Here is a 72,089-nt window from a genome sequence, read left to right as displayed (position 1 = left end):
AAGAAAGGCCTGGTGATCTCCTTCCAAATAATTGGTCACTGAAAGCCTCGTGGAGCACACAGGATGCCCTACGTTGGTTAGTCCTCGTGGTAATGGGTTTTCAGAGGGTGCATAGTCTGGGGGCAGGGGCAGCGTCCTGCATGCAGATGATGTTGATGTTTCTGTGGCCAATAGAACCTCATTTGTTTCTTGTCCCACTGTTTGTTTGCACTTTATAATTTCAGCGGTGTGGGGTGGGAATTACGTTAGGGGAGGGCAGTTTTGTCCTGGGGCCACTGGGCATGAATCTCCACATACCCTGCTCATTTTTAAGATGGGAGATGCTGAGAGTAGAGAGCGACTCCCTTTTTTCTGCTTCTCATGTTACAGCCGGCGTGGGGGTGGGGGTGGGGGGGTGGGGGGGGTTGGAGTCCCAAGAAATACACAGTCCGCTCAGTGTACAACAATCGAATATCTTGTTCCAAAACAGTGCATGCTGAAGAAGAAAAGTGGCTTGGTGTTGAAAAACAAGTTCTCTCTCTTGTTCCAGACTCTTCCTCACCTTTCCTTACCCCTGACCGCCTCCCCATGCCCCCCTCCCCCGCAATAAACCACAGTTTCTGTTGTGATCTGTTTTCTGGGAAGTACTTATACAATCATCTCCCCAGCTGCCCAGAGTTGTGTGCTCGACACTGCAGATGGTCTGGGCAGAGTCGAGCTGCCGCCCCCAGGGGACCCCCTCCCCCAGTGACTCAGGAGGCCTGTTTTGCAAAGCTGAGAAGCCATCTCTCCTACAGGATGTGTCCCAGGTCCTGGCTGTGTTTACTCTGCAGGGACTCCTCCGGGCAGCTGCACAGACATTCCTGCTGTCACTCACCAGCGCCTAACTTTGTCTACACCCCACTCCCAGCACTTCCCCAGGGGGCTGGATTAGGCAAGAGTCAGAGCCAGGTGTTCAATCCCTCCCAGCCTCTGGCATGTGGCCTTGGGTGCATGGAACTCAGATCTTCCTGTGTGTCAGCCTCCCCCTTTGTAAAAACAGGAGCCCTGATCGTCTCTGGTCAGGTTGTTGTGGAGATGAAATAAACACAGGAAAACATCTGATCAGCTGTGCGTGAAGAGCCCAGGCCCCTGATAAATGGTGCCTGGTCCTCTGTTTGGAGGCCCCGGGTGGTGCAAGCAGGTAACATTGAGACAAGCAAGCAGGTCGGTTACTGAGAGGTTGGACATCAAAGTCTACGGAGTTAGACAGAGTTCTATAGAGAAACAAAACCAGGACACTTATGATTATATATATATATATATATATATATATATATATATATATATATATATATATATATATGCAGTACAAAGGAATATAACAGCTAATTAGTCCACACAGCAGTACAGAAGGCTCAGTTCAACTCACTTCTGTGGAATGGTTAATATACTGGAAGTCCTTCAAATCACAAGGGCTGCTGGGTCAAGGTCAAGGAAGCAGACAGCTGAGTCTTCTGCAGGCAGAGTCCGGCCACAGGCAGCAAGCAGCAGGGCAGGTTACCAACAGTCAGCAGCTCAGGAGCTTCGTGAAGCAGGCCTGGATGGGATATCAAGCTCAAGCAATGTAAGCCGACAGGATCCCCCAGCCTCAAGCTCAAGTGATGGTCACACCAGCAGCAATGTGGCAAAGCAGGTCTTGAAGGAACCTCAAGGTTTTTTTTTTTTTGTTTTTTTTGTTTGTTTTTTTAACAATTTATTGGGGCTGATACAATTCTATACACAGTTCATACATATACATACATCAATTGTATAAAGCACATCTGTACAGTCTTTGCCCTAATCATTTTTTTCTCTTTCCTTCTTTTACATTTTATTAGGGACTCCAACAACTCTTACCACAATCCATACATATACATACATCAATTGTATAAAGCACATCCATACATTCCCTGCCCCAATCATTCTCAAGGCATTTGCTCTCCACTTAAGCCCCTTGCATCAGGTCCTCTTTTCCCCCCCCGCCCCTCCCTCCCCTTTCCCCCCTCCCTCATATGCCCTTGGTAATTCATACCTCGTTATTTTGTCATATATTGCCCTATTCGGGGTCTCCCTTCCCCCCTTCTCTGCTGTCCCTCTCCCAGGGAAGAGGTCACATGTGGATCCTTGTAATCAGTTCCCCCTTTCCAACCCACTCACCCTCCACTCTCCCAGCATCGTCCCTCACACCCTTGGTCCTGAAGGTATCATCCACCCTGGATTCCCTGTACCTCCAACCCTCATATGTACCAGTGTACAGCCTCTGTCCTATCCAGCCCTGCAAGGTAGAATTCGGATCATGGTAGTTGGGGGGAGGAAGCATCCAGGATCTGGGGGAAAGCTGTGTTCTTCATCAATACTACCTCACACCCTAGTTAACCCATCTCCTCTCCTAAGCCCCTCTATGAGGGGATCTCCATTGGCCGACACTTGGGCCTTGGGTCTCCACTCTGCACTTCCCCCTTCATTTAATATAATATATATATACACATACATATATACATATACACATATATACACATACATACACACACATATCTTTTTTTTTTGCATGATGCCTTATATCTGGTCCCTTGGGCACCTCGTGATCGCACTGGCCGGTGTGCTTCTTCCATGTGGGCTTATTTGTTTCTGAGCGAGATGGCCGCTTGTTCACCTTCAAGCCTTTAAGACCCCAGACACTATCTCTTTTGATAGCCGGGCACCATCAGCTTTCTTCACCACATTTGCTTGTGCACCCATTTGTCTTCAGCGATCCTATCATGGAGGTGTGCAGTCAATGATATGATTTTTTGTTCTTTGATGCCTGGTAACTGATCCCTTTGGGACCACTCGATCACACAGGCTGGTGTGTTCTTCCATGTGGACTTTGTTGCTTCTGAGCTAGATGGCCGCTTGTTTATCTTCAAGCCTTTAAGACCCCAGTCACTATCTCTTTTGATAGCCGGGCACCATCAGCTTTCTTCACCACATTTACTTGTTCACACACTTTGGCTCCAGCCATTGTGTCGGGAGAGTGAGCATCATAGAGTTCCAATTTAATAAAAGAAGGTATTCATGCATAGAGGGAGTGTTTGAGTAGAGGCCCAAGGTCCTTCCGCCACCTTAATACTTGACCTATAAATATCGACACAAAGATCTATTTCCCCAACCTCCTATATATATGCATGTACATGTCTTTGTCTAGACCTCCATGAATGCCCTTTGACTCCTAGCTCTTTCCTCCATCTCCCTTGACCTTCCTCCTGCCCTACTACCATGCTTCATCGCCCCCTGGGCTAGAGTATACCTCTTCTCTAAGCAACCTTACCCTTGATCATTTCCCATCAGGCCTGCCACTCCCCCTTCTCTACCCTTTGGGGTCCCATGTTTTTCCCTTGTCCCTGGGTTTGTTAACACCACTTCCTTACCCCCCCTACCCCCCACCCCAAGTCCCCCCGGAACTGTCGGTCCCGTTGTTTTTCATCCAGATAGTTCATCCAGCCTGTCCTATGGAACCTCAAGTTTTAACAACATGATCCATGGGTTGGTTGTCGCGCAGATAGTGTAGCTCACAAGTTTGAGGCAGAGAACTAGCCAAAGCAGCCACCAGATCACCAGAGGGTAAGAAAAAGAGAGGCAAGCCTTGCCAAGCCATTTATCTCTTTGCCTTCCAATCAAGCTGCAACCACATGTTCCTATTGGCCAGGTTGGCACAATAAACCTAAGGTACCTATCACATCTACCCAGAGGTGCCTCAGAAGAGAGAGCAGGCAACCTGCTTCCCCCCTAGTCAGCCACTGCAAATCTATGCACACGTGTTCAGTGACACTCATCCCTGGCTCAGTATCGGTGGTGGTTAGCTGTCCACATACAATGGAAAAACACAGGCTGGTACCACCCCATCTTCATCATCTTTGACCCACTCCAGTCCACTGTGAGGCCATTATGATAGCTGGTGTAACTTCCGACCTCGGGGTTCATCCTCTAGAACTGTATGCAACAATACACTCATGCAACCATCATGCTGTGACCTGATTGACAGGCTAGGCTCCACCCCTAGAACCTATTTAACAAGTTGACATGAAACTATGTAATACCACAGGGGCTCTCCCAGAAGGCAGGCTGGGGGAAGGCAGGAGTCCCTCTCTGTCCTAGGCACAGCCTTGTGCCCACAAGCCAGGACCCCAAGTCATTGTCTCAAAGTGCTGCCAACAAGGAACCCATAACATGGTGTGGGGCGGCCACTGCTGACAGAGCCGACCTGCTTCCTTCCCCAGAACTTCACCTGCGTCTTGCCTTTCCCTACCCCAGCACCCACAATGTCACCTTGGCCACTCTGGTGGGGTGTCAGCAGTCCTGGGGCAGGTGTGAGCATTCCCGCTGACAACTGACCAGCTGCAGAGGCACCCTACCAGCTCTGCTCTGACTCAGGGCTCCCGAGAGCCCTGCTCTCCCCACTGGCCTGCACCCTTCCCGGTCCAAGGCTTGGGATCTTCTCAGAAGATTGGGCTGCAGGGGGTTCTAAACCCACGTGGAGAGTCTTGCGCTCCTGCTTCTGAGCAGGCAGAGGCCTGAGTCCGACCTGCGCTAGCCGCACACCTTCCCGGGACGTGTGCCTGTTCAGCTCCTCCTTCTACGCTGACCCACAGATCACAGCCCCTGGCCTTGGCCTGGCACCTGTGGGCATTCGCAGATGAAAGGTGTATATGTGCACAGCCCCATTCTCCCCAGCACTGTTCACAATAGCATGTGAAGAGGCACTTACATGCCCATCAGTGGAAGAATGGACAAATCAACTTTGGTCCTGCTCTGCCCTTTAGGGTCGCTGTGAGTCTGATCCGGTGGCAGAGGGTGGCAGGGGAAGTGCGTGTAGGGGTTGTCACGCTCAGAGGGTAGTTAAGGGTTAACTTGGGATAAGACCAAAAAGTGACTTTGGACTCTGTGGTAGACTTTTTATGCCAACACGGCACCTGTAAGAAGGTATGGGTGGAATTTAGCCTGTCAATCAAGTTGCACAGCTTGATGGCCTCCTTTGGAGGTGCAACTGAGGCGAACGCTGGAGGCCAGTCTTGTTCTCTCTCTCTCTCTCTCTCTCTCTCTCTCTCTCTCTCTCTCTCTCTCTCTCTCTCTCTCTCTTTCTCTCTCTCTCTCCTTCACTTTCCTGCTGGCAAGCCACTCTGAGACCTACCTGCCAGAGCCCTGAAGATACATCCACCACCATTGGCTCCACAAGACGGCACCCACCGGCCTGTGATCTTCCTGCATTCTGCATCATTGCATGTGGCTGCATGAGTCTGAAGAGGGACTGATGGAGTAGTAGCTGACTAACGGAGTTGAGCTGGACTAGGCTGCGATGTCTTCCTGATATACAATTATGTCTTGATATAAAGCTCTCTCTTGCACATAGATGCATGTCACTGGATTTGTGTCAACCCGGCCTAAACAGGCTCCAATGTCAGATAGGTAAGCATGCCCCAGTGGTAAAATCCAGCTAACGGCCTGTTTTTATAAAGGCCCATAAGCCAAGAAAGGGAGCCCTTAGGGCATGGTGGTTACATGTTGGGCTGCTAACTGCAAGGTCAGCAGTTCAAAACTACCAGCTGCTTTGAGGGAGAAAGATCGGGGCTTTCTACTCCCATGAACAGTTACGGTCTCCATAACTCACAAAGGCAGTTCTACCCTGTCCTAAAACGTCCCCATAAGTCAGCATCAACTCTACAGCTAGGAGTTTTGTTTCGTTTCTATAAACCAAGATTGGTTTTTACATTTAAGTCAAAAGTCAAAAGAAGAGCTATATTTTGTGGCTCGAGGCAATTTCACGAAATTCAAATATCTGCATCCATCCAGACGTTTTTATTGCAGCACGGCCTGGCCCATCCGTGCAGGCACCATCTGCGGCTGTGTTGACGCTACAATCGTACAAAAGCCCAAGATATTCAGAAGGGGCTCGGAAAAGCTCGTGGGAAAATTCCACTGTTTTTGTATGCCATTCCCCCCGCCCCCCGCCCCCTGACTCTTTTTGAAGCCCCATCGTTCTTGACAAGAAATGTCCCCCAAGGCTCCAGTCTTTCCCTGCCCCTCCCTCAAGTGACGTCAGTCACGCCCTCAGAGCCACCAAGCCTCTCTCTGGGCTGAACTTCCTAAGCCAGGGTCATCGGCCTGCTCTGCGGCAAACACTGGAACCAGAGAATGTGTGTGAACGCAGCCTGTCATCCAGAAAGCGCTCGGCAGAAAGCGGAGGGCGTCCTGCCCTGTTTGATTCAGAGAAAGGTGTGAGGGATGTATGCCAATGGGGAAGGGGGCATCGGTCAGTCTGCAAGATTCACACACACACACACACACACACACACACACACACACACACACACACACACACTCTTTCTCCCCCACCAGTAATTTTTTGGCCTCAAACAACCAACTCTACTCTTAAACCCTCCGATGCAAATCCACAAAGGTATGGCTCCTAGGATGTTTACAAGCCTAGCCTTCTTCCTCCGCCAGGTCATGTAAAGGTACCAGAAGGACTTCCCTGCCCCAGAACAGAACACACTCTGCTCTTTCAGCTCACGGGTCTGCAACATGTCACAGGAGTTCCTTTCAGTCTTTCTTCCGAACCTGTTCAAACATCCATGCTTCTGAATTGGTGGTGGTGGTGGTGGTGGTGGTGGTGGTGGTGGTGGTGGTGGTGGTGGTGGTGGTGGTGGTGGTGGTGGTGGTGGTTCGCTGCCAGCGAAGCAGCCCCCACTGATGCCCTGAGAAACCGGATGGGATGCTGCCCAGTGCTGTTCCCTTCCCGTGACTGGCTGCCGATCAAGCCATTGTCCTCCTTAGGGTTTCCATTGACCGATTTGGGGAAGCAGATCGCCGGTCCTCTCTGCCCAGTCTTAGTCTGGAAGTGCCACGGAAATCGGCTCAGCAGTATAGCAGTGCACACACCTCCAGGGACAGACCAGTGGTGGGTGTGCATGAGGGACATGGGTCTCCCCAGCTGGAGGTGAGAATTCGACCAGTGTAGTACAAACACCTCTTCAGAGTAGACCCAACAGAAAGAAACCCACTCATGACCGAGTCCACTCTAGCTCACAGCGACCCCGTGTGTTTCAGAAAAGAACTGCATCGTCTGGGCACCCTGGTGGCAGAGTCGGTTAAGCGTTGGGCTGCTAACCGAAAGGTCTTCGGTTCAGAACCACTAGCCGCTCTGCAGGGGAAAGATGAGGCGTTCCACTCCCGCCAACAGCGACAGGCTCACAAACCCACAGGGGCCACTCTAACATGGTCTGTAGGGTCACTGAGTCAGAACTGACTTGATAGCGGTGAGTTTCGTTTCAATCTCTTTTGGTAGTAGCTCAGCAGGTGCTTCTGGGTATATTTAAACCAGAGACCTCCCTTCCAAACCAGGCTAACATCAAGCCCTTTTGATTATTCAGACACTAGGAACACGTTAACCAGCCATTTGTTCAACCAACGTTGACCCAAAACTCACTGTCCTTGAGTTGTTTCCTACTCACAGTGACCCTATAGAACAGGGCAGGACAGCCCCTGTGGATTCCCAAACCTGTAAGCTCTTTTTTATGTCTACCAGTTTGATTGGCACTCAATCCACACATCACACAATTCAAGAGTTCAATCATCACATGAAGAATTGTACAATCATTGCCATAATCAATTTTAAAACGTTTTCCCCCCGCCTACCGGCCATGGTTTAATCACTTTTAAATTGAATTGTGTAATCATCATCAGTCCTGCCACATACACTGTTTGCTTCCCCCACCCTACCCCTCATCCTTCTATGCCCCCACCTCCCCTATAAACCCTTACATCAGTTCTTATCTCTACGCATCTACTTCTGTGCTTCACAACCTGGAAAACCTAACAGAAACAATAAAAAACAGCAACAAAATAAAGTGGTAAGGATAAAATAATAATAATACAAAGAAAAAAATATAAATAGTGAGTATGAAAGAAAAGATCACTGTGAATACTTAAAAGGCCAGTGAAGAAATGTTTCCCAGAAAGACTGCACCTAGAAGACTTTCAGTTGGGTCACGATGGAGGTCAACTGACCAAGTATCAAGTTGGATGCAGTATAACCATGATTAAAAGGATCCCTAGCTGAGAGTAAAGCTGTTTGAGGCCCTTGCCTATGGCTTGTGGGGATTGTGAACTCTTTACGGGAGTAGAAAGTCTCATCTTTCTCCCTCCACCCTGGTGGCAGTGTGAGCTGGGCCCTGTGTTTCTAACAGCAAAGCCAGCAGTTCGAACCCACGAGCCACTCCATGGGAGAAGGCTGAGGCTGCCTGCTCCTGTGAAGACGTGCAGCCTGGGAGGCCCTGTGTAAGGTCTTGTGATCTGTGACCCACTCCACAGCAGTGGGTTTATGTGCAGGTCACTGTCTGCCAAGGGAAGGGAGGAAATAGGACAGGGGGCCCCAGAAAGAAGGCCACAGAGGACTGGCAGTGAGACTATAGAGGGAGAAGTCACCTCTAACATAATGAACTCACTCCCTTCTTGTCTTCCCTGTGAGAGATCCAAGTTCAAGTCCCAACCAGCTCACCCCCACTGTCTCAAACAGCTATCTGTCGACAGAGGCTTGTGTGTTGTCCTGATGCTGAACAGGCTTCCGCAAAGTTCCCAACGACTAGGAAAGGAGGCCTGGTGTTCTACTTCTGAAGAGTCAGACCGTGAAAAGCCTATGGACCACAGCAGTGGAGGGGTGGGGGGTCACTGTGTTGGGGGTGGCCTCCAGGAAGGGGGCCGCTGGGAAGCAGCTAGCCACAATAACAACGCAGAGGCCGTGAACGTGGGGAAGGTGCGGCCGGGTGGTGCAGAGCTGGGATGAACACATCACAGTGAAGAGCTGGAGGCAGCAGAAAGCTCAGCTGCTAAGCCTAAAGGTTGGCTGGTGGAACTTACCCATGGGCTCTGCGGAAGACACAGCTCCCCCGCCCGAGCAGGTCCGTTCTATGTGGAAGGCAGACTGTCTGATGTGTATAGAAGGTCTGATGTGCAACAATAACATGAGCACCTGTCAGCCCACCAACCTGCTTCAGAGTCGGTAGAGTGCACAACTGAGGGGCGGCAGGGGGTTGGTTCCTTTGGAAGTAGGAGCCTGAGAACTCTGCTTGGTCATGCTGTGAAGGGGTGTCTGGCACCTGCAAATGTTGGGGCGGGGTCTTCCTTGGCCATGGATCCCTCCTCCCACTCTCATGCAGTCTGCTGCCACAAAAGTCAACCTGGAGCCCTGGTGGCATGGTGAGTCATGCGTTGGGCTGCTAACCAGAAGGTCAGCAGTTCAAAACCATGAGCTGCCTTTCTTGGGAAAGACGAGACTTTCTACTCCTGTAAAGATTTACCTTCTCAGAAACCCTCACACAAGAGTAGCCCTGCTCTGTCCTCCAGGGTTGCCCTGAGTCGTGGATGGCACTGAGTTTGTTAGTTTGTTTGATTTCAGGGGGGATTGGAGGCAGTGTTAGGCCTGGTTGACCAGAGAAACAAATCCAGTGCCCCTCACACATGTGTAAGAAAGAGCTTTATATCAAGGGATCATTATATACCAAGAAAGCTCCCCAGCCCAGTGCAACTCAAGATCAGGCGTCCCTCTTCAGACTCACACTGCCACATGTGTGATGACGCAGAATGCTGGGAGATCACAGGCGGGTGGGTCCCAGGACCGCGGAACCATGGGAGAGCACCAGAAGCTCTCAGGATGGGTGGTGGGGGCAGGGGTGGCAGCGGGGGGTGCAGTTCCTTCTTAAAAGAAAGCCGTACCCCCAAGGAGGCGCCATCAGGCAGTGGCCTGATTGACAGGTCGAAAACCACCCCTACACTTGCAGACATCTTCAAGTTGACATGAAATTATGTAACCAGCACAGAGACGGACAGCCAACAGTTGTTCCCACCCACCTGCTCCTGCGAAGACCCCCCCTGCTGACTCTGGCTGCTTGGCACCCAGCTGATCTTTTGAAAGCGAGCGACCGACAACGCTGTGTGCAGAATTGGATGTCTATTTCCACCACCATCTGTGAGGCGAGGCCAGTCCACGTGCCAATGGCAAAGGGCCCCCATCGGTATTACGGGGCCATTGAAACGGGCCTGGCCATTCACCGATGATAAACGCGCTCTGCTAACTCAAGGCCGGGATGAGCGGGCCACGAGCGGCCCGCACCTGCTGCCTTTGTGTGCGTCAGTCAATTTCACGCCTGCGAGGCTCTGGGCGCTGCGCGGATGGCGACGCAGACGCTGTGGCCGGTTGGGGATCTTTTTTTCCTGGGGAGCAGCATAAACCAAGTTGGCCTGAAAATACACTTATCGCAAATAGAAAGGGCTAAATGGGAGAGACAATGATCATAAAGGCAAACAAAAAGTGCTGAATTTCCACATGCTAAAAGGCCCATTGGCTTTTCATTAGATTTAAAAAACCCGAATGGTTTTCATTTTTATTTTTTTACTGGCTCTCCAGAAAGAGTTAGCTGGAGGAGGCAGTCGCTGTACGCAGAGCCTCGCCCCTGCCCCCCACCCCCACCCCCACCAGCGGGGTGGGTGTTGAATCCCCAGCAATGGTGAATTGCAAATTGAACGAAGGGTAGTGGACACAGGAAATAGAAGGGACAATGGGAATAAAGCCATTTCACAGGGCGGGGAGGGGTGGGGGCTGGGCCGCCTTCTTCAGGCTTGCTCTGTTCCTGAACCGACTAGTGATGGGTCCAGTCCCCTTGGAGACCCACCTCAGTTTGCTCCCAGAAGTGACATTGGGCTATCATGCTCAGACCCTTTTTCTTCTGTGGGACAGAGTACTTTATGGGGCGAGACTGGCACTGTGTTGCTATGGTAACCCCTTGTATAACAGATGGAAACACTACCTGGCCTTCATGAGGATTGGTGGGTTCGAGTCCACTGTTGGGGGAGTCCAGTTTCTGTCCACCTTGTTGAGGGTTCCATTCATCTTTGCTGACCATGCATGGCCTTCTCCAGCTTTGTTCCCTCCCGATCAGGCCTCCAGGACAGTGAGTTCGAGTCTTAGAAATCTTTGGTGTGACACAGCATTTCATTGACTCCTCCAACAAGTCTTTATTTCGAGCCTGCCTTAGTCTGGACGTTCCGCCGAAACCTGTCTGCCGTGGGTGACTCTGGGAGCGTCTGGAATACCCTGGCACAGCTCCCAGCCTCCTGGGACACACTAGCCACCGCAGGATGAGAAGCGGACAGGCAAGGTCATTAGACCCACGCATTCCCGGGGATGCTTGAAGTGTCACATTTCCTGGCTAACATCTCTTTTCTCTGACAGCATTCTCAGGAGAAGTACCCTCAACTTTCACGAAGCAAAAGTTGCTTCCATTGAGTCGACTCTGGCTCACAGTGGCCCCGTGCGGGTCAGAGAAGACCTGCACCCCAGTGCATGTTCAATAGCTGATCTACTTGGCAGTCTTCGGGATCCAGTATGCCTTAGAGCCACTCCATGGGGCTGAGTAGACCAACATTCCATGTAGTTTTTAAATGGCCGTGACCATTCAGATCACCAGGGCTCTCTTCCAAGGGTCTTACGGACACCTCAGTAGCCGAATGTGGACCAACCATGGTATCTTGGGCTGGTTCTCTACATAGCAGAACCAGTGAACCAACACACACACACACACACACACACACACACACACACACCCTGGTGGCACAGTGGCTGCTAGCCAAAGAGCAACAGTTTGAAAGCACCAGCCACTCCTTGGAAGAAAAGTGGGGCTTTCTACTCCTGTAAAGAGTTACACTCTCAGAAATTCACAGGGACAGTTCTGACCTGTCTTCTAGGGTCACTATGAGTCAGCATCAACTTGATGGCAGGGAGTTTTAGATATATGTGTGTGTTTGTATGTTTTTTATCTATTTATATTTGCTATATAAATATATGGCTATAAGTGTGTGTGTGTGTATACATAGATACACTGAGTCAGCATCAACTCGATCACAACACACACACACACACACACACACACAAACCAAACTCCCTGCCATCGAGTTGATGCTGACTCGAAGTGACTCTCTAAGGCAGGGAAGAGCTGTTTCTGAGATTGTAACTCTTTACAGTAGTAGCAAGCCCCGTATTTTTTTTATAGGTAGGTAGTAGATAGATAGGTGAGAGAGAGAGATTTGGAAATGGTTTCACACAGTAGTGGAGGCCGGCACATCCAAAACTGTGGATCAGGCATCCGGCACGAGGCTTCTCCTGATTCATGTGGCTGTAGGGACTGACAACCCCACGATTGGCAGGTTGCTGGCTCCCATTCCAAGAACCGGGAGCCAGAGGATGACTGGTTGAAGGCAGGATAGAGGGGAAGAGAACTTTTCCAGAACATCCATTTCCAAGGAAAACATTCCAGACCAATAAATGCACTCCCTGATGAGTCACTTCTGACTCATCAAGAAAGACCCTGCAGGGCAGGGTAGAACTGCCTACTGGATTTTCCAAGACTGTAACTCCAGAAGTAGAAAGCCTCATCTTTCCCCTGGGGAGCAGCTGATGGCTTCAAACTGCTGAACTTGCTGTTATCAGCCTAACACATTACTCACTCACCAAACTAGAAAACTTTATGAACCCAATATATCAAAATGTGAAGGTCCTGTTCTCCGCATGCTGTCTGTCTGGGTCTCTACATTTCTGAAGGTGGGCTTCCAGCTCTCCAATGCTTTCCTGAAGGATCCCCAGCTCTTCAATGACCGCCCTGTTGAAATGGCAGTTTTGTCAACCGGAAAGACTTAAGCTCCTTTGAGATGTTCTTTGGATTTGAGGAAGAAATGAAAGTGTGGTGGGGCAAGACCAGGGCTGCCGGGTGGATGGGGTAGGCTTTCCCAGAGAAATTCTCCTGAGACCACCCTTGCTATTACCTTGGAGTGGGAGTGGGTGGGGGTAGGGGAATCCGCAGCAGCACAACTTTCTAAGCCAATGTAATTTTCAATTTTCTTAAAACTTCCTCGTAACAAGCCCCTATGAGAATCCTGAGTCCTTCAAGGAAGTCTATCATGATGAGTCACTCTTGGAGTCCCCGAAACCAGTCACCGTAACCTTCTGAGTTAACTTCTTGACGTGCATTTTTTAAATTTAATTTATTTACACTTGATTTTTTAAATCATTTTATTGGGGACTCATACAGCTCTTATCACAATCCATCCATCCATGCAGTGTATCAAACACATTTGTACATTTGTTGCCATCATTTTCAAAACATTTTCTTTCTACTTGAGCCCTTGGTATTAGCTTCTCATTTTCCTCCTCCTTCCCCTACCCTCCCTCCCTCATAAGCCCTTGATGATTTAGAAATTATTATTTTTCATGCTTGACTTGGATTTTTCCTGGCTCAGCCAATCCTCTCAGAAGCTACGGTTGTGATTGGACCTAGTCATGTAGTGGCTACTGGTTGAGCTACGATCCGCATGGTTGGTAGTTCAAAACCACCAGCAGCTCGTGGAGAGAAAGACTGGGCTTTCTACTCCCGAAGTTTCAGTCTGGGAAACCCGCAAGGGATCAGCCTGGATTCCGTGGCAGTGAGTGGTTAGGAGACCAGTGTATTGCCGAATGTGTCTGCAGCTATGTACGGATCAATGAGACGTATTCAAATACGTTGTTTGGGATCAGCTGGAACCTTGTGTGGACGGGAACCCTGTAGTAAGCAACACTGTTTTACTTATCTTAAACGAAAGCCACCACCCCATGGGAACTCCCCTTTCAGCTGATTGGCTGTTCACATCATAGCCCACAATAGAGGGTGCTTGCTACCTGGCGGATCACGGAGGATCCTGGCCTAGCCGAGGTGACATGTAACTTGACCATCACATAGGGTGTCCTGGAGCAAAGTATCTACTTCTTGCCTAAGACCAATGTGTGTGTGTGTGTGTGTGTTTGTTGCAGGGGGGGGGAGCATGAAACAACGCTGCCTCAGCTTTCTATTAGAGCAGCCAAGGGTTTCCTGAAAGATCCTTCCTCTCCGATGTCTGCAGGAGGAACATCAGGCAGCCATTCCAGCGGGAGCATCTGCTTTCCCGGGAGGGTGCCTTCCTGCCTGCCTTTCTCTGCAAATGGGTTGGATCCCGTGCTCCTCTCTGCCACCGCTCATTAAGCCTGGCTGGCGGGTGCCCAGCATAGCTCCACTTGCCTTGGGTACATTTCCTTGGAATTATGGTGGTTGTCTCCAGCTGCAGTGCCTGCCGAGCCTGCCTCACAGGCCTATGGTGGCATGCATGTTGCAATGATGTGGAAAACCTGGCCCCTTTTAAATACTACTTTGGGTTCGAAGACCCAGTCTTGTCTTCAGAAAGCTGAGGCTGAACCGAGTTCTTCTACCGTGAAGTATGGACTCGGGCGCCATTTCTCCTGGCAGCCAGCAAAACTTGGGAATTGGTCACGTGGCTACTTCTCCAGCCTCCTGGAAGATCACTGGAGGTCCACGTGGGCTATGGGCCTTCCTCAGAAATCCAGGGTTAAGGACCCCTGGCAGAGTTTCTAAGAAGCTGTGGTTTCCACCTGGACCATCGGATCTGCTTTCTGTGCACTGCAATGTCCCTGGCCCTTTCTGACATATTTTGGACATGTTGTCCAGAGAGACCAGTTCCCGGAGAAGGACATCACACTTGGTGGAGGGGCAGAAAAGAGGCAGGCCCTCAACAAGCAGGACTGACACTGTGGCTGCCTTGATGGGACCAAGGCTGAGAGCAAGGATGGAGATGGTGCAGCCCGGGCAGTGTTTCTTCCTGCTGGGCACAGGGTTGCTATGGGTCGGAGCCGATTCAATGGCATCTCACCACAGACAACCACAAACTCTGGACTGGCATTCTATACATACTCGCTGACTGGGTGGATGCCAGTATGAACTGGCACATATAATTGGCAAGCTCCATGTGGGTACAGTCTGGGGCTTTGCAGGCTGGTTTGGGGTGGAGGAGCAGCAGGTGGGAAAGGAAGGTGATCAGGAAGGTAGACAGGGACTTGTAGGCCACCAGTTTTGTAGGCTGGGTTGTTTAGGAGGCAGATACTGAGCCAAGGGCAGAGGATAGGTGGGTTATTGGAGAGCTCTTGCTTGTCAGTGGCCTTCTAACTTAGGGGGCTTGTCTTCCAACGTGGTATCAGATGGTTATTCTTTATCAGGTTTTCAGCAGTAGATCACCTGAAACTTGCCCACTTGATCCTGCTGGTACCTGAAACACCTGTAGTAGAACTTGTGGCATCACCGCCACACACACGCCACCGCAGTACAACAGACTGTTAGATGAGTGCCTCTCAACCTTCCTAACGCCATGGCTCTTCCATACAGTTCATGTTGTGGTGACCCGGACCATAACGTTATTTTTGTTGCTATGTCCTAGCTGTAATTTTGTTACTGTTATGAAGTGGGCAACCCCTATGAAAGGGTCATTCGACCTCCAAAGAGGTCGCGACCCACAGGTTGAGAACCGCTGTTAGACTGACAGCGGGTAGTGATAATTAAGGGGTGTTAACAAGGACGTTCCATTTGAGTCGCTGTGCTGTGTGCAGAATCTGTTCTGAGGGTTGATGAGTCCAAGCAGGGAAACCCACCAGGCGGGGGGATGCTGTAAAAGGGGGGGAAGGAGGCCAGTGCGTTCTTGCCACATGGGTCATCACTAGTGGAAACCGCCTTGACAGCACCCAATACCCTGGTAAGAATCGAGGCAGGACACGTCAGGTCAGATCCGGACGGTGGCAATCAAGGTGAGACGTGCTTTGATTTTAGAGAACCTTGTTTTAAAAAACCAAGTGCCATTTATACAGTTTGGGGTTTTTGTTCCAATGCATCTTCCTTTGGCACTCGCCTTGGGTAGAACAAGTCAATTGACTATTTGAAACATATTTGTAAGAATTTGTAAGGATCGATCCAACCTAACTTCCTGGAGGACTGGCAACCAACCACAAGGTTTGGGCTTGAGCAATGGAAGGCAGGGCACATAGGTCATCCACTGGGGCAAGGAGGGCGGGGGGTAGAACAGGACTTTTCAAGGAAGATGAGCATCACCTTCGGGCACGTGGAGGCTGAACATTTTAAATACTGAGGAGCATGCAACTTCCTATCACTAGCAGATCCTTGGCAAAACAGGTGCTAGAACTTCTTTTTGAAGGGATTCTCTACGAAATTTTTAATTTGCTGCTATTATTCCATCCTTCTAGCAGGTGGATTAGAGCAGATCATCAGTTTCCCACTCAACTCATCCCACTGCAGTCCCCCCATGGACCCCCCCCTGAGCTTCCTGTTCCATTCCCTCGTACTTCTTAACTGAACAATGCCCTGGGGCACAGGCTGCCCTTTTGACCTTACATGGCGATGGCTGAAAATCATCATCATCTTGACCCCCTGACTCCTGGTTCTTGGGATAGAGTGAACTCCAGGGATGTTTTCACTGACAGCAGTAAGACAAGGGTAAGTAACCAGTCATGACAGAATAATACACTACCATCCATACCTTCGTGGATGTTTATCTGAGGCATTGAAGCATAGCAGATATTCTTTTTTAAACAACAGTACACCAAAAATATTCGTGGAAACCTTTTTCCTTTGGCAAGCAGCCTGACATCAGCATCACATGCCACCGGTAAAAATCTCCCATTTAAAATTTAAGCCTAAATCCAAGTCTCTTAAATATTCCAGTTAGTATCACTTCATTAAAAATTAAGTATTTCCAGACTGTGTGTGTAGCCTTAGCTTGTTTCCAGGTGGGAAATGACAAAATACATGAGTCCCCTCTCCCATGTGCACAGGACCTAATGGCGAAAAGGAGCGGGGAGGGCACAGTGGGTGGGTCACAGGCCTGCACACTAAGAGCAGCAATAAAGAACACATCATGTGTGCAGCAACAGTTTTTAAAATGGCTAACAGCATATTCACTTGTTCTTTTTTAATCAAGTTATTCAGGTTGTACAACTTCTGAAACGATCATACTTTCAAGTCTTTAAAGCAGGATTCTTCTTCAGTTACAAAATAAGGTCTTTCCCCAGGAGCACCAAGCACAATGAAACCCCTGCAGGCTGCGCAGGAACCCGCCCCTACATCTTGGCGGGGAGGGACCTGGTGACGTCATGAGTTACTCGTCATGAGTTATTCGCGGAGCTTCTAACCACAGTCAGAAGTTAAGCCCACCAGCCGCTCTGCGGGAGAGGAGGCCATCTGCTCTCCCACTTACAGCTTTGCCAGCTCTGAATGGACTCTGTGGAAACGGCTCAGTGGGTAATGGAAAAAGGAAACCCAAGTCTATATGCACCAAACGTGTGTATTGGCAAAGATTTCTCTGAGTGAAGCATGAATCAGCCCTTTTTATTGTGTTGGCTGTTCTCTCCTGAGAAAGGACAGAAGAACTTGATAGTAAGCCACCGCTCTATATTAAAGCATCATTAATAAGCAAATGGGGAGTCCTGGTGGCAGTGTGTTACACGTCGGGCTAACCACAGGGTCAGCGGTTCAAATCCACCCTTTGCTTTGTTTGAGAAAGATGAGCCTTTCTGCGCCTTTAAAGATATATAGCCTGATAAACCCACAGAGGATGTTCTCCTCTGTCCTAAAGGGTGCTAGGTCAGAATCAACTCAATGGACATATTCGAGTTTAAGTAAACACACAAAAATTCCATTTCTTTAGCCACAATGGCAACTCCTTGGAATGGGGTTACTAGAGAAGCAGACACATAGTAGGTATGTGCATAGACCAAAATAATTTTTAAAATGAATTTCTATTGCAGTTCACCCATTCAGTATATCAAGTGGCCACTGGCTCAATAGAGTTATATTCATAATTCATGTTTTATAACTTGATCCAGTAAAAAAAGCTAATAGAAAAATTTATAGTTGAGCCCTGGGTTCCTAAGGCCAGTACTGCACATCATTCCTGGTAGAATGAGAATTCGGCCAGGGCCAGGTGGAGCCTGATTTACAGCACCTTCCCCGCTGAGTGGGTGAAGTAGCACCCTGCGCAGTGATGATCTGAGGACTACTCCGTGTCACTCCCTTTGTTTTGCCTAGGCGGCTAGACTACTCACAGCAACACCGCCGCCACCACACGCACACACAAATTCCAAGTCAGCCTGACTACCTTAATGAGGGCTGCGGGATTATAAAGACTGGAAAGGTTATCCTAGGCAGTGACCACTGTCCTTTGGCCATGGCTCACAGAGCTCGAAGGCCAGTGAAGAGGCATCGCAAATGGAGCTGGCCATTTAAAACAACGACTTCATATGCATATTCTATACGTCTGTAGGAAATCGGGAGCCAGAGCAGTCCAGAAAAAGGGCAGAGGCTGGCTGAAGCACACAGAGCTGCAGCATCTCATCCACTCCTGGACCTGCTGGACCCCTGCCTAGCTTGTAAAGTCCGGGGGGGAAGAAGTGAATTCCAAAAGCCCTGAAACGAGAAGAGTTAACCATCAAAACTGCAGCTGATTTCATGCATTGGGCCCAAATGTTACTGCATATCCATCATCCACATGCGGGTTCTTGTCATTTATCTTCCATTACAATTGTTATCTACTCAGCAGCTGAAGCCCCAGAACTGCTGATACTCGGCAGATGAGAAGCCTTTGTTGGTCTCCTGGCTCTGGCCTCTCTGAGGCTGACTGATGATCATACAATATAGAGCCCTCCTGCCCAGACCAGCTCTGGCCTGCGTGGGGAGGAGCTGCTCCACCAGCCGCTCTGTGGGCACCACCACCCACCCCCAAGTTCCTCTTGAAAGCGGAAGTCATGGCACCACCTTTTCGTGCAGGGCTTATGCCTCTGAAATGACCTACTCTAGCCCTACAGAAATAAACGCAGTCTGTGGACCCCAAAGAAGCAGTATTACTATTACTATTTCAAATTAAAGTACTTTATGCCTCCAGTCTTGACTGAAGGTTCCTCCAGTCTTGACTGAAGGTTCCTCCGGCAGAGTCTGCGTCCCACAGATGGGAAGGGGGACCATCAGGCGTAGGCACCAATGACCTCAAAGTTACGGCTGTCAGGGAAACCGTTACAATGGCTTATTCTCCGATTGCCAGTCTTCTACCAACTCAACCTGTGACTTCCTGACAATGGCTGATCCCTATGTGCTCTAAGTGGGATAAAAAGTAGCGTTAAGAATGCTCCTTGGAAGCAAGGATCCTGAGATTCCGTCTCACGACTGTGCACCTGGTATCAGGAGACACCAGTCCCTGGAGAAGGGCGCCGTGCTTGTTGGAGGAGGACAGTGAAAGACAAGCCCCTCAAGGAGATGGACGGACACCGTGCCTGCCACCATGGGCGCAAACCAGAGAGCATGTGAGGACGGCACAGGGCGGCAGGCAGGGTTTCGTGCGGCTGAACACCGGTGTCGACACTGAGGGCAGCATGACTCAATGGCACCTATTATCATCATCATTCATGGCTATTAAAGGAGTGAACAGGCTGAACCTGACTTTTTGAAAGGTGCCTACACTTTAGAGAGATAGGCATGGGCATGTGGTGTCAAACTGCTAACAGTCCCGTCATTTCCCTGGGATGCATGGGCGTGCTATTTGATACAGACAGTCACTGTGCTCAGACAGCATCTCCAGCAGCCTAGTCCAAATGTGCCATGTCTCTCCGGGCTTCCTTTCCCACTGTGCGTGGGCCTGGGAGAGCTGGCACCTGGGGCTGCGTCACGCTCTGTGGATGGAGCGATGCTGGATAGTGGCCAGACCCCCGGTCTCATCTCTGAGATGTGACCACCCAAAGGGCCCCCGACACTGCTTACATATAAGCAGCGTCACTTCTGACTGAGAGTCAGGGTGTTCAAGTGACAGCTGGCCCGTGGACACGGGGAAATGCCCAGGGACAGTGCCCGCAGCCCCCTGGCCACACACAGCACTGAGGTTCCTAGAGTCTGTGGGACCAGAAACAGGCATCTGTGACTAACAGAAAAGGGTCAAGAGGTCGTGATCTGCACGTCAGAAAGGGAATCAGAGTGATTTCACAGCTGTTCTATGAGCAAGAATTACCTGAATCAAATATTGGAGCAATAAGGAAGGTGCTATTTTAATCTTTTAAAGACTCAAAAACCTAACCACCGCCAATGAACAGCGCAGACCAGTCTATTCTTTGAAAATTCTCCAGGACTCCTCAATCGCAAATCTCAACGTCTTTTCTTGGAACTGCCTGCTTGTTTCCCGTCTCCCAAGCAGTCCTTCGCGGTTCACGAAGCGTCTTGGTGCGTGTCAGAGCACATTCTCCAGTTTCCCGGCCACTTCTCCAACGTCTGCATCTTCAGCTCTGTCATCGCGGCCGGCTTGAGGCCCGGGGCTTGCTGTGTTCTGCTCTTTCCGCACCGCCCTGAAGCACTTGTCAAGCCTCTTGATGAACGAGTCCACCTCCTGCGCCTGCATGCCGATGGCTGCCGCAGCGTTGAGGTAGGCGCACGGGTAGTCGTCTGCATGGGACATGAAGCCTCTGAAAGTGTGGCCACTCACGGTCTGCACAGCCCCCAGAGGCACAACCCTGAAACGGAAAACAGCAACCAGCTCAGACAAGGCCATCCACACAGCTAGGAGATCTGGGTTAGTAAAGCTCGAGTCTGTGATGACGAAGCCACGGCTCACGGCCCACGCAGATCATCCTTCTTGTCGGCCTTGGAACACAATTCTACAGCGAGCTCACTGCAGCCCTGCCTGGCGCCTGCGCTTTGCCTATCCTCCACAACATGCAATGCTACGCATTCACTCTAGGAACCAAACACCAAGACCTCTTCAAGGGAGACGCCTCCTTTCCCGGGCCAGATCTGGAGCCTGGCTTCACACAGTCACACCTCACGGGAGACTGCAATTCCTCATCAGACCACTTTCATCGATCGCTCTGTGTTCCCTCAAGGCACCAACAAGTCATACTAAGTAAAACTCCGCCTCTTTGATCGGTGCTCTCTGCAGCGGAGGGCCCTCAAGCCGAAACTCATGTGAACTTGTGGAACTGCGAACAGCGGGCTGGGGCCAGCAAACGGTGACCCTCTGCACACGCCTCTTTGAAGCTTGATTTCCCTGGCACGCTCTGATACCAGCTGATTTCTAATGGCCCATGGAGACGGACAGCTGGACACAGAAACGGTGGATGGATCGGTGGAGCATGAGACGCACAGTTCCCACCCCCTCCCGAAGTGTCCAGCAATGCTGCGTGTGCAGACCAGAGTTGTCAGGGGAAAGCCGACTTAGTTGGAGATCCTGCTGTTACACAGGTCTTCTTGCTGTGACACCCTAACCGCTGGCAGTCGGAGAAGGGCTATGTAAGAAGCGTGTAAAAAAGAGGATTTGACTTTCGAGAACAAGGGGGTTCTTTTTGAGTTTGCCTCAGGCCTTCTCGAATGGAAGAGAAATGCCTTTTCAAGCCACCTAATTTTAAGAGGAAAGGAACACTTTCTAAAGGCAGAACTTGGGCAGCAACAGCCCCAACTTTGCGTTTAGGACATACTCAACTAATGACGGTCTGACTGGGACGTCCTCTCAATCGCGGCATGCTGCCACCACTGCAGACTCGATGCGGTCACCTGGCCAAGCGGAGAACTCCTGACGCTGCTTCAGTCTGCCAGTCTGTGCAAAGCTGAGGGAACGTCCTGAGGGCATGACTGTCTGGGCCTGAGTCTCAGAGGACACCAAGGTCTCTGGCACAATACTTCATGGAGCCCATGATCTCCACTGTCCACCTGAGTAGTGATGGGGGTCTTAAAAGCTGGTGAGCATCCACCCCAGATGCCACTACTGGTTTCTCCCCATACAGGGAAAAGAAGTGATGAAAACTGAAGCACAGATGGAAACAGTCAGTCCAATGGACTATCCCAACGCCAGTCTCCATCGCCCTGAGCCAGGAGAACGAGATGGTGCCGGGGCTCTGAAAAGGACCGCAGAGGAAGGTCCTGGATAGATTGGAGGAAAACGTGGAACGCAGGCTTCCTGGTCAGAGACACTGGTGGGAGCCCCTCGATTGCCCTTCAAGTCTGGAACTGAACCCAACCCTGCTGCTAGAGTAGGCAGTCCTGTATGACCAGAGGTGCAGCCTGCAGCCAGCCAGGGAAAGTCCAGAGGCTACGAGGAGGGGGAACGGAAACAGGACGTGCATGAAGAAAGCAGATCAGATGGTGGGACACTGAGGGATTATGATGGATGAGAAGAAGAAAATATGAGTTGTTGATTAAAAAAACTGATGATCTGCTCTGTCAACCTTCACTTAATGCACAATAAAAAGCTTAGCAAAGATTGTCAATAAAGCCAGGCTGGGACTCACTCAAGTGCAGGCAGTCCCCCAGGGAGATCGTGGAGGGAAGAGGGTCCCCATTACAGACTCTCTGCATCACTGTCATTACCCTGGCTGAACCCTGAGGACGGTTGGGCATGCACTTGGGGACGACTGTGGAGGGCAGGCCCCTGACTGGAATTAACTTGGGAGGTCAGGTAAAACCATGCCTCTTTTAAACACACATACCTGGCTCCAGACACCTGTCTGGTAAAAAGCATTGAGCCTAGCTGGGTGACAGCTTTGTCCTGGTGTTCATCGAGTGTCTGAAGCGTCATGGCTGAAAAGAGAAGAGACGATGAATGAGCGCTGATTGACCTGCACAAAACCACTGAGGAAGTCAAATCCAGCGAAGACATTGCTATTAGCCATTGTCTGGTGCCAAGCCTGTCGTGGGACATAAGTCGTGGCACAGATGCGTTTATACACTGGATGAGAGCACTGTTGTGGAACTTCACATGCTCCGACTCTACAGGCACCTCTCCCTGTCACCACTGCAGACGGCACGGTGTCGACTTGTCGACTCGCTAGACAGTACGATGATGGCAAGACCAGGATGGCAGCTCATTCAAACTCCATCCACTTTGGAGAACTTGCAAATCTGAGAACTGGGCAACCGCGATGAATGACTTGACCACAAACTTTTTTTTTACACATTATCAAACACAGTATATTTTATACTCAAGTGCACACATACACACCAGACAGTGCTTCAAGAAGTTTGTTTAAAACATGGAATTACAAGACGCAGGAATTTTCCAAGGTCTTTTAGAATCCTCCTCAAAAAACACACCTATGAAGTAAGGTCAAACTCCCCATGTGGAAACCCTCTTGCTGAGGTTGTGTAGGCAAGCGGAGTTCTATTCCTAACATCTTTCTATGCTCTTTATTGACGACTGACTCAAGTACCAGGCTGCACAGTTTAATCGTACTAGGGCTTTGCATGAGGGATCTTAGTTTAAATTTTATAAAGAACTGGAACTAAAAGCATGCCGTGCCATCCTCTCCAGCATCTATGGAGATGGGGCTTCATCTCTCGTTTGCTTGTTAGGTGCGACAGAACTAAACAAGGACCGCTGCTGCACCATTCTCCCACTGTCCTTACACCTGCGCTTACTGTTGCACTCCCTGCGGCAATCCACCGCCCTACTGGTCAGTCTTCCCCTCACCGACCCTCTCTACTTTCCCAGGCAGGCCGTCTTTCTCCACGATCTGGTTCCTTCTGACGCGTAGGCCCCAGGTATGCGAGAAAATCACATTCTCTTCATTTCCAAGGAGCATTCTGGCTGTAGTTCTTCCAAGGCAGCCCTGTCTGTCCGCCTGGCAGTACATGATACTTCCATAATCTTTGGCATCTCCATAATTCAAATGCAGTGTTTTTTCTGTGGTCTTCTTTACTCCTAATTTTCACATGCATATGAAACAACTGCAAATACCACGGTTACCTGTGGTCAGGTGCATGCTAGTCCTCAAAGTGACGCCGTCACTCTTTTCACACTTTAAAGACATCTTGTTGAGCAGATTTTCCCATTGCAATACTTCCTGCGATTTCCTGACTGCTGTTTTCTTGAGCACAGAGTGTGGATCTGAGTAAGATAAAATGGTTGACAACTTCCATGGTCTCCCCATTGGTCCAGCTGCAGGGATTTTTATGTTCTTTACATTAAAGAGTTGTGACTCATACAGTCTTTGGTCTTCATCATGAATTGCTTCAAGTCCTCCTCGCTGTCGGCAAGCAAGGTTGAGTCCTGAAGGCTGTGAATGAGCCTTCCTCCAGTGTTAATGCTAACACAGCGATACCGCGGCTGTCAAATGCCTCCAAGCTCAAACTTTCCACTTCTCCAACAGCAAATCTCTGCTACGTGTTCCCAACGTCGCTTGAGAGTCAAACTGAAAATCTGACTTGAAAAGCCCCGTTCCGGCTGAGAGTGAGTCGTCATGCATCGCATCTCACCTCGCACACAACGGGGCGGCACTGCAGTCTGAACACTGCTCTCCGGTGGTAAGTGCATGAAGACAGCGGTCATTCTGCTTCTCATGCGCATGGAGTATGGTAAGCCTGGCTCCACACAGAGTTAGCGAGGCGAGCAGCAAAGCTAAGAGGAAACTGAGCACCACAACAGAGCTGAAAGAAAGACATCACTGCGAAATTTGAGTCAGGTGACCACTTGCTGGATCTAGGGGCTAAATACAACATTTTTTTGATGAAAAAAAAAAGATTAAAGCGGCTAATGTAGTGAAAGGTGAGAAATCGTTAACGACAAAACAGAGAACCCATAGCGCCGTAGAGGCTGGAAACAAACAAACAACAAAAACCTCCCTGCCATCAAGTCAATGCCGACGCACAGTGACGCTGGTGCGTTTCGAGACTCTCACTGCTGTGGGAGGAGAAAGCCCGTCTTCCTGCTGAGGGGCTGCTGCCAGTTTCAAGCCGTCGGCGGTGAGGATCGCAGCTCAGCAGACAACCCCACCACCACCAGGACCCCTAGAGGCTGCAAAGTTACAGTTAATTTGGATAAGTCGGGAAAACTCTATGGCCATAGCACATCCAAGACAGTGATATGCGAGAAGTCTAAAAGCCTCCATGGAGAATTTGTAAGTGTAATTTTTGGGTCTCAGAATTGATTATTTGGCTTTCCATTATTTCTTATGGGAAAAATATGGTCAGTTCTCAAACTTTTTGGTGTTCAAACACAAATCTGGAATGAATTAAGTTTGATAGCCAAGGTGTCCCTGTACTAGATTCTCCCTAAGCGAGCCGGCCTCGAAGACGAGGTGCTCAGCAGAGAGACTGACAAAGGATGGTCACAGAGTGGCTTGCCCCCGGGGACATTCATTAGCAGACCTGAAAGAACCCTGGAACATGCCCTGAGCATCTCTCTGGCATTCCAACTCGGTGACTTTCCTAATGAGCCCCTTAATCGTGGATTTTGTCTAAGTTCTGCAGTCACTGCAGTGGACTTGTGAACCTAGAAATCCAGTAGAGAGCATTCACTTCAGACGACACAGCCTGACGCATGCCTCTCGTGATTTCACTCTGCAGTGCCCGCTGTTCTGGTCCAACAACTGCCTCTCCCTTGATGTAGGTTCCATATGAACACAATAAACGGCCCCAAATCCCATTCTTCTCAATTTTATCCACAAAACCAAATCCCTTTGGATGTTAATAAAACAAAGTAAACATCTTTCTGGTGTCCTCTGCTTTTGGTCAAGATCCAGTTGCCATCAGCAACAACATTCCTTATTCCACCTCTCCTTCGGAATCTGGCTTGAGTTTCTGGCACCTCCCTGTCACCTGACTGCTGCAAATGGTTTTTAAACTATCTTCAGAGTAATTTTATTTGGTGTGGTATTAGTGATACTGTCCAATAATTTGTGTGTTCTGACAGATCACCTTTCTTTAGAACGGGTACAAATACAGCTTGCTTCCGAAGGTCTTGGCATAGCCTAGTGAGTGCATCCGCTGTCGACACATCAGCTGGTGTGCTTTCAGCCCCGGAGCCTGGTTTCTGGTTTCTGGCTTCGAACGCCCTCAGGGCCGCTTGGGCTCTTTCCTCAGCGCCATCAGTGCTTGATCACACGCTGCCGCCTGGGACGGCTGAGTGTACTCAGTTCTTTAAGTACTGTGAGTCTCTGCATTCCTGCCATCGTCGGTTGATGCTTTCTGCATGGTTTAAGATTTTCCCCACAGAATCGTTCAATATGGCAACTTGAGGCTTCAATTTTTTTCTTCCCAACTTTCAGACTGAGATATGCTGAGTGTGTTCTCCCTTCTGGTTTTCTACCGCAGTATCTCTGTACATGTCATGGAAGTGCTTTACTTTGTTTTCGTAAACTCCCTTTCGGAGCCCTCTGAGCAGCTCTTTTCCGTCATCCTCTCTTCCATTTGTTTTAGCGCACTTTTCAAGAGAAAACTTCCGAATCTATTCTGACGTTTACTTTGGTCTCTTCTTTCTTTGTCTTTTTAATGACCTCCTTTGCTTTCTTCACGTAAGGTGTTCTTAATGCTATCCCACACACAGCCCATCTGCTCTAGCAAAGGGGCCAATCTGAGATGGTCTTTTACATCGGTACCCAAATGGTTTCCCAGGAGAGCCCATTCCCGAAAAAAAATGTTTCTCTTACATGGAAGACATCACACTATCCATATTCACACAACACAGGAGGTAATGATGAAGCTTAAAGGTCACTTCATAGTGGAAATGTCAATATTCACACTTTCCCTGAGTAGCCTTTGTACTACATGAAGAAATACTACTCCTTATACAGACAAATGAAATTAGCTTAAATACAGATTTCTCAAACATGATGACTCTTGGGGAGCAAGCAAGAGCGCGAGAAGCAATGTGGAAAAATCTTTCATTTCTGATCTTTAGGTGCTGTGTTAACTAGTAAAATTTTGGGTTGAAACAGGCTTTAAGGTGTGTGCATTCTTTATAAGACCACTGATTCTGAGTCTTTCAATGCATAGGCCACATCTGAGAAAAATATTGAAATATTTCTAAAGGCTAATTAAGCTTTCTCAACTTACCAAATAACATTGTAATGCTGAATTTAGAAATATCAATGGAACCAGAGAAGAATTTATTCTTTTTAAACAAATTAGTTCCTGCTAGGCATGGCTCAACTATAGGCCGCCCCTGGATTACAAACAAGCATACTCATAAAACTGCCTCAAAAGTCACATCTGTTAGGGTAAAACAGTGAGGTGGGTCAGTACCTAAAATGAGTTAATCAAATGCTTTTCTTAGGCTATGGTGTATGTTTCCATGTATAAAAACATTGAAGAACACTTCCTGATACACTGAAACATCTTCACATAACAATGCAGTAATAACAATAATCACAATGTTTTGAAGTAGTCGCAAAGGATGTCTGTTTATTATTTGCAACGATTGATATCTACCTCCAATCTTTCATGTAGTAGGCTTCTCGGGGTGGCTTGTAACTGTGAGCTGCACACTCATGTTCTGGGGACTGCTGTATTGACTTTGGTTTGTAAAGGACAATTACCTAAGGAGATGGGGTTGTGAGGGGTGTGCAACACTCTCTCATTGAAGGCCTCTGACAGCGTCTTTAGTCTGCTGGACAAGTAGGAAAACATCTCCTGCAACAACAAAACATCACATTGAAACCGCGTCCCACAAATACTTGCTGCAACCTGAACTATTTAGTCAAACTCTGATTGGGAGAAGTCGATGCTGTGAATGGGCACCCCACATGCCCTGGGAGCAAGTCTCTCCTTTGGTCTCAAGCTAGGAAGAAGGAAAGCTAAGCGTTACCACAGGATTCACGGAAAGGGAGCCAAGAAGCAGCTCACTCCCACGACTGTGCACCTGCCACCCTGCGTCCTCTCCGCAGAAGTTCCAGTGACACCCTCCAGTCCAGGAGGCCTCCCCCTGGACAGCAGCACTAACATGCGTGCGATTTCTCTGCCTACTCTCGTGTCCCTACACTCTCTTCTACAGAGGCCACACTGCTGTTTCAGGAACAACACAATTATGTTCAGATCCTCCCCTCACTTAAACCCTACTAACTTTCTCCTCTAGGTATAAAAACAAAGTACCCCAAATGCTCACCTGTAAGAGCCCCCATGGTCTCCCTCGGCCTATCTATCCAACCCAACAACTGCCATCTCCCTACTCGCGATGTGCCTGCCACACCAGCCTGCTAACCAACCATGCCTCTTTCCTGGCACAGTAGACCACCCCATTCAAATCTGTCAATTCCGGTCTATCTCAGGCAGGCTACTAATCTTGATGTGTTCCATCTCAGTTTTTGACAACATCCAAAATCCCTAGATTTCTGTCTCCTCTATCCCATGACCCGATGTTCCATGGATGTGCACAGCTGTTACTTCTCATTTTGGGTCCTGACACGTCGGTAAATGAGGGTCCACATCATTAAAGTCAAGAGGTAATTTGTCTCCAGTCATGTTTGAGTGCCTGCTGACCTGAGGGGCTCATCTCCCGGCACTGCAGCAGACCATGTGCCAATGTTACTCAGAAAGAGCTCTCTGGGGCAGTATTTTCGGAAGTAGATAGCCAGGTCTTCCTTCCTACTTTGTCCATCTGGAAGCTGCACTGAAGCAAACCCATCAGGGGACCCTGCTGCTGTCTGAAACAGCTGCCACCACTACCACAGCACACAAGCTGCCAAAGTTCGACAAAGTGACAGAACAGTGGTCCAAGCGGCTCCACTGCAGGCACCGGGGAAACAAGGGTCCGTCAAGGCATTGATGGGATACAATTGAGGTGTTTCAACAAACAGATGCAACACTGAAAGTGCACACTATCACGCCAAAAAATGCAGTGCAGAGACAGTTACCTGGTCAACTAGTTGTAAAAGACTGAAAGAAAGGTGCCTCGACAGACTATAGGAATTTCCCATCAATATCATTAATATCATCACACGCAAGTAAAACTTTGCTGAATATAATTCAAAATGAGTTACAGCAGTACATAAACAGGGGCCCATCAGAGATTCAGGCCAGATTCAGAAGAACATGTGGGTGTCTTGGCTGAAAACAGAAGCAAAAAATGTTTATCTGTGCTTTACTGACTATGCAAAGGGATTAGACTTTGTAGATTGTATAAAAAAAGGATCACTGAGAGAACGGTAATATCAAGACACATAAATGTACTTACTGGGAACCTATACATACACCGAGTGACAGCTATCGACAAATGCTAATATTTTAGATAACACGACATAAATTATAAGCCCTTTCTTTTGTCATTATGAGAAGTATTTAATGGGGCAAATGTCAGCATCAGCGGCAGACAAGGAAACACAACTTGCCAAGACACATAAACGTTTCCTGGCCCTGCCTTCCTGTCCTTACTTCAGAACCTTAAAGGAAAAACAGTCAAGCAGAACAAGAAATCAGAAGCTGTTGCAGCAACTAGAACAACTCCTAACCGCTTCATACCATGGCAGTATTAATAAAGACCAGAATTTCTATGGTTCACGTTTACATTTTCATCTCCTTATGAAATAACTAGGTCAGTGATTTCAACACTTTGTGCCATTGTTAAGAAGCAGACATATGCTTCCATTTAAATATTAATTACTGATGGTTCTTCATAGATATTATCCCCCAAAGTCAGCCTTCAACTCCCTAATCCTCTTAGTCTCAAATTCATCAACCTCTCATAAACAAAACAAATCTGAGAGTAAGAAAATGCCTCTTTTTGGTGATGCCTTGTGTTTTCCACCTTGAGTCATAACAACAACCAAACCCACATCCATCTGCATTCAACTTCCACTCTATCTTACTGAAGCCAAGCTTTCTCCATGCTCCACACTTAGGGGCAGGGGCAAGCACAGAGTATTACCCGAGCCACTTCGGCTGCCGTGATAATTCACCAGAGCGGTCATTCTCGCAGAATGAGACACACAGTGAGAAGTTTATTTGTACTTGACAAGCTAGTTCTGAAAGAGGAAGGGCTTCCTTAGAAACGACCCTGTTCCTTTTATTGTTAGGTGCCGCCAAGTCAGTTACAACTCAGCGATCCTATGTTCAACTGCATGAAACGCTGACCAGTCCTGCTCCCTCCTCATGACCTTTGGCCGTGTTTAAACCTGTTGTTACAACCACTGTGTCACCTAGTTGAAGGTCGTCCCCTTTTCTGCTGACTCTCGACTTTATCAAGTATGATGTCCTCCTCCAGAAGCTGGCCCCTCATCAGCACATGTCCAAAGTACAGGACACAACCCAACTGGCCTCACTTCTACTAGCATCCTTGGAACACCTCTTCTTCATTCGCCTAGGAGCCACAGCGTATGCACAGTCGGCTCAACACTCGGCACCAACACCTCAGTCACAGGCAGCAGTTCTTTTCCTGTCTTCCTTACTCCCGGCTCAGCTTTCACCTGCATATGCCCTGACTGAAAATCCCACAGCTTGAGTAACTCTCAGGAGACCTTCTGCAGATTTTCCCAATGCCAATACTTTTTTTTTTAATTTCTTAACTCCTGTTTCCATAGGTAAGCATTATGGACCCAAGTAAAATAAAACCCTTAACAACCGGTATCATTTCTCTGTTTATCTTGATGTTGTTTATTGGTCCAATTGTAAGGATTTAGGTGTTCATTATATTGAAACTTAATCCATCCCGAAAGTTGTGGTCTCTGATCTTCATCATAAGTGTTTCAAGTCCCTGTGATGGTCAGCAAGCTCGGATCAGGTGCAGAGAGCACGAGCTGACAGTCCTCTTCAAATTCTTCTTCATGTCCTTTAGCTTGATGGGAGAATACAATCCGGTGCACTTCTCCTGATTTTCAACCATGCAATTTCCAAAAGGGAGTTCCGGAACACTTCATTATGTTCATGCAGAACTTGTACATGGATCAAGAGGCAGCTGTGCAAAAAGAACAAGGGCTACTGCCTGGTTTATGCGTTAGTCTGGGTAGACTAGAGAAACAAATCCAGAGACACGCATATATATTTAAGAGTGCGCTTTATATCAAAGAGTATTTGTATATTAAGAAAACAGATCAAGTCCATAAGTCTGATATTAGTCCAGATGACCAGTCTATAAATTCCTCTTCAGATTGATGTACCACATGCAATGATGCCAAATGCAGGAGGATCAAAGTTTTGTGGATCCAGTGGTGGTGGAAGCATCTCAGCGTTAGCGTGGGACTCCACTTGGCCCCTCCAGCTCCAGGGCTCTGGCTCCATCAGCCCAGCTCCGTGCAGTTTGCCAACAGGAATATCTCGCAGGAAGTGTGTGCGTCCTGCCCCCAAGGAGGAAGATAGGACCTAGAACCCTCAGGAGCAGGCCATGACCACGTAGAGCTATCACTGGCTATGACCTTATGGACAGGCTAGACTCCATCCCTTCACTCAAGTTGACAATAGATTATGTAACTTCCAGAGTTTAAAATCAGGAAAGATGCATGTCAGATGCATGTTGTATCCTCTCACCATACTTATTTAATTTGTATGCCAAATACATTACCAGAAAAGTGGAAAGGCAGTGAAGAAGGCTCTCGGCACGATGGATTGACACAGGGCTACAACAACGGGCTCGGGCACAGGAACACTTCCGAGGACGGCACCGGCCCTTACAGCGCTTTGTTCTGTTGCTCACAGGGCTGCTACGAGTCGCCCCGACTGAAGGGCACCTATCAACAACAACAACAATGCGCCCTGGTTCTGTCCGTCTGTCTCTTGTTTATGTACAGGTTTTGTGGGAGCACAATAAAAGTGTTCTGCAAGTCCCTGTCCAGTGTTGCTCAGTTTGGGAGGATTCTCACAGTCAGATGCCTCTGCCTAGTCAAGAAAGCACAGTAAACATCTTTCAGCCAAGACACATATGACACCAGCAAAGACAGCTCTCATTCCTGGCAGTTCCCTGTCAATGTACTGAATTCTCAGCAAAATTTTACTGGACTGTTTGATAATTTCTTCTGTTGGATCACCTTCCTGTGGGAAGGGAACAAATATGGGTCCCTTCCAACTGTCTGACGAGGTAGCTGTCTTCCAAATTTCTTGGCACAGCTGAGTGAGCACGTCCAGCACTATCCTTGTCCACTGAAACGTCTCATAAGGACAGTCCATTAATTCCCAGACCCTTGTTCCCGGCAAGGCCTGCAGTGCAGGTTCCCGTCTTCCTTCAGTATTATTGGTACTAGGCATATGCTACCTTCTGAATTTGCTGAATGCTCACTAATTCTTTTGGGTTAAGTGACTATGTATATTCTTTGCACCTTTGTTGATGTTCCTGCGTGATTCAATTTTTTCCCATAGATTCAATTGATATTGCAATTTGTGGACATTTTCCCCAGTTCTTTAAGCTTGAGATCTGCTGAGAGTGTTTTTTCTTTTGGTTTTCTAACTCCAGATCGTTGTGCACATCATGACAATGCTTTCCTCTGTCTCCTCGAGCTGCCCTGAGAAAGTCTCCATTCACTTCGTTTATTTCCTCTCTTCCACTTGCTTTAGCTACTCTTCACTCATGAGCAAGTTTCAGCGTCTGTCTTGACATCCATTTTTTCTTTTACCTCTTTTCGATCTTTTGCGTTCCTCGTGTCTGATGTTCTTGATGTCAGCCCACAGCTCAGCTGAGCTTCAGTCGATAGTGTCCACAGCAGCACATCGATTCTTGTAAAGATCACTAAATCTTTCTTCTTGGTCTGTTTTAGTCGGAAATTCTGCTCAAACTTCTCCACCGTGGGGGACCTTGCTGATACATGAAATACCAGAGGTACAGCTTCTAGCTATACAGCAACATACAATCCACAGCAATAAGACAAATTGACAGACAGAATCGCATCTCCTAATCATAAGTAAGTAAATAAACAAACTCACGGCCACGTGGTCTCATAGTGCCCCTACAAGACAACGGAACTTCCCCTGTTGGTTTCCACAGCTGCAAATCCTTACAGTTGCAGAGAGCTTCAGCTCTTGCTGGGAGAGTGGTTGGTGGAGTCAAACTGCTGACCTCGAGGGGCACGGGCCCAGAGGAACCCCCCGGCCACCAGAGCGCTAAATAGCCCTAGCGAGCGCATGTGAACTTTACTGATGCAGACATGGCTATGGAAAGACGGAGATGTGTCAAAGGTTCAAGTTCTTACATTTTAATACATTATTCCTAATCTGTTTCATCAATCACGTGGAAATGCCAGTAGAAGAGAGTTTTAACCGTAGCTGCTATCAGCTCAAAAATCTTTAGACTATAAAGCTAAGGCTAAGTGGCTAACTTACCCATATCACTAGAATAACTGAACCTCAAGGAAAAGCATTTGCGAGGCAAGTTCACATCCATCTGCAAGTAAGAAAGGGCCGTCAAGAATTTCATGGAAAAGTGGAATGGAAAGATAATGGAATCTTTCCAAGAACTTTGTGAAATCCCCATGTACTTAAGAGTACTCATACTCTTGTGTAAGTGGTATAAAAGGTCATCTAATAAGGGAGCTTTAAAAATCTTAAATGTAAGACAATTACTAAAGTCTATAATATTCTATAATTTAAGATCCTCAAGGATCTATTAATATTTTTTTTAAAAAAAGCTAATAAAACTTTATTGTGTTTTTTTTAATATTCTTTTTTTTTAACAATTTATTGGGGCTGATACAATTCTTTTCACAGTTCATACATATACATACATCAATTGTATAAAGCACATCTGTACAGTCTTTGCCCTAATCATTTTTTTCTCTTTTCTTCTTTTACATTTTATTAGGGACTCCAACAACTCTTACCACAATCCATACATATACATACATCAATTGTATAAAGCACATCCATACATTCCCTGCCCCAATCATTCTCAAGGCATTTGCTCTCCACTTAAGCCCCTTGCATCAGGTCCTCTTTTTTTTTTTTCCCCTCCCTCCCCTTTCCCCCCTCCCTCATATGCCCTTGGTAATTTATACCTCGTTATTTTGTCATATCTTGCCCTATTCGGGGTCTCCCTTCCCCTCTTCTCTGCTGTCCCTCTCCCAGGGAAGAGGTCACATGTGGCTCCTTGTAATCAGTTCCCCCTTTCCAACCCACTCGCCCTCCACTCTCCCAGCATCGTCCCTCACGCCCTTGGTCCTGAAGGTATCATCCACCCTGGATTCCCTGTACCTCCAACCCTCATATGTACCAGTGTACAGCCTCTGTCCTATCCAGCCCTGCAAGGTAGAATTCGGATCATGGTAGTTGGGGGGAGGGAGCATCCAGGATCTGGGGGAAAGCTGTGTTCTTCATCGATACTACCTCACACCCTAATTAACCCATCTCCTCTCCTAAGCCCCTCTATGAGGGGATCTCCATTGGCCGACACTTGGGCCTTGGGTCTCCACTCTGCACTTCCCCCTTCATTTAATATAATATATATATACACATACATATATACATATACACATATATACACATACATACACACACTTATATCTTTTTTTTTTTTGCATGATGCCTTATATCTGGTCCCTTGGGCACCTCGTGATCGCACTGGCCGGTGTGCTTCTTCCATGTGGGCTTATTTGTTTCTGAGCGAGATGGCCGCTTGTTCACCTTCAAGCCTTTAAGACCCCAGACACTATCTCTTTTGATAGCCGGGCACCATCAGCTTTCTTCACCACATTTGCTTGTGCACCCATTTGTCTTCAGCGATCCTGGAAAACGCTCCTAAGGGCCAGCAAAGATCCCTGAACTAACTACAAGCTTTTCTCTTATGAACTGTTTTGTTCTGTTCTTTTTCAGTGGTTTGTTTTGTTGTCTGGTTGTATACTGTTGCTTTGTGTTCCTCTGTCTAGTTTTCGTGCATGTTAGTGACTCCACAGGTCTGTCTGAATAGGACAGGCTGGATGAACTATCTGGATGAAAAACAACGGGACCGACAGTTCCGGGGGGACTTGGGGTGGGGGGTAGGGGGGGTAAGGAAGTGGTGTTAACAAACCCAGGGACAAGGGAAAAACATGGGACCCCAAAGGGTAGAGAAGGGGGAGTGGCAGGCCTGATGGGAAATGATCAAGGGTAAGGTTGCTTAGAGAAGAGGTATACTCTAGCCCAGGTGGCGATGAAGCATGGTAGTAGGGCAGGAGGAAGGTCAAGGGAGATGGAGGAACGAGCTAGGAGTCAAAGGGCATTCATGGAGGTCTAGACAAAGACATGTACATGCAAATATATATAGGAGGTTGGGGAAATAGATCTTTGTGTCGATGTTTATAGGTCAAGTATTAAGGTGGCGGAAGGACCTTGGGCCTCTACTCAAACACTCCCTCTATGCATGAATACCTTCTTTTATTAAATTGGAACTCTATGATGCTCACTCTCCCGACACAACGGCTGGAGCCAAAGTGGGTGAACAAGTAAATGTGGTGAAGAAAGCTGATGGTGCCCGGCTATCAAAAGAGATAGTGACTGGGGTCTTAAAGGCTTGAAGATAAACAAGCGGCCATCTAGCTCAGAAGCAACAAAGTCCACATGGAAGAACACACCAGCCTGTGTGATCGAGTGGTCCCAAAGGGATCAGTTACCAGGCATCAAAGAACAAAAAATCATATCATTGACTATTAATATTATTTTTAAAATACCAATTTAATCCAGTTACTCTCTATAGATTTATCTATCTTGGATTTCATATTAAAAATATCATATGAAACATGAACAGGAAGCAAGCAGACAAAAAATGAAATAGCAGAAGCAAAAAAAAAAAAAGAACGACAAACCAGAGTAAAACCTTAATCAAAAAGAGAGTAGAAGAAATAGTAAAAACCAAAACTACTTTAAAATGGATCAAAAGGAAGATCAAACAAGGTGTTACATTTTAACCTGACTGCATCTCCCAGTCAGCATTCTGTGTCCTCTGCTAGCAAGGCTGTCCCGTCCCTGTGCCGTATCAGAGAGGATTCAGCAGAGGGCACGGGAGGCTTGCGGGAAATGAGGAGCTAACAAAGATGAGACTAACATGTCCCAAAATTGACTGTGGTGATGACTGCACACCTTATCTCAATATGACTGAATGATTACATTGTGTAATATATGAATGATATGCCAATTAAACTAGTTTTTTTTAAAATACCAATTAACACATTACATCACTATTTCATACACACATACTTCGCTAAGCAATTTTTTACCTGATATAGTAAAGGTACCTTGGAACCCGCGTAAATTTTTTTTGTTATGGCTAAATCTATAACTGACATTTATTATAAAATACTTCTCTACAGGGAAAAATTTATAAGCCCTCCAAGCAAATGTATATTAAAAAAAATCTTACTTAAAAGGAATGAAATAGTATTGATTTTCTATGTCCTTTGTGCTATATTTAACTCAATTTTAAAGGACTTTTCGCTAGAGATAAACTGAACCGTATACCTGAACGCTAATGTCAGCTGTGTTTCTAGGAAAAAAACCTACAAACCTTCTACCACAGTTCAAGATGTTAACAGAAGAGAAGATGAGTTATATGAAGCCGTATCTGCTGTGTTGCCTTCCAGAAATGGTCGGAATCATGATGTCCAACATCTAGCATGTCCCTCCCTGAAATAGCCCAGAAACATACACAGTTCACTACATTTTAAAGAAAAGGGTCTTCTTAAGCATGTCTTTCTCAACTGTTTCAGGTTCCAAGATGAAAGTGGACCATCCATATTAAGGTACATGTTACAAGGCAGTGAATCAGCCAGAAGGAAAATCAACAAGCAGTCCGGCATTTCAACAACGGCCTGACCAGATGGGGAGACAACAGGCCGTAGGTATGCACATGCACTCAGATGCCCACAGGCAAGGATACATGTCCTAAATACGACCCACTGGCCGTCCTTCTATCAGGCCTACAAGAGCTCTATGAGCGAGCCCCACATCCTGTGTGGACTGGAGCTTTCATTCCAATTCCACTGCTTCACACTACAGTGCTTCCACACTTCAAGTGATGAGCTTGATGCTCTTTGGGGGCTAGGTTTGGTCTCCGAGCTTCAGCTCAAACTCCAGTCACTGGAGCAGCCGTTCTATCGTCACGCCTCTGCTGCTCTTGTCCAGTTCAGAACACGTGCAACAATACATAGTTAACTGCCTGCAACTCAGAATGGTCTCCACTGGCCAGGAAACTGAGGCGAGGATGAATCTCTCAGACCGGCCTTCTGTGCACAGAGAAGCTCAGAGACAGCTTCCCTCTCGTATGTTAACTTCCTTCCCGCGGGGCCTTGTGGGTGAAGGTCCTGGCCAGGGGTCTCCTCTCGGAAGCAGCTGTGTGTGTTCGTTAGGAAAGGGCTAAGGGCAGAGAGGCCCATCCATATGCAGAGGTGCACTTGCTCAGAGCCTTTCAGGCTCCCACGGGGAAGGACAGAAAAGGCAGGGCGTCCAGCTGAGTTCTTGTCTGCCTCTCCTGAGAGAGAAAGCCTTTTCTGAAGAGGTCCGGCCGAGTGAAACAGCCTCCCAAAATATCACTGCGGTGAATAAAGGCCCGAATTTAAAAAATAAACTCAACGTTTCCTTTGAACCCTCCTTTTACAATATACAGTAACACCGATGATATAAAAGGTGCTCTCTGGGACGTCTATAAATAGCTCTGGGCACGGCATAATAGCTCGGCCTCAGCGCCTGCAGAGCTGAACCAATAAACTATCATGATTAAATTTCCACCGTGCAAAAGCAAGTCCGTTTAAACAGAAGAGGCCCTGATTCCTGCAACAAATCCAATAACAAACAATATTTATGCTACATACATGCAATTATGGCTTCTGGAGAGCATCTACATTTTCAACAAAAGAACTTGTCGTCAGAATGCAGTTGTCACAGAACAAGCTTCTCGTAAGCGTGTCACACCCAGTTCTCGCGTGAGCACAAGAATTACTACGCTGGGCGGTTCCTGTTTTAACTAATCGGTGGACACCAAATTCCAAGTAAAGCCATTATGCGCGCGAGCACCTTTGGGATTTTACATCTCGTCCCTAGTCGAGTGGTCAGTTGGCGCATGAGGGTGAGCACGAACTACATGGATGGGGGATGAGGGCACAGGAGGGAATAGTCGGTGTGACGTTCGCCGTTACCTTCAGCCAGACTAACTCAATAGCGCATTTGTTACTTAGATGTGGCCCTTGGGCAAGTACTTAACTTCTCTGCGCCTCACTTTCATCAGTAAACTGGGGACACTAGTGGCATCCAATAGATTTGCTGAAGCTGCGTCAAAGAAGAAATATAAAGAGCCTAGCACACTTCCTGGTCTGAATCAGACAATAAAAATGCTTGGTGCTCACCCACCTGGCTTTCGGATAACTGCCACGACAGGCCAGGACCCTGTAAACATGTGCCAAAGCGTTCTCCCTCTCTGCCTCTCTGTAGGCTCCAGTGGGAGCTGCTCATCCCCGTGAACATCCAGACGCTCGATGGTCCCTGGAGAGTTCCATGTGTCTCGGCCTCCATCTTGGTCTCAACCTAGGAGGTTCTAGTGCAGAGAGCCCGGGTGCAGGGGATGCAAGCTCGCCCTTTCCTAATGGCAGCCGGGCCCTACCTCTACCTGTCAGTGAGTTTGTCCTGCGGTGGTGGCTTGCATGTTGTACGATGCTGGAAGTCGTGGACATCGGCGTTTCGGGTGACCAGCAGGGTTACTCAAGGGGATCAAGCAACAGATTTCAGCAGAGCATCCACACGACGACAAACCAGAAAGGAAGACCTGGCTAACACTGGCCATTGGAAACTTTGTAAGCGGCAGCAAACCTGAGCTCCTCGGGTTGGAAGACACTCAATACACAATGAGGAAGAACTGCGTCCTCCTAGTAGAGTCAACCATACGACACGAGGGAGCAAAGCATGTGGGGCTGTTATTGGCTGAAGGGACATGACTCAAAACGAGAAGGCCTGATTCACTATGGTAGGATGACAAATTCAAGAGGAATGGTGTCACATCATTAAAAAGAACATTTTGAGAGCCACCTTGAAGCACGGTGATAGGACAACTTTACCCAGCAACTACCAAAACCAAACGCACTTTCCAGTTCACAGCAACCCTATAAGGACCTGGTAGCACGGCCCCTGTGAGTATGCGAGACTGTAACTCTTTACAAGAGTAGAAAGTCTCATCTTCCTCTGGAGTCGAGGAGAGGGTGGTGGTTTTGAACTGCTCACCAGGTGGCTAGCAGCCCAACATGTAACCACCGTGCCACCAGGACTCCACCAATCACCAATGATAATGATCAAGACACTGAAGAATTCTACGACCTTCTTCAGTCTGGAATGGTTCTAGCATGCACTCAGGACGCATTAATAATTACTGGTGACTAGAATGCAAACACTGGACACGGAGGAAGGACCAGTAGTTGAAAATTACGGCCTCAGTGATAAACCAAGCTTGAGATTGCATTTTAAGACCAACAATTTCTTCACTGCAAGTATTTCTTTTCAACCACGTAAACGACAACTATACACACAGACCTACCAGATGGAAGAGACACGAGTCAAAAGGACTACAATTGCAGGACAAAGCAATGGAGAAACTCAATTATCAGCAACCAAAACGAGGCCAGGGGCTGCCTGTGGAGCAGATCATCAAACGCCCTTCTGCAAGTTCAGGTTCAAGCAGAAGAAAACTAAAACAAGTCCATAAGAGCTGATCTATAGCCCGCGATAGATCCCACCTGAATCGCGAGAACACTGCAAGAGCAATACTGAATGCGCCAAACACAAACGACCTCTTCAGTACTAGGTGACGTCAAGAGCATCATTCATGAAGAACACAGCGGGTCAGGAAAAGAGTCAGAAAAAACGAAATGGTTATCCGAGTAAAGTCAGAAACTTGCTCTTGAATAGGAAAGGGGAAAACGATGAAGTAAAGGAGCCGCTCCAAAAATCTCAAACGGCAGCTCAAGACAGAGGTACACATTGCAACGCAATGTGAAAAGACCTAGAGTAGAAAGGCAAAAAGGAAGGGAACATGCTCAGTGTACCTCAGTCTAAAACAACTGAAGAAAAATTCCAGCTTCAAGCTGCAATGCTGAAGAATTCTATATGCAAAACCTTGAACGACGCAGGAAGCGTCAAATGGAGGAATATACACACTCACTGTACCTAAAAGAATCAGTCAGTGTTCAACCACTCCAAGGGATAACGTATGATCAAAACCTGGTGGTATCAAAGGAAGAAGACCAAACTGCACTGAAGGCAGTCGTCAAAAACAAGGCTCCGGGAACTGTCAGAACATCGACTGAAATGTTTCAACAAGCTGATGTGCTGCTGGAAGCATTCGCCAGTCCATGCCAAGGAATTTGGAAGACAACACCCTGGCCAACCAACTGGAAGATATCCAGATCTGTGGCCGTTCAAAGAAAGGTGATCCAGCAGAATGCAGAAATAACTGAAGAATATCATCAATTACCACATAATTAAAACTTTGCGGAAGATCATCCAACAAAGGTCACAGCAGTACACTGACACGGAGATGCCAGATTCAAGCCAATTCAGAAGAAGGCATGGAATAAGCATTATCACTGATGATGTCAGATGGCTCTGGGCTGAAAGCAAAAAATACCAGGAGGATATTTACTTGTGTAAGATATTTTAAGGTGACCAGATGTCCCGCTTTGGGTGGGACACTCTTGATTTTTAACAATTTTTCCCAAGTCCCGCGGCGTTTTTTAAAAGTCCAAATTTTTGGAAAGAATGCACGGCAAGCTAGGGTATACGGTTTACGGCTGTCATGTGGCTATTTCACCAGGATATGAGATTTATCAGTGGTGTCCTGCTTTACCAATGTTAAAATCTGGTCACCTTAATGTGTCTACTGACTATGCAAAAATGGTTGACTCTGGATCACAACGTACTGTTGTTAACATTTTGATGACTGCGAATTCTAGAATGCTTAATTGTGCTCACACAGAACATATACATGGATCAAGAGGCAATCGTTTGAACAGAACAAGGGCAAGGCTTACAATCAGGAAAGGTGTATGTCAGGGTTGTCTCCCTCGACCACACTTAATTGGACAGGCTGAGCCAGGTGCAGAAAGAGCATCAGGACTGAAGGAAGGCTCATTAGCAACCTGTGACGTGCAGCTGGCACCACTCTGCTTGCTAAAAGTAAAGGTGGCTTGAGGCACTTACTGATGAGGATCAGAGATTAGAATTCTTCGGTATGGATTACAATCCAATGTAAAGAAAACGAAAACCCTCACAATCGCACCAGAAGACAACATGGTAACAAACAGGAACGACTGCAGTTGCCAAAGCTACCACTCTACTTTGGCCCATAATCAACGCTCCGGAAAGCTGCCAGCAAGAGTCCAGCGCAGCACCACACTGGTCAAATCAGCGGCACGAGATCTGTTTACAGTGCTCAAGGGCAACGATGTCGCTTTGAGGACGAGGAGGGCCTGACCATGCATACGGAAGACCGGAGCAGAATTGATGCATGTGAATCAGGGCACCAGTGGGGAATAATGAAAGTCCTACGGACGGCCAGAAGAACAAATAAATCCCTGTCTTGGGAGAGGTACAACCAGAGCGCGCCTCAGATGCCAGGGTGGCGAGACTTCATCTCAAGTACTTTGAGCACGTTATCAGGAGAGACCAGTTCCTTGGAAAGGACATTATGCTTAGCAAAGTCGAGGGACAGAAACAGAGGGAGGCAGACTGGCACAGTGGTGGCGACAATGGCCTCACACATTACCACTGTGAGGACGGCACAGGACCACTCAATAGTTTATTCTGTTGTGCATCAGGTCGTTCTATGAGCTGAAGCCAACAAAACACACAGACACACACACACATTTACATATAAATATAACAACTGAAGAAAATGGACTTTTCCACACATATTTTTGAAGTGCCCTCATATGTATATGCATATGTACACATATAGCAAAACACGAAGACAAACGCATAACGAAGACATAACAAATGTCTGCGTTGCTGTATCCGCCAGGAGTTCACTCCACTTACTGCCAAGTGGGGAATGCCACAGCTCATACTTTCTTCAGCTGACAGGCATTTGGGTTGTGTCCAGGTTTGGGCAATTGTGAATAAAACCACTATAAATATTAATGAACAGGCTTTTATGCAGACATAAAATTTCATTTCTCTTCAGTAAATACCTTAGAGTGGGACTACAGGTTATGAGATATGTTTTAACTTTGTCATAGTTTCCTAAACTCATTTGGCCTACTGCACCCGTTTTCAGAAAAAAAAGTGACTCAGCGTCCCTGGCTAGTAAAACCTTTGTACTACAGCCAACAACCCATAATAAAATATAGGTATGTTTGCTTCTGCAGCCCCCGAGGGCACCCTTTCCCCACCCACAGGGGAAGCAGTATTGCCCACTCTGGGAAACACTGCTGTAGAAGAAACTGTCCAACGGCTTTCCAGAGTGGCTGCTCAACTTCCATCTCCATCAGCAATAAGTGAGCGTCTACGAGTTGGTTGAGACTTCTGCCCACACTCAGCACTGTCTGTCTCCTCCCATAAAGATTTAGTACCGCAGAAACCCCAGGGAGCAGTTCTATTCTGCCCGATAAGGTCACTACGAGTCAGAATCCACTGGACGGCAGTGGATTTGAATTGGTAATGTCTTGGTATCTCACTGTGCTGTTAAATGGCATTTTCCTAATGACTAACGATGCTGACCATCTTTGCATGTAGCACATAAACCTAGGAGATAGCCTCACAATAAAAATCATGTCATTATGTTCCCATCTACTAAACTAGTGAGGGAGGGTGAGCCTGGGTAAAACGGAGCCTAACAATGTTCGCCCTTGTCTTGAGGATCCACCCTCAGGCTGTAGTGAGGGTGTAGATGTAACACAGTAGGTATGTTTTTAAATGTGTGAAGTACTGTTCTGTGTCTAAAGAAGTATCAATGCTGCTAAATACTAGCCCGTCAGAGAGCTGGAACCCTTCCCAGGACCTCCCCGCCAGCCAGAGAAGAGACGAGGTCTGCCCTGCCGTCGCAGCACCGTCTCCTCCTACCACTCTGGAGTGGTCCAGAATCAAGCTGGCTTTCGGTGTGCAGACAAGCTCATGCTTCCGGGAATAAAATGTCCTTTTTCCTTTTACAGCCAAACAGGAAAATGAGCTGAGCATTTCAACAATGACATGGGATGGCTTTGTCATTTTAGAACAAGAAGCCAGCCAGTTCCTAACCCTGTTCTACCTCATCACACATAAGCAAATCTTCAGGCTTCCAAAAATGCAAAAGAAAAGATCCTTGCTCTCCATCTGTCTTTTAAAAGTCTCAATCCTTAAGTGACAAGCAAACGGAACTCCCCTGAACTACCAAGAATCTCTGGAGCAGGAGTGGATCATAAAACAGAAGGTTCCGCAGAACCTGGGTAGATAAGGCTGACTGGGACCAATCAGAACCCCGAAGATGGCTGCCATTCCATGCAAGTCCCCCATGGAGTCTCTGCACGATCTACTGAGGGTTCCAGTCAACAGGACTGCTGGACACAGAAAAGGAACGCTTACCTTTCTTTCCTTCAACAGCCGCTTATAGCCATTGGATCCAAGTGATAATAGAGTAATAAGGACATCTAACGAGGGGGAAGCTGAAGCTCTGCCTGCAATGAGGATGAACAAATTACCTTCTGAGGAGAGAACAAAATCTCTGGAAAGTAACATGTATGACAGCAGCCACTGTTGGGGTCCGCGTCTTGGGGGGGGGGAGGGGAGAAACAATGATTTATTTACCTGGATACATCTTGCTGATTTCTTGAATGAAGGCATCATTAAATCCAGCAATTATAGCGCCACCTACTGGGACCATAAAATTCTTGTCCAAGCTCTGAACAAAAGCGTCTATTCTACCAACCCGGGCCCCCTAGAATCAAACAACATACAATACGGCATTATTAGTGGTTGCAAGAACATAGGCGGCATACCACTTCTATAAACCAATGCATTCTATTAACACAATCCAAGCAATCACAAACAGAAATTTACATTGATTCTAGCAGTGCCAATAAAATGCTTGTAAATATTACAGATAATTTTACAATGGTGGCCTGTGGGCTTGGAGCGGCACTTTACTCGTTGACAACCTGCTTCAGTCATCTCGTCCTCATGAGAGCTCCTGCCTCAGTTCCTCTGGGGACTTGCATGGAGGCAGAGCTGTACATCTTGGAATGAGGTCCGGGAGTGAGGAGGACTCATGTGTCGGCCTCCCCTCTGTGGTCTGATTTGACAATCAACATCAACAGTGGGTCCTGAATAAGCCTTCTCAGTGAGTCCAAAAGTTAACCCACAGTGCCAAATCCACTGGCATCAAGTAGATTCTGCCTCCTCGCCACTGAACATACTCCGAACAGCTTCCCAAGCTGCCAATCAGCTAATTCGATACTTGCACTGTCTACTTTAAGCAACACGCTCTGCTGCTACCTCCACTCACATAACAAAAGAGAATGCAAACTTTAATTCTTAACATACACTAATGGAAATTCTATTTGTACAATCTTGCAATTTCCAAAAGCAATGGATAACTCACGTTTCCTAGGGTTCCTTGTAGCTCTGAGGATCTCATGCCATTGCCAATGAGCTATAGGTGAAAGTTGTATAACCTGGTATAAAGCTGAATGCTGACTGACGAGATGAAAAACTCCATTCGGGCCCCTGTCCGACACAGTATGTGAACTTCTGTCTACTGTGCTTCAATTTTCTCCTCTTAAAATACAGATACTATCTCAACTCCACCTCAGATAGGTTATTTCCCCCTTATCAGGTGCCACGGTTTCCATCTGTATTCACTACCTACATTTCTATTACTATTACAACTGCCTTTGACCTTCATTGGCACTCCTGCACAGCACAGCCGTATCTCAGCGAGATGAGAGAGCAGATAGCTGGCCTAATCTAAGAGACCAGACCCGGGAGCAGGCAGGGGCAGCAAAGGCAGGAAAGGTGGGCAGACTGCGCAGGTAGCTCTCACAGGTTGTCACATTGAATCCTGCCCTTCTTTCTCTTCTCTCCAAGTTCCTAATACGCAGGGATCCACCTCACACAACAGAGAGTACACTTAAGACTAATGGGATAAACAATGGACACAAGCCAAGTAACAGGGCTTAAAAACAAAGTTTAACAGTTACAGCTGCTGCTTCATTACCATTTAAATGCAGGTCAAAGGCACCAAGGTGCCCTGGTGGTTTACCGGGTTATGTGTTGAACTACGAATAGCAAGGTCAGCAGTTCAAAACCACTAGCCACTCCCCCAGGAAAAAGAGGAAGCCCTCATTCTACTTCCAGAACGATGTCCAGTCTGGGAAACTCACAAGGGTCGCTATGGGCTTCCAGAGAAACCAAACTGGGACCGGAAATGCCAGGGCCCCTGGCATTGCTAGAACCCTTCAGCACTAAACCAGAAAAAATGGGTCAGATCCAAAAACGAGTGGTTCAAGTGCCTTGTTCCACACTCAAGCCAGGGGTTACACGCCCAGGAGGAAACACCCCAGCAGCCAAGGGGACAACCAGGACGACAAAAGTGCTTAGTGGATTGCTGCCAGTTCCTGTATTTACTCACTGGTTCCTTCCCAGACAAACATCGGAGCACCCATAACCTGCCACTCTGTGTCATGACCCCAGCCTCCCAGAGTCTGTCCCAACATCTCTAGGCAAAGAAGACCCTACATTCTTCATGTCTGGGTGGGATTGACAGTAGGGCATCGAGTCAACCGGGTCAACTCCCTTCATAAAAGAAAGTTGGACACCATGTATTACAGGCCTTCCTTCACTAACTGAATGCTGACTGCAACACCATTTTCTCATTTACAAAAACAACAAAAAAGCCTTTGTGGTTTCCGTAACTTTGTTTTTCAGGAGCCGCCCTGAACAAGATACACGTACTGTGTTGTGTGCAGGGGCTTTGAGACAGTCCAACTACCCCACTAGCCTCTGTCGAGGGAGAAAGGGACAAAGAGGCACATCTCACAGTGCTAGAACGAATGACCTTTGAAAGCCGAGCCTGATGCCGGCAAATGTACTTAGTAAATGGTGGTGATAAGCAGCAAGGACTGCTGAGAATAGCTTCAGAGTTCACCGGGGGCCTGAACACTTTGAACTTGACCACTGACTTTGAGCTTGGTGGCTCAAAACCACCAGGCAGTGCCACGAAAGAAAGACCTGCGGTGGTTTCCATCAAGATAATAGCCCAGAAACCCATCTAGAGCACACATCGGAATCAATTCCGTTACTGCGGGCAGAGCTGACACTAAGATTTTAGACAGCAGGGGCGGCAGCAGCTACCCCTCAGCAACAATTAAGGATGTGTTTGCTTTCGAGGAGCCCGGTGGCAAAGTGGTTACAAGTCGGCTGTCAGCCACAAGATCAGCAGCTGGAAGCCCCCGGCTGCTCTGAGTGAGGTCTCAAACTCACTGCCATCACGTCGCTGCCGACTCACAGCAACCAGTAGGACAAGGCAGAACTGTCCCTGTGGGTTTCCAAGACAGTAATTCTTTATGAGGGTAGAAAGCATCATCATGCTCTCACACAGTGGCTAGTGGTTTTGAACCGCTGACCTTGCAGTTAAAAGCCCCAACTCTTAACCACTATGCCACCAATTTCATTAATTTAGCCGATGTGTGAGCCAAGAATTGCAAATAATAAAATCGAAATCCAACTGAGGGAATGGTATCAGAGTTTAAGTTCGAGAACCTGGTTTGCATACGGTTATGGAGGACAGTGGAAGCCCAAAATGCACTTGCTGGGTTCACATGGATCGAGTCTCTGGAGAGCCTCCTCTGACCACAGTGTAGGGACGTGAACAGGCCTGCCACCAGACAGATGGAACTGTAAAGCCAATTAAGGCAGATATAGTTAGATTAAAATGTAGCAACTATCATTTGATCTCCCTTTGGCCCATTTTAAAGTTGTTTCAGTTTTTAACATTTTCTGCTTGCTTTTCCATTGAGGTTTTTCTTGCTGTTGTTGTCCATTTTTGTTAATTTTCTTCCTGTTTGTGTTTTATCCAATTTTCTGTATATGAAATCCAAATAGGTAAACCTATACAGACTGTAACTGGATTAATCATTACCTAAGGGCATGGCAGGAGAAGGCTGGGGGAAATGGGGAGCTAACAACATTAAGTATGAAAAGAAAATGTTCTGAATTTGATTGTAGTGATCATTGAACAGTTCTTGTTAATATGACTGAATGATTCAATTATATGTTATGTGAATATGCCAATAAAACTATTAAGAAAAAAGTTACAGTCTCAAAAACTCACAGAAGCAGTTCTACTTTGTCCTAGAGGGTCACTATGAGTTAAAATTGACTTGATGCCAATGGGTCTGGCTTTTTCAGTTGGTTATTTGGATTCAGAGCCCTACTGGTGTAGTTGCCACACATTGGGCTGTGGCGGCAAGGTCAGCAGTTTGAACCACCCGCCAGCTCCAAGGGAGAAAGATGGGGCTTTCTACTCCTGTAAATAGTCAGTCTCGGGGGCTCACAGGGGTAGTCCTGCCCCGTCCTATAGGGTCAGGGGGAGTTTGGTTTGGTGTCTGTGGATTAGAGCAACAGTGCCGTAACCTCTTTACGAGAGGGCTAACGTCTGGGGGAGAAATGCTCATGGACTGGCCTGGTTAGCGTTTCAATTCTGCAAGTCAGTACAGACCTGCAACAAGACAACCCACTAGCTAATTCTGAACTACTGACTCCCCATCTTATCATCTTACTTTTCTAGTTAGCATGTTAGTAAACCTTGCCCCAGGTGCCGAGATGATGACAAAGGCAGAGGTACAAGGTGTCATCAGCTCTGTACCTGGGCGCTTCTCTCTTAGTGTATCCTGCAGCTCCTCTGCTTTCAGATTTAATCTCCTGAAATCAGCCACCGCAGTTCCCACTATTTAAAAATATGACCTGACCATGAGAACACTGACTCCTTCTGCGTTAAGTAAATAAGGCTGGCATAAAAGGAACCGTTAAATGGTTTGGGGAACCATTAAAATGACAATATAAAGACTTTACTGAAATGTAGAGTACAGGAATGTAACGCAAAACTTTCAAAGTGTAACTAAACATACACACGATTAGCCTATGGGAAAAGCATACGAAAGGAGAAGAATATTAAGGTAACAGGGTTAGGAAGGATATTCTATCCCTTCCCTACGTTTCTGAACTTTTAGTAAAACCCAAGCTTTTAAACTTTTAAAGGCTGCTAAAATGTTTGAAAGAGGGGAGAGGAGAAGCAAAAGGAAGTCGCTGAAGTAGCCTGGCTTTCCACATCCCCTCGGTAGAGACTTACACAGCCTTCCGGGGCGACCACTGCAACTCCCCGAACGCAGTCTGGAAGAGTCACGGCGCCTTAGAGGGTGAGGAACACTGGGAAGGGATGCAGCATCTTCCCTAGCACTATCTAAGAGACTCAATATGCCATGCACACAGCCACAGCCCCTCTGGACTCCCCATTTTCCAGAAGCTACGTGATTTCCTTATTTTGTTTAACCACTTGAGTTGCATCTCTGTTACTTAAAGCAGAGAAGCCCTAGTGGCACAGTGGATTATGCACTGGGCTGCTAAACACAGGTCAGCAGTTTGAACCCACTAGCTGCTCCACAGGAAAGATGTGGCTTTCTACTCCCATAAACAGTCAGTCTTGGAAACCCACAGGGGCAGTTCTATCCTGCCCTATTGGCTCACTGTAAGTTGGAATCAATTCAATAACCCCAAGTTCTGATACATCCTAACACACAGAACCTCTGACTGAGAGAGGTAAGTAAGCAAATCATTTATTGCTACTAGCAAATAAGCTATTACTATCATATGAATCATACATATATCACACACAACCAAGCACATATCAGAGATGATACTCCCCAATGTCAACACGCTAACTCATAGTGATCTTGTAGGAGAGAGTTGAATTTCCCCCGTGGGTCTCCAAGACTGTAACGGTGTGCGGAATCTTTACAGACGCTGACAGCAGACTTCCTGTAACTGATGGGTTCAAACTGCCAACCTTTTGATTTGCATCACTAAGCCGCCAGGACTCCTTAAGATGTAGCAGCACACTCAAAACAAACCATTTTACTAGCTAGGGTCCACGGAACCACGCTGGAGAAGGCCATGGAAATGCTGTGGGTACCTGGTATCCCCGTAACACAAATCAGAGACTAAACCTGATTCTTTACAAATAAAGACATTTGAGGTCTAGGATAATAAGACAAAGTAGCTCCTTAAATATGAAATGTGGACTAAAACCAACACTAGCAGTTTTTAAAACACCACAGTATATTAGGAAACGAGGCTCCTAGTGTTGAAAACTAAGGCACTGGAGGCTGTGCTGACTCTGGACAACCCACGCCACAAGTGGGCCCCCCACGCCACCACAGAATGAGGACTGCCACCCAGAGGCAGGTTTCCAATGTTCTCCCAGGGAAAGAGTATCAGCTCACTATTTTTACTAAGAATAAGCCTAAGAAATGCTAAAACCCACTTTTCCCGACACACATTTTTAAAGTCTCTTACCTGCTGGATGAGGTGCATGCACTTGGAGGCCTGCATGCCGTAAGCATTGTTGACTATGTGCGGAATGCCGAAACGCGCACACATCACAGCCAGCTCCTCCAATCTAGAAACACAATATGCAACACACAGACATGTGCTCCAGCTTTCTCAAGCACTGCACACCAGGGAAAAAGATGACAAACACAAGAAAGTTCTGCTGCAGTGCACTCGTCTATAATTCAACAATTCAGACCTACTTATCAGGAACTTTAAAATATCTTTAAAAACACTTAATGCTACCACTTAATGAGGTACATATCTAAACAAAACCATGTATACAGTAGCTTTTCAATCACTGTAAAACATCCACGATAAACAACTCGAAGCAGATTATTTGTAATGTCCCTCTTGCAAGGTGAGAGGCTCATTTTAAATAGTTTTGGCTGTTACCATGATACAGCTAATACCTGCAAAATAATTAGCACATCCAGAAACCTTAAAAATTACACATTCAACATGAGCTTATAAACATGGAAAATACATTTTCCAACATTCTTTATGCATTAAAAATTATGTAACATTAAGATACTTTAGTACCAAAATAACTTTAATGTTTTTTTGGCAACAGAAATGCTAAAGAGAATTTCTTAAATAGCTTCTGGTTCTAAATCCACTTCAGTTTTCATTTGATACCTTTCCTATAGAGAGTCTTGGAGAGTCTGACTTTATGCAAAGTGAGGCAGCACATTTCAATCAGAGCAAAGCTAACAGGTGGCCTACCCCAAACCAAACACTGTTCCTGATAGAGTGCGTCTGACAGAGCAAGGTCAGGCCACGGAACGAAAATGAACTCTCGGGGTGTAAGTAGTTGTAAAAACTCATTCTTTCTACAATATAAAGAACTCAGAAGAAAGCATTGTGAGCAATAAAGCTTCTTTTCCGCAAGAATATATCTGCAACATACATTGAAAACCTCTATTACTTGGTCATGTATAATTCATCTTTTTCTAGCGATAAGCATTAATATGCTTTTTAAACTAAGGAATCACATTAGTATGTTCAACTGTAAAGAAGCTTTCAATTTGCTTCCTGCAAGTTCCACGAATTAAGACCCCATTTTATTACTCGTTTTCGGAAACCTCACAAATCCAAGCAGCGGTCCCTTTTATTACTAAAACTAATCTGGTGCGGTTTTTAACACGGTGGGGATGTATACATACACGCATTCTCATCGTAAACTAAAAGAAGTACTTTCGAGCATTTGTCTCGTAATAAAAGCTTTTCTTACTAGCGCTCTTCCTTGAAAGAAAAGAATCAGCATGAAAGTGCTATTTTAGAAAGAAAAAAGCCGCCGTGAGTAGCCTTGAACACCCTTAGTGGATTAGATCTGCTAATATTTGGTGTATGGAAAAAGCATTCCATGAAAGGCAAGCAGCCTTCCCATGTGAGTCAAATCTATTCTAACTCACAAGCTAATTTAAGGTGCTTACTAGATGGAAGAAACGACACTTTCTTCCCCAGCACTTCTTTTAACAATTTCCCTCCACTCCACTCTCTATCCAATGAATTCACAAAGACAAAACATATATTCCACCATTGAAATTTAGACAAAAAGTGAATTAGGCTCAATAGAAAGAACTAAAACCAAAAATTTAAACTGATCATGAGTAATAGTTGTCATCATTTTCTTACGCTTTATTCGTATCATAAATGTTTAGTACCTAATAGCACTAAACAGTGACAGATGAGAATTTGCTAACGTGAAACTTTCTTTCTTCACGGAAGTTAAAACATATAAAGTATTTAACACCGCCAGGCATACTATAAACACTGAAAAAACATCCGTCAAAAGCAGACCAGAAGCAAACGATGGTCAAGGGTATCCACATACTATTTCAGGAATGTGTTCAATGTGGTTCTACCACATTAAAATGTTTCTAGATAGAAGAATTACTGAAGAGAGAATAAAGATACTTATTCAGCATCGTAATATAAATTCCAATATCTGATTAGTCAGTAATTAGTTAATCACAATACATTACATGCAATATAATCTTTTAAGAGTCCAGAGTCTTAAACATAGCAAAGCAATTTTCAAGAGAATGGTTTTAAAAACATCTTTTAAAATTTGTCTGCGTTAATAAAAGCTAACATGCACTCATTTCTGCCAAATTGAATGAGTCCATGAATTAAAGCCAAAATGGAACTTTATGCCTCATGGATGGAGTTTTTACAAATTATTAACAGTTTTGTTCAAAATGTTAAAATGAAGCCAAATGAAACAAACAGAGTTGTCAAAACTAGAAACAAAGCAGTCACCGTGTGCATCCGAGTTAATTTTTCAATAAAAAAATTTTCATAGGAAAGTTAATGATCCTAAAATTTTTCATTTAAAGTATGCTACAACTGACAATTTCTACATGAAAACTACCTGTAAGGTACCAGAAGTGGAGATAATGGTGAAGCCCAGCAAGTCAACTATTTAGCTCAAGAAAGAAATTCCTAGTAAATAATGAGGTGAAGAAAAGATGAACAGATCCAAAGCAGGATAAAGAATGAGAAAACACATAAAATGTGGTAGCAATTGAACATTCTACTTGACATGATTAATATTTCAAATGATATATGTGTTAAATCCCAATTAACAATAACAATAATAAATGACACATGAATAAAAAGGAACGAGAAAACAGAAATGGGCAGCATGTACATAGGTGATAAAAGGCTCTCTGCCCATTACTGCCAAAAGAAAACGCCGATCTGTCCTGTAAGGACAGCCAGAATGCTCCTTCGAGGCCAGGATGGTGAGGCTTCATCTCACGTACTTCAGTCCTGTTGTCAGAAGACCAGTCCCAGGAGAAAGACATGAGACTTGGTAGAGAGCCAGAGGAAGGCTGCAACCAGGAGCTCAGACTTAAGAACAACCGTGAGGCCGGCGCAGTTTCACTGTCGTACACACGCACAGTCAGTGAGAGCTGGAGCCATCCCGACAGACTCCATTTTCCCAGTCCAATGTGTTATTGCCCACAGGTTAATCTGTTATCTTCCTCAGCTTAAAAGGTCTCTCATCAGGCAGCTCAGCCTTTCACCACACTCACATCCAAGGCATACTGTACCGGGCAAATTGCTGCCCGAGATTCCTTAAGTGTTGAAGAGCAGAGAGGTCACTTCAAGGACTGCGGAGCAACTGACCCCAGCCACTGCACTTTCAACCACATCATATGCATGGGAAAGGTGGGCAGTGAACAAGGGAGAACGCAGAAGAATCAATGCATTTGAATCATGGTGTTGCCAAGAATACTTAAGTGCCGCAGACTTCCAGAAGAACAACCAAATCTATCTCAGAAGAAATGCAGCCAGAATGCTCCTTAGAAGGGAGAATGGCTGGGATTTGGTTCCACACACTGTGGACACGTTACCAGGAGAAACCAGTGCCTGGAGAAGACCATGTGGAATAAAGTACAGGACAGGGAGAAGGGACATATCCTCAATGAGATGGACAATGGCTGCAACAAGGGGCTTCAACACAGCAATTGCGAGGACAGCACAGGCCCAGGATGCGCCACTGTGTTGCACAATGGGTCCCTAAGGGTCAGAGCCAACTCTCAATAATACTTAACAGTCCATTCCCCTAGGACAGCCCATTCACCCACTGAGATGTAATCCATTAACAGGGTCCTTCTAGCCATACTTCCCTGTGTAATGTGTCGTGATTCTGGACTCCATGCCTGCAGTTATGACTCCCCTTTCGGAGGGTGTTCCCGTTACAGAAGTCACCATGCTTTGTTCCCACATGGGTATCGGTCTGCTAAGGCAAAATACACCCCTCCAACAAAGGCACTGCTCTGTGTGCCAGAACCGTCTTGGACGGAAAGAGAACGGCCGGGATCGCTGGAAGAGCATGCACCAGGCTCTCTGTCTGAGTGGTGGAGGCTGAGCCCAGAGGCACCAGAGACTATGCATGGAGACTAAATGATTCCGTGAGAAGAGTAACAGGTGAGCTTCCTGATCCAGGAAGGAAGCGGCCAGGGGATCCTGTAGCCAAGAGGCTTAAGACCAGAGAGAACTGGTTGTTGGCTGAGAGAAGGCGTTTCTGTAGACCAATAACTGTATCCTTACTGTTTACTGATCCTGACTTGTGGTAACCTATTATTCTCCCTCATGACTCCCTGTAATTGTGAATATTTTCTGGGTTGTGTGGCCATTGCAAAGAATTACTGAACACAGCATAGAAGCCGAGAGCTGGAAGGAGCAGTTGGTGTCACAGTGGTAAAGAAAGATGGAGGATGGAGGCATGTCGTACCCCACCTCAGGGCAACAGGGCAGCCAAAGGCAGCCAGACGTGGCTGCTTCCCATGCCGTTTATTGCACCTATTTACTACCGAACGTTACTTGAGCATATTTGGAAATTAACATATATGCATTTAACTTAAAAGATTGCTGCACATCTAAAAGACAATATTCATAAATCACTTACCTGTCAGGCACCCTTGGAGCAAAGCAGGATGTAGTGGAATGAATGCACAGGACACGATCAGGCCCGAGTTCCTGGATTTTAGCCTCCACAGCATTGAGGTCAGTGCGCAGCTCGTCTCCTTCTAAGACGTTCTCTATCACCACAGGCTCAAAACCTAACCAAGCCAAGCACACCCAACAGGTTAGTGCAGATGAAAACCAGGAAGGAGCCTGCAGCTCCAGGAAGCACATCCGGTCCACACAAGAGCTCTAAATACTTCTAAGAGCCAAATGCAGTCTCCTCTACTGATAACAACCCAGCTCAAGACTGGGAATAGCCAAAGCCAGGAAAAGTAATGGAAAGGTCAATTAGACCACAATCAAGGCCACAGGTCAAGTCAACACTCAGATATGGGAATAATTCTGGGAAAGACAGCAAATGCGAATTAAATATCTCTAAGTAATAACATAGATTTTGATAAGGAAAAAGGATCAGAGTCCAATTCAATTTCAGTTGACAGAAAAGAAGACTTGCTCATATTCTGAAAATATTTATCTATTTTGGAGATAAACAGCAAAATTCAAAAATGGAAACAAATCATACTCATCAACTTCATGTTTCACTTCTAAAACACATGTACTGGATTCCAGTAACCTAAGAATCAAGGGCCTATAGCTTACAGATTTTTAGTGATTTAAATATATAAACTGCTTTCAATTTTTCAATGAAACAGTTCCCTTAGCTAGCACATAATCTGCCCCCCAAGTAACAATTATGTATCCTTTTATAAGAAATATTTAGGTGTCCCAAAACTGAAGTTTCTAAATTAATATGGCCACTAAATAATGTACAAAGTAGTTCAATAACAAAGCACTTTGTGATATGAATACTCAGAAGTTAGATCTTCGTACGCAAGTATTACACACTAGGCAGGAAATAAACTTGGTCCAGATGGCACACGAAGTTTGTTTGTTTGTTTTTAATTCCATTTTATCATGGAAAGATAGAGCATTTCAACAATTTCTACAAATACAATTCAGGTATCATATTCTTCATGTTGTACAACCATTCTCTCCTTTAAAAATTATTCCACCATCATTAACTTATTGTCTCCAAATTTCTCATCTAACCTTTCAAGTTGCAGCAAGTCTCTGTCCAAGAGACCAGAGCTGAACAGTGCCTGGCTACTATTAATGTTTTGATCAAAGATCCTACAGAAGTCTAGTGATCGAAGGGAAGGGAAATGTACAGCAGGACTTCAAGTTCCCCATGGAATCCAGGCTTAACGAACTCCCAAACTATCAACCTGGGACAATGGTTACACCTTAAGCTTAAAGGCACCGTTATTTGCTGAAGTCTTCTTTACACATAGGCTTTTTATGTAATCAGATCTTCAGCTTTCTCAAATACCAAAGCAACCCGCTAAATTCATGGATTTAAGATGTAAGGGACCTAAAATCAATTTAGCTTAACTCCTTTCAGACAGAGGGCTTCCCCAAGGTCAGTCAGCAATGTAAAACAAAGCAAAAGGCAACGAGTTTCCTTCGATTGTTGTAGAATTCCCATCTAGTTGTCTCATTTCCATATAGAGAAATATAAAACCTTGACCACTTTAAAAATATCAACCGCTACCTTTTCAGATAGACTGATTCAGAGATGGCTAAGTTTTACTTCTCTACCTTCAGTTATGAAAACAAGCAAGCAAAAACAATCCCAAACAACTAATTCTCAATTATTTCTCAAATTCTCTAGACGCAATCTTTTTTTCTTCCTGCATCCATTCTGTAGTCTTATTGTTAGTGATATACTGGTATGGTGAAACACTCCCCTTATCTATCACGTGTGAAGCTTTTCTCTTATTTTGATTGTGGTTTGGGTGAAAGCTGACACAGCAAATCTTCAATAATTTCTAGGTCCCATCTAGTTTTGCTCACCAACAATTAAGATGCAAGTCTTTTTTAGATACAGCTATCTTGCGTCCTATGACTACCGATTATCCTAAAAAGGTAAACTCTAAATTAAAATCCAAATCTTAACATTTTGGAAAAAAGGTTTCCAGTTCTCCAATATGGCAATCTTTTCCCTAAGTATTGTTTTCAATTCCAGGATTAAAAAAATACAAATTAATAGAACGGACAGCTTTACGGCACTTAAATAAGTTAGTGTTGTATATTTTCAAAGCTCATCAGTTGCTATTATATTCTCTTCAATGAATCCCTTTACATGAATTTCTTTAAGATGATTTATAGCCTTTAATTTATAGTCTAATACTGTTCACATTATATTTCATACTAAAGTTATTAAAAAATAGCTTAAATTCTAGAATGTATAGCCTAGGGTTGGCTTAAGCAAGACAAGATACTGAAATAACAATTGAAAGCTTTGTCTTATTTATGCTTTATCTGTACCCTTATTCTTTGATTCACTCAAGTAATTTGTATTGCATCCTACACACACTCACACACACGCTGGAGCACCAAATACTGTTGAAGCACCTTTCACGCTCCAGGGACTGTGAGTATTTCCATGTCATCCAATGTAATCCTCCAAACAACCCGGTAAGGTACGCGATAACATTTCTCATGTTAAAGGGCAGAAAACGGGTTCCGAACCAATGTCATTGTCCGCTTGATATAAAAAGTTTGACATGTCTAGCTGTGACACTGAAAACATCTGCTGACTTGTGTCTCCTCTTACCTGCAGTGACCATGGATTTAAAGCAGGACTTCTGGTCTATCCGCGGCCATAGAATATACTTTGCTCCCGGTCTCTTGTGCCGTAACGTTAAGAAACACAGGGTTAGGCTCATGCCGGTTGCCATGGGAACAACAAAGCAATTGGCCACTGTTTGCACACCTGGGAGTGAAGAAAAAAACGAACCAGTTATTCCACTGAAATAATCGGTCTCCTTCTTCTGACAGATGAGAAGGGTCCTCCTCCTGCTTCCTTTTCCGTGCTGCCTCACTATGGACTCATAGCTGACTTCCATGTCTCCCTGAGAATCTTTGTCTATGCTTATCTTCTCAAAACCTACTCAGATCCTTGCTGGGCAGAGAGGTGAATAAAAGGACTCAGGCAAAGACACGTAGAGCTAGTGGGCCAATTCACAGGGTACATACCAGCCAACTTTATGATGTCCAGGACTAAAGAATTGGTGATTTTGTTCAGAAGGCTCGAGCCTGCGGCTTTGGGTTGCACAGCAGCGATGTCACCCGATCGTCCAATTCCGTGAATAAACCTAAGCAGACAATGGGCCAGTAACCGGACAAGCACCCTCACTTGCCAAGTAAACCCTGCAAGCACGCAAGAACCCAAGCACACCCGCAGCGAGAGTCGAGTTGTTCCGGAAAGATTTCATCGGCTCCCACTCGGCTAAGGAGCCCTGCTGGCACAACACGAGTGAAACACCGGCAGCTTGAAGCCCCAGCAGCCTCCCCATCAGAGAAGAGACCTGGTGATCAGCTCCCGGGTAAAATGACAGCATACGACACGCAGAGGGGCAATTCCTCTGTCCTATAGGGTCACCGTGACTCAGGGCCAACTCAACCACAGTCAGACTCTGAAAATAGCCCACTAAAATCAAAACTCCAAGGAGCAGCGGTGCTCAACCTCTGGGTCGTGACCCCTTTGGGGTCGAACCACCCTTTCACAGAGGTCGCCCAATTCATTACAGAAGGAAAATTGCAGTTATGAAGTAGCAACTAAAATAATGTTATGGTTGGAGGGGCGCTACAACATGAGGAACTGTATTTAAGGGCCGTGGCATTAGGAAGACTGAGAACCACTGCCATAGAGTATGCTGTTAGGCGCCTCTCTACACTCCCACGCTACTCTCACGCCAAGAGATGGAGTCGAACTTTCCTCCACTTGCACCTGGGCTGGCCTGAGACTTTCTTGGCCAGGTGGGTCTAGCATAAATGGTAGTGCAGAAGTTCCGAATTTAGGTCCTAAGACGCCTTAAGAGCTTCCTGCTGGCCTCTTGATGGGCATGTTTTTGGGGCTCCCTCACCAAATCTGGCTGTGAGGCGGCGGGAAGCCCAAGCTACATAGAGAGGCTGTCAATCAGCCAGCCAGAGGAATGTGTCATCCTGGATGGATGGTCCACATGCACTTTTACATGACTATACTCTCGGCCCACAGCGCCCTGCGAGGGTGACATGAGAACCAGAGTACCACTCTGCCAAGGCGACCCACAGAGCAAAGACAAAATTGTATGTGACTGCCTGAAGCCACACAGCAATGGAAAACTCTAATGTGTGTAGCATGTCTTTTTCCTTTTCTTTTGCCCTAGCCAGAGCAGGGGCTAAAACAGTATCAGTGGGAAGCAATGATGTGTCAAATATGGCAAACATGTTAAATTTTCAAAGAACTTTAGTGTTAAACGGGATATAAATGCCTAGAAAATGTGTGCAAATCCACACATGCTAACTTAGACGATGCTATACATTGAGAGCCCTGGTTGGCACAGTGGCGACATGTTAGGCTGCTAAATGAAGGGTCAGGAATTCAAAACCACCAGCTGTTCCGCAGGAGAAAGATGAGGCTTTGTACTCCCATAAAGAGTTTCAGTCTCACAAACCCACAAGGGCAGTTCTACTCAGCCCTATAGAGTTGCTATGCGTTCCTAACCTGTCCAGTACTGTTTCAATACTGCAAATATGTTAAAATTTCAAACAGCATTAATTAATATCTTAGAAGAACTATACACTCCTTGAAAACGTGTGAAAATCCACTCAGGTTATCGGAGATGATACTGCGCATGAAAGGAACCCTGGTGTCACAGTGGGTGATGTGCTGGGCTACAAACCTAACTGCAAGGTCAGCAGTTTGAATCCACTAGCCACCCCTTGGGAGATAAGGCTTTCTACTCCCATACACACTTACAACCTATGAAACCCAGAGGGACAGTTCTAGACTGTCTTATGGGATCCTTGTGAGTTGGAATCAACTCAAAGGCAGTTGAGTCGGATATTGGAGGGGTTGTACATGCAAGAGACCCCTGATGCGTGAACTGAGACAGTGGCTGCAACAAGGGGCTCAAGCCCCTTTGTGCGGAAGGCACAGGATCTGGCGGTGTTTTGTCCTGTGTACACAGAGTCACTGTGAGTTGGAGCTAGCTCAGTGGCTCAGTGCCACCTAACAACACACACCACGGATGCCTGAACACTCTTCAAAATCAAAACTCCCTCTGTCCTGTGAGTCCACGTTGAGAATTTATAGTAAGATGAGGAATATTTATAGTAAGATGAGAACTATAATAAGATGAGTGGTGACTATGCACTCGTTACCACAGAACACTATTACTGAACTTCATAATCGCCCAAAGCATCACATGTTCAAGGCATTTCTTCGCATGTGTAAGCAGGCCTGGTAGCAGCCCACTCGTTATCATATTTTCAAGCCTTCTTTTATGATGACTAGTTTGACTGCAATGGTTTTGACTGAAATAGAATCTACGGTATCTTGATTTAAAATCACGGAAGGCAGGCTTCTCAAAAGGGTCTATATTTCACAGAGAGGTTGGCAGACAGAGAAATAAATTAGCATATTTGGAACCAATAACAAATGACTATTAGAATTGATGAGATGCTTTCTGAAATAACACGCAAGGGGGAAAGTGGCTTGGCAAGCTCACATTAAATTTAATAGACCCTTTCTTACATCTACTACAACCAAAAGGAGCCCTCGTGGCAGCGATTAAGCACACGGCTGCTGAGAGGCTGGTTGGCGGATGAAACCCACCAGCTGTCTGTGAGAGAAAAATGGGGCGATCTGTCCCCATTAAGATTCACAGTCTTTGAAGCCCAGGGTCAGTTCTCTTCTGCCCTGCTGGTTACAACAAGTTGGAATCAACTCCAAGGCAGCGGGTTTGGTTTATTAAGCATTCTTAACAGGACATAGAACCAGTGTTGTTAACTGCCTGATTCTGGCACATGAGAGAGTCACCAACTGCTATCAGGTCAATTCTGACTTGCAGTGACCCTATTGGGCAGAGCAGAACTGCTTCCAAGGGTTTCTGAGATGGCCAATCTTGAAAGAAGGAGATAGACTCATCGTTCTCCCTCAGACTGGCTGGCGGAGTCGAATGACAGACCTTGTGCTTAGCAGCCCCGTGTGTAACCCACTACACCAGCCAGGCCCCCACACCGGTCTGGATAAGTCATTTCCATCTCCCTGGAGAAGCACATGAATACAAAAGAAGTGGGCACTCTCACCCCTGTTTTGGATGAAAAACAGGGGGAGAAAGACAGGTTTTCAGATACCACATTTTCAAAAAGCAAAGCTGTAATTCTGAGATCAAAAGTACACCTGACCCAAACCAGGGTTATTTTCAATCCCCCACATGCGTGGGACACTGGACGATGACTAAAGGAAGCTTATCAAATGCACCACGGAATAAACAAATCTGCCTTGGAAGACGTGCAGTCCGAACAGTCCTTAGCAGCTAGGGTGGCGACACTGAGCCTCCCCCACTTTGGACATCCGTTCTCTCCCTGGGAAGGGACATCGATTTTGATCAAGCGGAAGGCCAGCGAGTAAGATGAAGACCCTCAATGAGATGGCATGACACGGTGGCTGCAACAACGGGGCTCCCACACAGCAATTGTGACGGTGGTGCAGGACTGGGCAGTCTCTCATGCTTGCTGCTCCCAGGGGTCCCTGTGTCAGAGGCCACTCGGTGGCACCTAACAATGTAACAGCATTAAAAACACACCTGTAATGACGGCGAGCAACTAAAGAGGAGGCCACTCTCCCTTCCCTTTCTCCCACACCACAATTGCCCAGGAAGTTGTTGCTGTCCATGATGGCGAGCTCTTGCAGAAAGAGTTCCAGTGTGCTTTCCTCCCAGCCATCCTCGGGACACTTGCCCTTCAGAAAACAGTAACAAGACAACACAGTTTATAATTATGTTTCCGAAGTATCCTTAACCCCTAGGAAACATGCTTAAATCTCCATGTGCATTTTGCTCTACAACCAACACCTAAGCCCGGGATCTGAAAGGGTCCTCATCAAACACATCCTTTAAAGTTGGGCATATTTGATTTACAAATGATCTTCAGATTGAGACAAGCGAGGGCGGCTGCACGTCATGACGCTGACTCGGATTCCAAGCAAGGTTTCCGTGAATTACAGTCACTGGTGGCCCAGTGGTTATGCCTTTGGGGCGATAACCTCAAGGTGTGCAGTTCAAAACCGTCGCCCAGTTCCGTGGGAGAAAGGGAGGCTTGCTATTTCCATAAAGACTTACACTCTCGGAAACGCACAGGGGCAGTTTTGCCCCGCCCGATATACAGGGTCGCTAGCAGTCGCCATCGACGGATGGCGGTGAGTGGTTTGGTTAGAAACCTTCACTGACCCTTGGCTTATTCCTTCTCCCTCACGAAGAAGCCTGGGCGCGTCAGGGTGGCATAGCTTTGAGGTGTCAGGGCCGGGGTTATTGGGATCCGGGCAGGAGTGATTTGGTGGTGTGCAAACATAGTGTTGTTCCCTGCGCCCTTGGGAGTGGGGGTGAAAAAGAAACAAAAGGGCAGGCGCGGACTTTGCCCTCTCAGTAAACAAGACCTGCGTGAGCGGGCCGCCCCTCCTTTCTGAATCCCAGCGTGAGAACAAGGTCGTGGGTCCTAAATCCCCTCAATCAGCTGGCTTTGGCGAGGGTGGCCAGGCGCTAAGCGCCCCTAGTCAGCGTCACCTCAGTCGCGGTGGACTAAGCAACAAGGAACCCTCTGGAGTCAGGGCTGCAGGAGCAAAGGGCGCGGGCCCGGAGGGACCCACAGCCACCTCGGTACCTTCTCCAGAAGCAGCCGTATCAGGTGCTCATGCGAGCGGCGGGCCTCACAGCCCTGCCGCACATACGCTGGTGACACCAGCCGCTCGCCCGCTGCGAAGCTCTCGCGGTTCATGACCGCGGTGGCGGCGCCGCCCGGTGCCCGGGACACCAAACGCCCCGAGGAACCGACGGAACCAGGATGCAACTCGCCTCCTGGACGGTACGGTGCAGCGTTGGACCAAGAAACTGCGCTTCGCTCAAGCTCCAGCGCGCGCCGAGAGGGCGAGCGTGCCGACAGGCTGAGCATGCGCAGGACAGTCGAAACGGCCGGCCCCTCTCCGGCGGGCGGAAGAGGCGGTACTAACGTAGCCCCGCCTCCCTGCGTCTGATTGGCCAGTTACGCCCTCGCGTTCTAGCCCGGGAGTTCCGGAAGGACGGCGGCTCGCGTGGCCACGTTCAGTCCCCGGAAGGCTGACGGCTGTGACAGCGCCAACCTGCCTGAGAGCCGGTGTGTCGGAGTACAGAGCTTTTCAACCTCCCTGCATATATTTTAGCACTTTCTATTGGACAGTCCCATATAAGCAACCCCCCATTCATTTACATACTACAGATGTTTTTAATCCACCCTTATTACTTACTGACCTGACAGTTTATTGACGTCTCCCCCCTAGAAATGCCAACTCCCTAAAGAAGGGATATTTATTTTTCACTTGCCACAGTATCCGAAGCTTCTAGAAGAGTTCCCAGAATATAAACTGAAATAAAAACGGTTTAAAACTTTCCTGTTGAGTAGACTCCGACGCATGGTATCCGGCGTGTCGGAACGGAACCGTGCTCCCTGTGGTTTGCAATGGCTGTGACCTTTCAGCAGTAGATTGCCACGGTCGCTCTTCCACGGAGCCTTTGGGTGAATTCAAACTGTCCATTTTGGGATTCGGAGCCAGGCTGTTTGCACTAAGGACTCCAGAGAAAGAACTGCTATTTGGTGCTGTTGGGTCAGCTCTGACTCAAAGTAACCCTAATCACATCACGAGAGAAGGAAACGCCTCCAATACTGTGCTAGCCTCACGATGTTGGCATTTACGGTTGCAGTCGCTGTCTCAATCTACCTGATTGGACGGTCTTTCTCTTTTCACCGACCTTTTTCACTATTATCAAATATGTCGTTCTCTGGAGACTGGCCCCTCCTAGGAACGTGCTCAAAGTACCTGAGGCGATGCCTCACCATTTCCACCAGAGCATTCTGGCTTTCCTTCCATTCTGTCTCAACAGACTTATTTCTTCTAGTATTTCCAATATTTTTCACAAACACCAAAATTCAAAAGCATCCATTCTTCTCCAGTCTTGCGTACTCATTTTCAGCTTTCCCATGCTCAGTTTTTTATTAGGTGCTATGATGATTAGGAATTAGATCAACTGGACACTGCTGGGTAAGTATAGTTGAGTTGGGGGAGGAGGGCTGGTCACCCTATTTATTCCACTGAAGCCTGATGACACCTCCTTGGTTTCATAAGCCTTTTCACGTAAGAAAGGGAGACCTAGCTGAGTCACATTCTCTTTGGCCCTGCGCCTTTGACAGGAGGCAGGCCTTCCATCTGGTTCCTTGACCTCTGGTTGCATCACCTGCCAATCCCAGGAGCCTCTGCGGTTCTTGCTGTTCATCAGAAAGTGCTGCAAGTCCTCCTCGCTGTCAGCGAGCAAGGTGGTGTCATCTGCAGATCGCAGGTTGTTAATAAGCCTTCCTCCAATCCTGATGCCACGTTCTTCATTTAAGCCTGCTTCTCTGATGATAAGCTCAACATTTACATTGAACGAGTACGAGGGGTACCCATAAAAACAAGAATTTCGTTTTCAAGGCTATGTATTTAAATCTTTTTACAAAACAACCTTATCACCTTCAAAGTATTCTCCATTACACTTAATATGTTTGTCAAATCCCAATTTCCTTTCTTGGAAACATTTTTCAAACCCATCTGTTTAGATGGCTGACAGCACCTCCCTTGTTTTGTGGGGTGTTTTTTTTCTTCTTTCCCTCTTCCACATTGTCAAAACGCTGGCCTCTCATGCCCCCCTGCATCTGAGGAAATAAAAAGAAGTCACATGGAAAGAGGTCAGTTGAGTAAGGTGTGTGTGGGCAAGAGAGGGATGCTGTGTTGTGCCCAAAACTGGCACACTGAGATGGCTGCATGAGCAGGTGCATTGTCATAGTGGCAAAATATTTAGAAAAATATTTTCTAACAAAGAATCCCTCACCATTCTTCTCGATTGTGTTATTCCTGGCATAGTCAGTCACATGACATTCTGATTCAAAATAGCCAATACCAATCCATTTCAGCTCACGACTGCCTAGAATAACAATCTCCATGTGTTGTAGTTACATTTTTTTTTGCCACTTCCCGTTTGCCTAAATCCACACTTTGCACATTCCACGTTCCAGTCAGTAAACATTTTTTGAAGCGGTCTTGCTTTACCTTGAGCCCATCAGCAAATGGGGGTCCTGGAGGATCCACTCCCACAGACTCTATTGGACTCACAGCACCATGGTCGACTCCCCTCCAGCTCCCCTTCAGTCACATTTCCAGTGCCCTGGCGCTGAGGGGCCCCTCTGCCGGCAGTGTCTCCAACACTGCTCTGCTTCCTTTGTGTAGTTTTCAGTACTTGTGCTTTGAAGCCATGCAGACGGTTTTCAGCACCTTCTTCCTCCAAGTAGGGAGCCAAGCCCTTCTTCGTTGTCCTCAGTCTGGAGGCTCCACTGAAACCTGTTCCTGTTGGGTGACCCTGCTGGCATATGAAAAACCAGTGACATAGTGTCCAGCATCACAGCAACGCACAAGCCACCACAGTACAACAAAGGAATAGCTAAATGGTGGCTGACAAGTGACAAGTGAGTTAATGCACAGATTAGTGCACTCATGTGGAAACTCACTGGCAGTGAATCACTGCTCACTCATACTGACCCTCTGTGGGTTTCTGAAACTGTAACTGTTTACTGTAGTCGAAAGCCCAGCCTTTCTCTTGCAGAGCTTACTGGTGGTTTTGAACTGCCAACCACGCTGATCACAGTCCAACTGGTAACCACAACAGCAGCAGGGCTCCTTGTATTAGTGTAGCGTTTGTCTTATATCAATCTCTTTTGATATACAAATAAGCAGATTAAATACTGGAAGCAATGACAGAAGAAGATAAGTGTTATATCACAGAAATTCACCAAGGAACCAAGGAACAAAAACCTTCCACCTAGAGCCGAACCCAGAATTTAGACTCCTAGCCTCCTGAACTAGGGGGAGGGGGAAGATTTAAATCCTGGGTGTTCAAGCCCCCAGTGAGAGGACTGGAGAAGTAAGCCAGCCTTAGCCCCGGGAGTTTTTCCCATTCTGGTGTTTGGTGGGAAGAGGGGAGGGCAGGGACCAGGGATAAAGCCGTCTGACAAGGAGATTTTAAATGAAGAAAAAGAGTATTTAAATGGCAGGTGCAAATAGACCCCCCAAAAATGGCAGCAATACTTTGCCATCCCATGCACGTGTGTTTTAAAATGTTTGGAGAAGGGGATGACAAACTTCTCAAGAGACCTGGTGGCTCTGGCTGTCGCCAGCCTCCATACTGAGGCCTCCCCAGCAGTTTGACGCACTTTCCACACCAAAGGCAGGCTTCAAAGACTCATTGGAAGGGGAGAGTGAGAGAGCAGCAGAATCAGTAACCAGAAGGCTCAGGAAAGTCTCCTGAGATTCCGCGAAAGGTGGGGCGGGGGGCGGAGGGGGGGTGTAGTAATTACATCTTTCTGAGAGTAAGAAGATTCAGAAAGCCTGGTTGCACCTTCATCTTCTCTGTTTCTGGGGCTGAGAGATTAAATAACAGCAAATGTGGCTGTAGCAGAGGTAGTTTAAGACGTTCCCTGCAACATGCAAAGCAAGTCTCCCGCCAGAGGGAGGAGAGGGGGTGGAGAAAGCTCCCTCTGAGCTCAAGAACTAGGGAGAGCTTACAACTCCCCTTAAAAGTCCAGCAAGGGAACTCAGCAGGGAGCTTGTCAGGGGTCCGCCAGCAGGCTTGGGGTCCATCTCCATGACAGAGGAAGGCAGCATTTCCAAAACCTTTCTTTCCCTCTCCCTTCCCTCTGGGGGTGGGGTGGGGGATGGGAGGTGGAGCAGGGAGGAAGAAGGTGAATGTTTGGGGAGTCCAGTCACGGTGGGCAGTGTGTTCTCTGGGATCAGGCAGAAGGAATTGGAAGCCTGTCTCCCCTTCTTTCTTCAGGGTAATCAATCATTCCCTGCCATCAAGCCAATGCTGGCTCATAGTCACCCTGTAGGGCAGGGTGGAACTGCCCTATGGGTTTCTAAGATTATAACGATTGGTGGTTTTGAACTAATGACCTTGCGGCAGCCCAACGCGTAACCACTAGACCACCAGTTGCCATCAAATTAACTTGGACTCAGGGCAACCCCATGTGTCTCAGAGGAGAGCGAGGGTTTCAGTAGCTGGATTTTGTCCCATGCCCACCCCCTCACCCCCAGAAGTACATGATCAGGCCTTTCCTCCGAGGTACACCTGAGTGGACTTGAACTCCCAATGTTTCCATGAGCCTCCAAGTGACCTAACTGTTTGCACTACCTGGGGTCCATGTTCGTCCAAGCCTGTGCAGATGAGTCCAGCTGGCTCTGCTGTGAAAAGGGACAACCGTTGTCAGGAGGAGGGGATGACCGACGTGAGGTGCTCTGTAGAGGCTGGGACACTGAGAGGACCCCAAGCGCTACGCACTGTGGTTGTAGCTAGTTGTAGTCATGGGAAGGGGTCAGCCATTGGGCCATTGAGCATTATCACAGGGTGTGCAAGCTCCCCCCTCCTCTGTGGTCCAACAATCGAATGTGAGATAGGAGAAGAATCAATTGTTTGAACTGTGGCGTTGGTGAAGGGTGTTGAATGCGCCATGACTGCCAGGTAGGAGCCCAGGTACCTGTTGGGGAAGCATTGGACTGTAAACCACAAGGTTGACGTTTCAAACCCACTAGCTATATCTAGGGACACAGATGAGGCTATGTACGCTTGTGAAGACTGACATCTTCAGAACCCCTAGATTGTTCAATAGTGATGGTCTTTTGTTGGTGGTCTTCCAGAAAAATGAACAAATCAGTCTTGGAAGAAACACAGCCAGAATGGTCCTCAGAAGAATGATGAGAATTTGTCTTCTGGACTTTGAACACATCTTCAAGAAAGACCAGTTGCTAGAGAAGGCCATTGTGTTTGGGAAAAGTAGAGGTTTCATGAAAACTAAGCACTTGAGGACATGGATGGACATAATGGCAGCAACCATGGGCTCAAAGAATCAAAGGTCATGAAGATGGCCTAGGACCGGGCACGGTTCTTTTCTATCAGTATGCACATGGTTGCCATGGCTAAGCATTGGACTGCTTGCTCACTGCACCGTAAGTGGGGCAAACCCACCAGCCAACGTTGACTCTAACTTCTCTCATAAAGACTCACACCCGGGAAACCCTAAACAGTGTCACTATGAGTCAGAGGACATCTAGTGGTGTTGTGGTGACGAGTCAGGCTGCTAACACAAAATCTGCAGTTGAAAACCACCAGCTGCTCCTTAGGAGAAAGACTTGGCTTTCTATTCCTGTTAAAAACTTACAGTCTTAGAAACCCGCAGGGTCAGGTCTGCCCTGCCCTGTAGGGTTGCTATGAGTCAGTGAATGTGACTCCGAATGAACTCAATGGCAATGGGCTTGGGTTTTGCGTTTTTAAGGTTGCCACCAGCAGGAGCCAAGTCAACAGCTACTAATAACAACAGGCACAATCCACGTGCAAGAATGGATGTAACGCTCATGAAATCGGAATCCTTTCTGCCAATTCGATGTCGTGGTTGTGATAGGGCCTTGTAGTCGTCCCAGGTGATGAAGCCAAAAGAATAACACGTAGAGCTATCCTGAAGTGTCTAAGCTGACCACGGAACAGTGCTACTCTGTCCTCATGGCATTGGCATGAGTTAGACTGGACTTACAGACAACCATCCCACTTTTCCAAGTTGATGCACTGGACACACGGGGTCCCAAGTACACGCGACCTCCCCATCCTTTGTGGTGGTGGTGGTTGCGATTTTCTGTAATATCATAAATAATGATTTCGTCTACAAAGCCTGAAACACAAATGGGGCCAAGCTGTTGCCTGTGTTTGTGGACCGGAGTGGGGCTCAGAGCCAGCGGGGGGGGCGGGGGGGGTGCTGCAGGAGGCAGAGCACGCTATCCTGAGCAAGGCTGGGAGTGTATCCACCTGGAAAGTGAGACCTAAGGTGTGCTCACGGATTCTTTGTTTTATTAAAATACAGTTGCAAGAGTTTTTACCTGGATAGCAACCAAGCTAAGCCGCTTTCTGTGGAAGGCTTAGGAGCCCAGTGGCAGAGTGGCTGCGAACCTGACTGTTGACCTGACTGATGGGTCAGCTTGTGACAGGTCTGCTCCCATGAAGACCGCTGTTAGTGTAGCTAGAGACCATCAAGTTGGCGCCAACTCATAGCAAATCTCTGTACAACAGAACTAAGCCTGCCTGGTTCTACACCCTCCTCGCCATTGCTCCCGTGCTTGAGCCCATTGTTGCAGACACTGTGTCGATCCATCTCCCGGAGGGTCTTCCTCTTTCTTCATTGTCCCCCTCCGTTTCCAGGGACTGGACCCTTCTGATAAGATGTCCAATGTTCACCAGCCAAAGTCTCGCTTTCATGGGTCCCGAGGAACATTCCGGCTGGACTTCTTCCAACACGGATGTTGTTCTCTGGCAGTCCACCGTTCTTTCATGATTCTTTTCCAGCATCATCACTCCAGCGCATCCTTCTTTCCCATCTTCTTCATTCCTGCCCGGCTTTCGCATGCAGATGAGGCGATTGAGTGTGCCATGGCTTGGACCAGGTGCACCCTTGTCTTCAGAGTGGCATCTTTTCTCTTCCACAATTTAAAGAGGTCTTATGCAGCAGATTTGCCCCAAGCAGTACATCCTTTGCCTTTTAAACTGCTGTTTCCATGAGCTTGATTATGGAGTCAAGTAAAGATTACAACTAGAAAACCCTTGGGGGCAGTTCTCCCCTTTCCTGTAGGGTCACTGTGGTGGTTACATAATCTGTTGTCAATTTGAGAGGATTAAGAGTGAAGAGGTGGAGTTTAGCCTGTCAATCAGGTCACAGCTTACTGGCCTCATTTGGAGGTGCTAAGGAGATAAATACCTCGTTGGAGGCAGCTCACTCCTTGGGAGACATTGCAGCTGACAAGACACATGGTGCTACACTAGTGCCCTGCTCTGGAGAAGCCACTGGAAATCCCTACCAGCACTGAGATGCTTACGCCACTGGATCCACAAGAATTCCCACCCACTGGCTTGTGATCTTCCTGCATTTGGCATCATTGCATATGTTTTGTGAGTCTGAAGAGGACTTTATAGATTGGCATTGGACATATGGGCTAATATTAGACTTGATCTGGACTGGGCTGGGAATATTTATCGATATTCCATTGCTCTTGTATATAAAGCTCTGTTTTATACACAGATGAGTGTCTATGAATTTGTTTCTCTAGTCTCCCCAGACCAACACAGTCTCTATGAGTGGGAATCAAAGACAATGCTGGAAGGTTGCCGTTCTATTCCCACTCATCTTAAAGTACGCGGATTTTTACATTTTTTAATTTGATGCTCTGTCTCTTTGTTCAGACACTAGCTGGCCATGTATAAACATGGACTTGATGGCAGATGGAACATGAACCATTAGCGAGGGCCCCTTGATCATGGGCGGAGACCTGGCCCTTGTGAAGATGTTCAGGTGCGCATGCATCTGGGTATGAGTGTCTTCAGATGGCGGTGTAGCCCGGTGTAAAGGAATGTGGACGGTGCCACCAAAACAAAGCTGGGGGGCACAGACGATCTTCACTAGCCTTGCCTCAGAGTCTCAGCGCCTTTGTTTATATGCAGATGATCTGGGGCATCCCCAGAGTCTCGGTACCCATTGCTCTGGGGTCCAGGTCTACGTGCCAGTGGTGTGACAAGCATCCCACTGGAAGTCTCACAGAGGCAGCAGGCTTAGCCCACTGCCTTCTAAGCGTTTAGCTGATTTCCCGCTGAAACTGTGCTTTGGAGCAGATGCGTCCAGGGCAGCTTCAAAGACATGCTGAGCACAACGAAAAGCAAGCAGAAGCCCCTGAACAATGCTCCCAGACGCTGGGGATTGACAGCAGCTGACAGAAGTGCTGGCGTCAGTGTCACCTTGAACACAAAGAGCAAGCACTGGGCGCAGTGACTTATGTCAGCAGGGAGAAACTGGCAGGGGAAAATATTCCCCTCACCAGCTTCCTCTTCTGAAGCCGCGGTAGAGAAAAAGAATGCCTGAGATTCTCATGCCTCCTTTTCCAATTACGGACTGGAGGCAATCGCATGAGACAGAGAGGTCTCAAATCAGCCGCCCGGAGGCAAATGGTACCTGGCTCAAAATCCCTGTAATGTAGGGGTGAGTGTGTGCCTTAGAAAAATGCATCACAAGTTCTTCAGAGCTTGGAAACTTCTTCGCCTCGACATGGCAGGAGGCACCCAAGGTGAAGTAAAGTGCACGTGGACAGAGACGGGACGCTGGTGAGCAGTCCTGGGAGCCAGCAGGGAAATGTCTGTGTCCACGTGTCACCGTGTTCTATTAGGAGGCCCCGGGGTGACCAAGCTCTGGCCCAGACATCCGTGTGTGTCTGGAAACTCCCACTCGCCTTACAGTCTTGGAGGCCCGTTTGCCAGGTCTATTTGTAGTATTTGGGTTTGGAATATTGTTGGCTTCTCAGGGACAAGCACAGTAGGTCTTCTTTTTGTATGTTCAATATGTAACATCTGGTTTCGGGCGAACAAGATCTGTGCTATTTAAAAGATTATTTAAAATGTTCTTTCAGCATTATGGAATAACACCGAAAGAAGGAAGGATCTATTTGGGAATATAAAATCTTGGAAGAAAAGAGTCATTCCAGGTCTCTTTCTTCAATACGCTTTGCAGTTCATGTCGTTGTTGTTGTTGTTGTTGGGTGCCTTGAGGTTAGGGCTGACTTGTTGGGTCCCCTGTAGAGCAGGACAAAACCCTGCCCAGGCCCACACCAGCCTCATCATCGCAGGGATGTGAGTTCACTGTTGCAGCCTCTGTGTCAATCCATCTCCTTAAGGGTCTTCCTCTTGCTTACGGATTCTCTACTTGACCAAGCAGGTAAAAGATGGGACTTTCCGGTCCTGTAAAGAGCGACAATCTTGGAAACTCACAGGGGCAGTTCTCTCCTGTCTTATAGGGTTGCCGTGCATCAGCATTGCCTCGATGGCAGTGAGTTTTGTTCGGTCTGTTACCTTACCAAACATGATGTCCTTTTCCAGACACTGGCTTCTCTTGAAAGCAGGCCCAAAATATGTTAACACAAAGCCTTGCCATCCTCGGTTCAAAGGAATATCCTGGCTGTCTTTCTTTCCAGACAGACTTGTTTGTTCTTCTGACAGGCCAAGAGAGGTTCTTTATTCTTTGCCAACAACATACTGTAAATGCATTCGTTTTTCTCTGTTCTTCCTATCCCTTGTCCAGCTTTCACATGACTAAGAGGCCACTGAAAATCCCAGGGCTTGGGTCAGGGGCACCTTAGTCCTCGGGGTGACAGCTTTGCTCTTTAACTCTAAATAGAGTCTTGTGCAATAGATTGGCCCAATGAAATTCATACTATCAGATAATTCCACCATAATGGCATAGATGGAGTAGACTTTCATTTACTGATGAGACGCGATGCAAAATGAGAAAAATTAGCCGAAAGCATCCATTAATAATCAGAACAAGGAAATGTCCAAAGTATGACTCTAGGAAAATTGAAAATCACCAAAAATGAAGTAAAAAGCATAAACATTAATATCCTAGGCACTCACAAGCTTAAATTCATGAGCAGTATTGAACATTTTGAATCAGACAATCATAAAGCTTCCTACATCAAGAATGACAAATTCAAAAGGAATGGAATCACATTCATTGTCAAAAAGGACATTTCAAGGTTTATCTTTAAGTACAATCCTATCTGTGATGTGATAATACCTATGTTTCTACAAGAAAATCCAGTAAATACAGCTTTGAATCAAATGTATGCACCAACTAGCTAGTTTTGTAGAAAAAGAAAAGTTCTGCCAACATCTTCAGTCTGATAATTATTGGCCATTGAGATACAAAAATTGGAAGCAAAGAGGATGTGACAACTGGAAAAATCTGGTCTTGGTGATAGAAATGAAGCTGGAGATTGCACGATATAATTTTGCACAGCCAACGACTTCTTCATTGCCTACACCTGTTTTTAACAACACCAAGGCAATTGTACATGCAGACTTATCTCAATGGAACACACACAAATCAAATTGACTTCTTCTGTGGGAGGAGAGTGAGGGAGACACTCAATGTTAGCAGCTGAAACAAATTCAGGAGCCAACGATGAAACCAATCTTCAGCTAATCATATATAAGTTCAGGCTGAAGTTGAAGAAAATTAAAACAAATCCATGAGAGCCAAAACACAACCTTGGCTCTATCCCACCTGCATTTTGAGAACATCTAAAGAGCAAATTGGATGCATTGAACACTAACGACAGAATACCTAGCAGGACATCAGAAACATTATTCACGAAGAAAGCAAGAGGTCATGAAAAAGATAAGAAAGAAAGGTCAACGTGGATGCCAGAAGAGACTCAGAAACTTGCTCTTCATCATAGGTTAGCTAAAGCAATTGGAGGTAATTAAATTAAAGATCTGAGCAGGAAATTCC

General features: G+C 46.9%; 1 protein-coding gene across 1 annotated transcript; it reads right to left on the bottom strand.

The window, feature by feature from the left end:
* Positions 1–19,956: 19,956 nt before the first annotated feature.
* On the bottom strand, positions 19,957–61,478 carry SEPSECS (Sep (O-phosphoserine) tRNA:Sec (selenocysteine) tRNA synthase). The gene is made up of 11 exons (XM_075544474.1): positions 61,323–61,478; positions 60,251–60,405; positions 56,655–56,773; positions 56,233–56,391; positions 53,557–53,710; positions 49,101–49,203; positions 43,338–43,467; positions 43,116–43,207; positions 27,233–27,326; positions 22,409–22,499; positions 19,957–20,440 (listed from the first exon to the last, which is right to left on the bottom strand). Exons 1-11 carry the CDS (start codon positions 61,434–61,436, stop codon positions 20,161–20,163), a joined length of 1,491 nt encoding a protein of 496 aa, XP_075400589.1. The 5' UTR covers positions 61,437–61,478; the 3' UTR covers positions 19,957–20,160.
* Between the last annotated feature and the right edge of the window lie 10,611 nt (positions 61,479–72,089).

Source organism: Tenrec ecaudatus, chromosome 3 (assembly GCF_050624435.1).
Source record: "Tenrec ecaudatus isolate mTenEca1 chromosome 3, mTenEca1.hap1, whole genome shotgun sequence".
Lineage (NCBI taxonomy): Eukaryota > Metazoa > Chordata > Mammalia > Afrosoricida > Tenrecidae > Tenrec > Tenrec ecaudatus.
The sequence above is the reverse complement of the archived record's forward strand: the minus strand, read 5'-3'. Positions and strand labels throughout refer to the sequence as shown.

What these genes read in the sequence shown, in the direction of transcription:
- SEPSECS (XM_075544474.1), bottom strand. Translation starts at nt 61,436, where the DNA reads ATGAACCGCGAGAGCTTCGCAGCGGGCGAGCGGCTGGTGTCACCAGCG. An exon ending in TACGGCTGCTTCTGGAGAAG is followed by an intron (nt 60,406 to 61,322) that starts GTACCGAGGTGG and finishes TGTTTTCTGAAG; the next exon opens with GGCAAGTGTCCCGAGGATGG. An exon ending in GCATGCACCTCATCCAGCAG is followed by an intron (nt 43,468 to 49,100) that starts GTAAGAGACTTT and finishes GTTTGATTCTAG; the next exon opens with GGGGCCCGGGTTGGTAGAAT.